The 72,089-nt window shown below is 39.3% G+C and overlaps 3 protein-coding genes and 1 long non-coding RNA gene across 6 annotated transcripts in view; 1 reads left to right on the forward strand and 3 right to left on the reverse strand.

The window, feature by feature from the left end:
• Window positions 1-1,671, reverse strand: part of prr12a (proline rich 12a) — a 20,362-nt gene extending 18,691 nt beyond the window's left edge. Inside the window, exons 1-2 of the mRNA XM_053510966.1 lie at window positions 1,306-1,671; window positions 625-709 (exon numbers count right to left, since the gene is read on the reverse strand). Of these exons, the coding sequence (XP_053366941.1) occupies window positions 625-707 (83 nt within the window). The 5' untranslated portion in view covers window positions 708-709; window positions 1,306-1,671. The remainder of the gene's footprint in view (window positions 1-624; window positions 710-1,305) is intronic.
• Window positions 1,672-17,863: 16,192 nt separating this feature from the next.
• Window positions 17,864-42,842, reverse strand: brsk1a (BR serine/threonine kinase 1a). 2 transcript variants are annotated; one of them, XM_053511751.1, is made up of 20 exons: window positions 42,749-42,833; window positions 37,375-37,469; window positions 37,069-37,154; window positions 36,835-36,975; window positions 36,502-36,618; window positions 35,530-35,563; window positions 35,333-35,401; window positions 34,994-35,140; window positions 32,388-32,419; window positions 27,746-27,910; window positions 27,119-27,216; window positions 26,545-26,695; window positions 24,553-24,613; window positions 23,630-23,885; window positions 23,443-23,491; window positions 23,208-23,331; window positions 22,246-22,453; window positions 21,912-22,001; window positions 21,659-21,679; window positions 17,864-18,331 (listed from the first exon to the last, which is right to left on the reverse strand). In XM_053511751.1, exons 1-20 carry the CDS (start codon window positions 42,831-42,833, stop codon window positions 18,150-18,152), a joined length of 2,211 nt encoding a protein of 736 aa, XP_053367726.1. In that variant the 3' UTR covers window positions 17,864-18,149. The 2 variants fall into 2 exon arrangements, with proteins under 2 accessions (XP_053367726.1, XP_053367727.1); XM_053511752.1 differs by lacking the exon at window positions 21,659-21,679 and having other exon boundaries at window positions 17,864-18,358; window positions 42,749-42,842.
• A 3,965-nt stretch (window positions 42,843-46,807) lies between these two features.
• LOC128541553 (uncharacterized) lies at window positions 46,808-49,593 on the reverse strand. The gene is made up of 2 exons (XR_008365637.1): window positions 49,420-49,593; window positions 46,808-47,381 (listed from the first exon to the last, which is right to left on the reverse strand). It is a non-coding gene; the product is annotated as an uncharacterized LOC128541553 (long non-coding RNA).
• An 8,535-nt stretch (window positions 49,594-58,128) lies between these two features.
• Window positions 58,129-72,089, forward strand: part of kansl1a (KAT8 regulatory NSL complex subunit 1a) — a 21,017-nt gene continuing 7,056 nt past the window's right edge. Inside the window, exons 1-2 of one of the 2 annotated variants that reach the window (XM_053511578.1) lie at window positions 58,129-58,618; window positions 62,054-63,351. In XM_053511578.1, coding sequence (XP_053367553.1) covers window positions 62,120-63,351 — 1,232 coding nt within the window. In that variant the 5' untranslated portion in view covers window positions 58,129-58,618; window positions 62,054-62,119. The remainder of the gene's footprint in view (window positions 58,619-62,053; window positions 63,352-72,089) is intronic. The other variant, XM_053511579.1, reaches the window with a different exon arrangement.

Genomic DNA, 72,089 nt, shown 5'->3' on the forward strand with positions numbered 1-72,089 from the left:
CATACTGCGGTTTGATGCATAGCACGCTTGTTAAAAAAAAAAAAAAAAAGAAAGAAAAAAAACCTGCAAGTGTAATACTGTGTTCATCCTTTATTATCGTGCATGCATTTATTTTTATAACTTATCACTTGTGCATTTGCTTGTTCTCAATCGGAATCACTCCTTGCTTGACGAAAGCATTATGATAAATATTTCACATTCAATATATCAAAGACTAATAATAATAAATCCGGGTGAACAAGCTTTACCCCGCCCCCCTCATTTTTTCCTCCTTCTTCCTTTTCCCCATCTTTCTCCTTCTGTGTCTGCTCTGTCTTTAGTCTTTACCCCCACAAACCTGCACATTAGGCTGTCAAACACATCACATTCCTCCCATTTCCACCCTGGCTTATCTGAATAACAAAACACACACACACACACATCCCCCTGTACAACATTAAGGACCAGCGTCTTATGACATCCCACGCAAATGCATCGTCAGACACAGATGCACCGAGTTCATTACCAAGACCAATCACACACCGCACACACACACACGGCGACATTACGCTGTTCATGCAATTGATTTGCGGATGTATGCTAGATTTGTATTATTAGTCTTATTGATTTTATTTTTCATTTTACCTTGCTTTAGCTGATCGCTCATAGCTCCATCCGGCTCCTGCGCCCAAATCCCCGAAACCTGCACCCGGATAATTCCTGTCCATTTCTGACACGGATGATCGAACGAAGGGGGAAAAAACGAAAAAATAAATAAATAAAAATGAATTACAATAATAAAAACAGATCCCGATCCAGGCTGTGCAAAGTGTTGACGCGATCGCTTGCTAAATTGCGATCATTCTACCTTGATGAGAACCGTGTGTGTGTGGATAGGAGTGAAAAAATAGCATATTGAGAGAGACAGAGAGAGGGAAATGGAGGGGAGGAGAGTGAGAGAGAGAGTGCGTGATACAGGGGGGTGTTCACCAAACCACCTCCAAAAAAAAAACCACACACTCTCTCATATACACACACACCTCACTTCCTTTTCAGTTTCAAAATCAGCTTACGCCGATTACAAAACGTACACCCGGGTGTTTTTTTTCCCCTTGACTGACTGATGACCGTATACGTCCTGCTGTCCCTTGTCTCTTGTGTGTGTGTGTCTCTCTCTCCTCCCCTTTCTTCACTAAGAGCTGCTTTATTAGAATTAAAAAATGGTGGAGCAGTAATGCCTAACTGTCTGCTACGCACACGCTACATTTCTCCCTTCTCCTTCAGGAAAAAAAAAACCATAAAACAACCCCACAGACTTAAACTTACCCCCTTACCCCCCGAGCTTCACAAGCCTCACAACGCCCACACAATGCTTCTCTTTCCCACACGAAGAACCGTTTAGCCGTGAGCTAACGTCCTAGCAACGCGCTACACAGAGAGAGAGAGACAGAGCTAAGCTAACTCCGGCTCTGTCGACGCATCAAAATAAACCGTTCGGTTTCCCTAAAAAACGGCTTTCTCTCGTGCCCCTGCTCTTCTTTTCTAAAGGTTATTTCTTTACACAAAAAATACAGTAAGACGTCAAGAGCGAGGCTCGTTTTCATCTTTTTTTTTCATAATATTACTCATTTTCCCCCCTCGAAGACGCCATTTTTGAAGGCGGCCGTGCTCTCCTCCTCTCCCCCTACTCTCCCACCCCTCCTCCTCCTCGTTCTCCTCCTGCCTCTCCCGCCCCTCGTGCGCGCTCGTGCTCCAACTCGCGCGTGGTCTGCTGCTTCGCCCCAACTCGCCCACTTCCAGTGTGAGAGAGAGAGAGAGAGAGAGAGAGAGGAAGTGCTAAACCGCACAGTACCGTACCGAACAGAGAGCACCACGCCACCACAGGCACATGTATATGTATATGATCGTAAAAGTGCTGTGGAGCACCTTGGCACCGGCTTGTTAAAATCCTACTGTGTTTGTGTATGGAGTATTCTTGTTATTAACAACATATAAACCATGCATAACATACTGAAATTACAATTTTCACCAATAAGCCAGCCCACTCATTTTCAGTCTTCCCCGAATTGTCCAAAACAATTCACATGACCCAAGATGCAAGACACCAGACCCAACAACGCAGAAGAGCTGAAGGCCGCAATGATAGAGTGTATATTGCTGCTGCGTTTTTGGGTCTTGCATCTTCCTCTTCACAATACTCATACTACATAGATCAGATCTGATATACACAGTGGACCAACCCAGCAGATGACATGGTTCCTCAAACCACAATTGACTGTGCAAACTACAGTGGACCTCAAGCAACTTGGATCCTGTTCATCCAGACTCTAAGACACAGGTCAGGGAAGATGCCTTAGACGTTGTTGTTCTGGGTCATGAGTGGTTTGACACAAGGAATGTGACAGTTGTTGCCCATGTTCTGGATAATCTGTGCTTGGTGGATCTTGCTTGGTGGGTTTCCTCCAGATACTGTACTCTGGTTTCCTTCCACAGTTCAAAGATATGCAATGCAGATTAGGCTAGCTGCCAGTTTACAAACTATAATGTTTGTGGTGTACTCTTGTTCTCACGTTATTAACTACATTTAAACTATGCATAATATACTACAATTTATGCTCATCGGTAAAGCCCACTCATTTTCAGTTGTCTCCAAATTATCATAAAAAATGTAGATCGCATTCAAACCATATGCATGTGCTCTTTGTGTTTTGACTATGGTCAGATATCCTTGAGCAGAATGTGTGCTGTGATGGAGTTTTTTAAAGTATTTATTTATTTTTAAAAATATATCAATTTCAACTTATATAAATAATATACTGTAAGTAATACTGTATTTCTATGACCTTATTTATACACTGTGTGTGTGTGTGTGTGTGTGTGTGTGTGTGTGTGTGTGTGTGTGTGTGTGTGGCGTGGTGGTTAGCTCTGTGGCCTCACACCTCTAGGGTCCAGGGTCCTTATATACGTAAGTACTGTATATAGTACTTTTGTTTTGTTTAATTTTGTTACTAAAATATTTAATATAGCAAAAAAGGGTGTGGACACCTGTCCTGCCCATCATTCTCCAAAGACCTACCACAAATCTTTATATGCTGTGGCTTGACTTTCCTATCACAGAAACTAAGAGGCCCAAAGCTGTTCCAGCATGACAATGCTTCTGTTCACAAGGCCAGCTCTGTGAATACATGCTTTGCCAAGGTTTATGCGTGCATGGTAGAACTTGGGCCTGCACAGTGACCTGACTTTAAAGCCACTGAACACCTTTGAGATGAACTGAAGCGCTGATTACATTCCAGGCCACCGGGTCTGACACCAGTACATGACCTCTTGGTGCTGAATGAGGACAAATCCTCACAGCCATGCCTCCAAATCTAGGTAAAGGCTGTGGGGAAGTTATTGAAAGAAAGGGTGTGACCAAAACAAAGGGTGTTACACTCCCAGGCTTTGGAATGAGATTTCTGAAAAACAAGTATGTTTGTGGTGGTCAAGTGTCATGCCTTCTTTTTTTGTTGCTGCATAAATTAGAACATAAATAAATGTTTATTTTCTATTCCAATAGAAAAATTCCAATAAAAATCTTATTTGTTATATACACAACAATACACAGTGTGATCTGCAGTGAAATCTTTGTGACTGCTTGTGACCTACAGTGAAACGATTCTAGTACATTAGTATATTGTACTAAAGAATACAATTAAATTAAAAATAAAATTGTCAATAAATTACTAATAACTCCAAACTGTATTCATATTATATTATACTATGATAAAAAACACTTTAATAATTTAAAGACATTTACAATGTATGCACTATTATTATTATTATTATTATTATTATTATTATAAAAAGGAGTATTATCATTACCCACCAGTCAATGCTTGTCTTTTCTCACACACAGCAGGACAGCATGTGCTGTCTTTTAGACGCATAAAGACAAACTCATCTTTTTAATCTATGCTGCTTCACAGTATGTCATAACACACTTTTTGAACAGTCATAGCCATACTTTTTGTTCTTATGCATGCGCACAGGCCACTGTTGGCTAGTGTTGTAGTGTTGTTTTTAAGCTACTGTATAGTAAATAAACTTATTAAAAACTCTAACACTTATTTAAGATTATTGAACAGTACAGTACAGACACTATTAAATGTTGATCCACCCTGATTCCATATATAAAGATAAAAAAACTAAGCAAATAACTACATGAATCAACTGTTATGTAAACAGGATAAATGACTTTAATAGCCTTAATTTATTCACCTTTGACAAAACTGTATTTCTCTAAATATCAAGTAAATGTAAAAGTTTGCAAAATGTAAGTAAAGTTTGTAAAAGTCAAAAATCACTTTGTATATGAATATTATAAAAAGGATAACCCAAAAGCTTAGAAATGTATTTGTGTGCAGGGTATATACTATTTATTGTAATAATTATTATTTCTCTTCACGTTATGCCCAGAGTGTGTAGGCTACTAAATTTACCAAATGGAAATTGGCAAACACAGTCCTAAACTGGGTGGTGAATTGTTTGAGGATCTTCCACTATGCCCACTGCTGTACACAGCTGGAACTGCAGCAGTGATAGCTCATTCTAAATAATGTGATGGAAGGAGATCAACAGAAGACTCAGAGGACAAAGCTGGAATGTACCCACTTCCCTCCCTGTCCTCCCTGTGTGCTAAATTTACCTTTCACTTTTATTTTATAAATAATATTGTATATTATATATATATATATATATATATATATATATATATATATATATATATATATATATATATATATATATAAAAAACTATATATATGGTTTTGTTTTAATTTCGATTATTACAGTTTACAGTTTGCATCCTAATATCCTCTCTTCTCCAGGTAAGTTTTTGGTCACTTCACGTTTTTTTAGAACGTAAAGGCCACCCTTTACTCCCTACACGCATAATTCAGCCTTGGCTACCCATTATCCTGTTGCTGGTTTTCTTTCTTTGGACCACTTTTGGTATTTCCTGACCACTGCAGACCCACAAGTTTTAGAGTTGCCCTGACCGTATCGTCTAGCCATCACAATTTGGCTCTTGTCAAAGTCACTTAAATCCTTACACTTGCCCAATTTTTTTTTGGTTTGCTTCCAACACATCAACTTCAGAGACAAAATGTTCCCTTACTGCATAATATACTCCACCCTCTTTTAGGTGCCATTGTAATGAGAGAAGCAATAATTCATGTCAAATTCATTTCAAATTCAAAATATTAAGGAAGCCCAAGTAAACCTTCTTAATGTTGCTGGCTAGGAAAAAATATGTGAAATCATGAAGTGAAATGATTTTGATTTCTAGTCATTTTTTGAGGCAGTAGTCTTTTATACATTTTTACACTTTTAGCAAAAGAAACCTAAAATGTTAAGTGGGACAGAATGAAAAATAATAATCCAAAAATGATGCGGAATAGTTTTAAGTAAAATCAGCACATAATTTGTAGTGCTATAGTAGTCTTATAGACATTTTTGGAGCATTCACTTTTATACATCAGTGCTGTCATGGATAGAGGTTAAACTAAATGCACTGTTAAAGGTGGCATCTAATTAAAAATGGGCACAATTACTCACCCACTTATTCTTTATACTGCTTTTCCAGTTCAAGGTCATGGAGGCCTGGAGCCTATCCAAGGGGACTTCGGGCATTAGGAGGGGTACACTCTGGACGAGGTGCCAATCTATCACTGGGCACACATACATACACACATTCACACTCAATCACACACCACAGGCAGTTTAGGAATGCCAGTGAGCCTAATCTGCATGTCTTTGGACTGTGAAAGGATGAGAGTTAATTTATTACAGTACCGCAGTACTTTGCGCATAAGTGTCAGCGAGTGGATAATCCTTCCTTTAAATAACAATTCACCACTGTGATTATGCAACGCAATGATATGCAAAAATGTAGCGAAGTAAAAGTACAGATATGTGTTGTAGAATGTAGTGGAGTAAAAGCAAAAAAAAAGTATCTTTTAATAAAACTACTCAAGTAAAGTACAGATATGTGAAATATGTTCTTAAGCACTGTAATGAAGTTAATTCACATAATTACAGTACATTCCATCTTTGCTATCTATTGTCTGTAAAACATATTATATCAAGAACATGCACAATGAGCAGAGCTAAGATTTGAACCCCCAACCCTAGAGTTTTTAGCTCAATTTTGCACCATTTTATTTGATGCAGCCAGGAGAATAAAAAGGCAGACAGAAAAATAGCCTACAAATGCACAACACCAGTTTAAATTCGGCTATATCTACCATAAATGTACCAATAGGGTGCATATATTAAAAACAGAAAACAAATAATGATTTACAGATTTTAATACTTTTATTATTATTTAGCAGCAATGCAATCAGGGCAAAAGTGAGCCAAAACTTCGATTAAGTCTGGACTTAAAATTCCATTTAAAATAATTTGCCTCTTGCAAATGAAAACCTGTACAATATTAATATAAAGAAACAATTCTGTTATTTCTGTAATTTATCTATGAAAAATGAATCAATATTGTATATAAAAATGAAAACTTAATTTTATAAACTAATTATACTCAATGTTTATTTTTTAATTATATGGTATTTTTAATTATATCCTGTGGATGCACATTACCTTACTTCAAATCTGACCTGAATGCAAAGCTCTGCCCTCCAGAGACTTTACTTTCTAAAGAGTCTCAAGAAACCTTCAGTTCTGACCCGCAACATTCTCACAAACCTCTACATTACAGCATTACTGTCTGCTTTGGGAGTTGCTAGGCCCTCTAAAGAGTGGTAAAGGCAGCTGACTAAATGACTTCAGTAGTTTTAAAGCTCACTTTGTTATAGACGTACAGAGTGAGTAACGGTTTTAATTTGGAAGCCGTCAGACTACTTAATATCTATGTGTCACTTTAAGCATGTTAAATGTCACCTTTTATACTTTTATAGTTCATTTGACTGCCAGACTGTCAGTTTATTCTCTGCTGCTTTCTCATTATATGTACAGTACTGTGCAAAAATCCCATGGAAATAAGTACTGTAGGGCAGTAAACGGTAATTAATGAAACAAAATCAGTATGTGGTCACTTAAAAAACATTCGATGCTTTAGTATCAAGTACAATTTGTATAGTTTTATAAGAAAATTAGCAACTAAGTTTTACTGAGCATCCTGCAGAGCCGCCAACACAGTTCTGCACGACTTTGACTTTTGCACCTGCTTCTTGTTCGCATGCAAATCCAGCAGTTTCCTTTTTTTTTTTTTTTTCTAAAATGTGGTCCCTTATATAATATGCTGCAATTTTTTTCTGGTGTTTAAAAAACAGAAATGTTATAAAATTAAAGAAACATTACTGTACTGTACATACCCAATGTCATTATACTGTATACTGCTCTTTACGTTGCAACAAACCATGTTCCAAGCCTGGGATCAAATAGTTTTATTTGTATGTACTAAAAACTTATGTGTGCTTGTGTGTTCTTTTCTGTTGTTTTTGTGCCCCAGGGAGTCTTGCCCCAAGTATTCGAATTCAAATTTGTCTCATTTGTGCATAATGCAAATAAAATGACCTTGACTTCGTAAGATGCTTTTTCAACCTATTACCTACTGGTAATCTGGAAAATCTTCTGGAATCTGTGGAACAAAAATAAATGTGCTTATTTAAACCGATTGATCCCAAATGAACAAATGCGGTATACACACATTAGTTAAAATATTATTACTGTACATTTAGAGTGGCACTATGGAGGCCCTGGACTACATTACCCAAAAGCCACTGCACATAACAAAAACATTCACTGTGTCTTGTTTGTTCCTGTGTATTTAAGCTTAAGTTTTCCATGTTGTTGTTTTTTTCATACTAGGGCCTGTTCTGGCAGCTCCATGCCTGAGGTTTATGAGGTGGTCTCTATAACCAAACCTATATCTACTAAAAATGAGATCTACTGTGTCCAGCCTGCCTCAGGTCCTGACTCTTCAGCAACTTGTCCACCTGAGGATCACTCACTCACTCATCTTCTATACCGCCTTAACTTGTATTCAAGGTCATGGGGACCTAGAGCCCAGGAGGCTTTGGGCACGAGGCAGGGTACACCCTGGACAGGGTGCCAATCTATTGCAGGACACACACACATACTCACACATTCATTCACACACTACAGGCAATTTGAGAACGCCAGTTAGCCTAACTGTGGGAGGAAACCCACCAAGCACAGGGAGAACATGTAAACTCCATGCACACAGAGACATGAATCGAGCCTGGCCGGGAATCGAACCCAGACCCTGGAGGTGCAAGGTGAAAGTGCTAACCACTACACCTCCGTGCCTCATCTCCTATGTTGCTGTTCACACAGGGCCCCTGAGAACTTCACTCTGCCTGCCTGTCTTGTGTCCTACAGTACTACAGGCATCAATTAGCACTGTTGGAGATGTCGCCCCCATCGCACCCCATGTCAGCCATTGCATCACCAGATGCCAATCAAGGCGTCACTCCATTACCCTGCCCTGCCCAGCTCTGCAGGGGACAGTGATCTGTCTTCTTGGTCCTTCAAGGAAGGTTATGAATTATGTTGAGCATACTACATGTGTCACATACAGTAGCCTTGGTCATGTTTCCTGTTTCCTCATTTTTTTTTTTGTGTATTGTTCCATTGTACTTTGTTTATTAGAAAACGTCTGCACCTGCATTTCCTGACAGTAAGGTGCCTATTGACAACCACCCTGCTAAGTCAATGTTAAAAATCTAATCACTCCTTCATCGCCTATACCGCTTTATCCTGTATGCAGGGTCACAGGGGCCTGGAGCCTATTCCAGGAGACTTAGTGCGGGGAACATCCTGGACGAGGCACAAATCCATCGCAGGACACACACAGATATACACACTCACAGGGTTAATTACACACTATGGGCAATTTGGGAACGCCAATTAGCCTAATCTGTATGTCTTTGGACTGTGGGAGGAAACCGGAGTACCCGGAGGAAACCCACCAAACTTATGTAACAAATTTAAATGAATTTTATTGTTGTGTGTTCCACAAAATATGTAAAGCATGACATTGTGTTGTACAAGAATGTTTTAAAATCTTTTAATCAGTCAGAAATTTGACCAAACATTCCATTCACCAATCATCTCTTCATGGTTTTGAATATTAATTACTAATAATACAGTAATTATGTAATAGGATTCTAGTAACGTTGTGTGATCGAGTGTTGCAAAAGAACGACAAAGACAGCTGTTCTGATTTACACGGCTACTTTCCTGTTTATTGATGCCTGCCATGTGGATTAATGTGGATCCTTTTTGAAGATTCATATCATACTTTACCTCTTTTTAACACACATACACACACCGCACTACATTCACTCATAGGCTTACTTACAAGGCCAGTGTAAACACACATGAAGCTGACATGCACTGCAGACATACAATACAGCCCCATCATAACCATCTTCTCGTGGAGATGATTCGAGTTAGTTAACTGTGAGGGTAATGTTAACATGTTCTAATCCAACGATATATTTCCACTACGTCGGGAAGGTTGAATGGTTTAAGAAATACATGTAAACCATACTGGTTTCTCTTGGCCAGTTCAGTGAACAACTCCTTTCGTTAAATAGATAAGATCCCAATGTACAACATGAATGACAGAGAAACTGTGTACATCTGCATGACAAGAGACATCCGAGTGTTCAACAATGCTAACGTTCAAACTTCTACACACACCCACAGACTCTCAATTTTGACCTCACGTAACCAAACTAAACATGACATGACATGACAGGATAGGTACAAGAGACATGAGACACAAACATATCTGAACTGTGAACCTATACCAAAAAGAAATATATTACACTATAATATCTACATATTACACGTATGCTATTGTTTTACAGTATAGATGATTTTCATGAACATGTTTAGGGCACCTCGGTGAAACCTTTTTGTGGAATTCAAAGGAATGTAACAAGGATTTGATTAGTTGCACAACCCGGTCTTTTATACTGGATGTTCAATGGACTACCAGGCCTAAAAAAACAAACAAACAAACAAACAAACAAACAAACAAACAAACAAACAAACCAAAAATGGGACAAATTATTGGCTTTCAACAAGCAAAGAAAGCAATTAAGGAATTAAAAAATTATTGGAATTGGGATAAATCTGAAAGAACCATGGAAAATCATGGAAAAACTTAAAAGAAAATCATGAATGGATGTAAAATGTTGGGGATGTTGTATTGTAAACAAGATTGGAACGAAACAGCTGGCCTAAGAAAACCACTGGTTAATGAGACTAATTAAAAATTTAGCAATAGAAAAAAGTCAAGATGAAATCGACCCTATTACAGAGTGATGGACACCCATACTGATCAGCCATAACATTACCACATTAACAATTATTATTAATTGTATACCAGTAAACTAGTGATAAGATCATATGCAGCAAAGATGAGCCTTTCTAGTCCAATCCCACGTCCCAGTGACGCACAATTTGACATAAAAGTCAATTCTGGTCATGAGAGAAAGGCACCAGAACACCCATTGCTTGAGGCCCACCAGGCAAAGAGCCCAAGGCTGCCAACCCAGATCCCAATCCAACAAAGCACCCATTGGAATCACCAAACAAAGATGCCCACTCCACTACCAATCCGCTGCCAATGTCCAGGTGCCCTAGACAATACTGGGCATAATGTTTTGTGTTGTAATGTTATGGCGGATCGGTATATACACCCATTACCAGTCAAAACTTTAGACAAACCATCTAATTCCATGGTCTTTCCTGATTTTTATTTTAATTCTACATTGTAAAACAATGATGATGGCATTAAAAAGTATTCACTCTCCTGCCTTCGTATGCGATTGAACTTGAGTAACATTCAATTCTTAATCCAAATTGATTTAATATGGTTTTCCACCATTTGCAGCGATAACAGCTTCAGCACCTTTGGGTAAGCTTTCCACATATTTAGGAGTGTGTTTAGGGCCTTTTTTCCACTAATGAGGTTGTACATTGATGTTGGACAAGAAGGCCTGGCTCGCAGTCTCCGCTCTAATTCATCCCAACAGTGTTCTATTAGGTTGAGGCCAGTGACGTACTTCCACACCAAACTCACTTATCCATGTCTTTATTGACCTTGCTTGGCTCCTTACTTCCAGTGGAAGGAACACTTAAAGCTTCAGCATACCAAGACAGTTTGGACAATTCCATGCTCCCAGCCTTGTGGGAACAGTTTGGGGACGGCCACTTCCTGTTCCAACATGACAGTGCACCAGTGCACAAAGCAAGGTCCATGAGGACATGAACGAGCAAGTTTAGTGTGGAAGAACTGGACTGGCGAGTCCTGACCTCAACCTGATAAAACACCATTGGGATGAACTGAGACTGCAAACCAGGTCTACTCGTCCTACATCAGTGTCTGACCTCACAAATGCGCTTCTGAAAGAATGGTTAAAAATTCCCATAAACACACTCCTAGACCTTGTGGAAAGCCTTCCCAGGAGAGTTGAAGCTGTTATAGCTGCAAAAGGCCCACATTTATTAAACCCTATGGATTATTATGTGCATATCAGTGTAAAATATATGGGAATGTGTAAGTCGAGGTCCTTGCCCTTCATCTTTGATTTTTGTCTTGTTCTAGACAGAGGGAATCCTGGTTCCAGTAACTTTCAAAAAAAGTTGACTACTGCTGTCATTATTTATAGCATAACATTCTGTGTATACGTTTTCAGTCCTTTAAGGCTGTCTTTCTTTTAACTCAAATAGTCTTCTGTTATTATCTAATTACTTTTGAAGATAAAGATACTTGGATACTTGGATTAGTAGCAAAACATCTTCACGATTATGACACAGATTATACCAATCCAGTCATCTCAAATGATCATTAAATTATACATAACTATCCATGTTATATGTTAAGCATCACACATTTCTCCTTATTCCATGATATACGCTGTACATATTTCCTTTTGCTATAGGTCGTGTTGTGATGGCCGAACGTTAATCTGGACGAAGACAGAAAGCAAAGTTATGGCTCACAGAATACTCTTTCACTTTTTCGTCTTATAGATTTTTTTTTCACAAGAAGTTAATGAAAGACAGAATATGGTGCCTCCCAGAACAAATTGACACAGGCAACAAGCAGATGAAAGACACAGATAAATAAATTAATAAATAACATGTACATTCTCACTTAATAAACAGTGCTGGACAGAAATAATGGCTCCTGTATAGCCTGGGGGAGAAAAAAAAAAAAGCTAGATGAGGAACTCTTGTTGACTACATCTCTTTGTGGACCATTCAGGATCAGTTGCATAATGCTGCAAGGAAGCCCAATGATAAAGCAGCGCTGTACAAAGAGATCAATATCATATATATATAGATATATAATGTAATAAGTAATGAATTGACAAATGTTATGTGCATGTCAGTGGAGAATAAGTGGGAACGTGTACAGTACATCAACATCCTTGGCCCAGATGCATTAGAGTCTTTTTTGTTTTGTGTTGTTTTATTTATTTCTGTCCATTTCTCTGACTCAGCGTTTACATGGGCGTGTAGTCTGTACTCCATAACTTAAAATATTCATCCTGCTGGGAAATTGTCCATTTTGCATTATTGTGGCATTGTGCATGGCCCCTTCCTATTCAGCCTGGGGTTCGTCTAACAACATCCAAGCTATTTGTTCGTTAACGACTACAATTTATACACCTGGTTTGATTCTTCAAATAAAATAAATAAATAAATAAAAATAATAAAGAACCAAAGAATCAAATCACAATCAGACATCCGTTAAGTTCTGTAGCTTTCCATGAAGACAAATGTATATGAGAAATTTTTTTTTTTTTTTTATTCAGCAATATCTTTCCAGTTTTGCTGAATTCCCAGTGTTGCTGTTTTTTTTTCCACTTAACGCCATCTCTCTGCAATATCTCCATTCTCTTCACAAATTTACAAATAAATAAATTCAAAAATATCTTATGACATTCCTGACAACCTGAAGTCTTGCAGCAAGGATACCGTATATCCATTTTGTTTATTCCGGGGGACGTTTATTTCCAGAGGACATTTTGAGTGCCGACGATGTGTTAAGCAGTTGCAGTTGGGGGGGAACCCGGAATAACGTATGTGTTTTTTTCCCTCCTAATCAGGTGCAGTCCCATGCTTTTAGGTTACCGGTGGGTCATTTGAGGCCAGATTAAGTAAGAATGCATGCAGAAGATACAATCAAAAGTCGCTATTCATGTGGAGCTTGTGGTTTCGGCGTGCAGAAGGACGTAGCAACGTTTTGATCTCGTCAAAAAGTCCAGCTTTGATCCGAATCCATCAGATACGATAATGTCACAAGATGATGAATAAGAGATGCTGAGAGTACAGTTTGTGAAACCACTTTGAGAAAGATGTAATGAGCATAGCTTATTCAAAGCAACACCTCTATTATTTTGTTGTTGTTGTTGTTTTTTTTATTGCATACATGTCAGCAGACTGGTGGTCTCTGACTTCAGTTTGATTATTCAGAGTTGTGTTTCTTGTATCCATGTGTAGGGTATATTGCATTTGACTAAAGATCATTGTAAATGGGATGCTATTAACACTGATCCATGTAGCACGATGGCGATGGTGCAACAAAATCTCCTGTGTCATATTGATTTCATTTTTGACCAAATAAAACAATTAAGATAACCTTTAGGAAATTAAAGTGCATTTTTAATCAGATTTGATTAGCATGAGTTTTTAGGTCACCTGATCTTAATTTTAGAAGATAATATCCTCTGAGCCAGAGGTGGACATTTCAGGGACATTAATGATGATTCAATAAATCAGTATATTTTTGCAAGCAAATTTATCCTTCAGATGAGGTCTGTAAAGCAAGTAGTAGTGATGGGCTTATCTTAGAACGACTCATTTAAGTGAATCAACTAAAACACAATAATTGGAGTATTCTAATAACTTATAGTACGTTGTTGTTTAAAATAGTATAGTGATGAGTATGAATAAACCATGGATGCAACAGCCACTATTCACTAATTGGTTTGTTCCCATACCTATGTATAAAGCATGGCATAAAAGATGTGAGATTCCAATAAAATTGCTTTTTGATGCTTTATAAGCCAACACACACTCTCAGAAACTTGGCACCAAGTTTCTACTTTTCCATGCTGCTCATTTGAAAGTTTGTGACAGCCCTATATGGCCAAACGTGACGCCTCTGGTTGACGCCTCACCATTATGCTCAGTTCTTTCTCACAAAATTGTCTAGAAAGACTTGGTATGTAAAATTCCCCTAAATTTCACTGGAACTAAGGCTTAAACCTGTTTCTGCGTGACAATGCCCTGTGGCATGGCTTGCCAAGGTAACACATAACCCAGTACATTTGGCATAGCACACAACTGTACTGAAAGTTAAAGGGGAAATATCAGGCAAAAATTCACTTCTTAGTATATTAAGATACTCATTCCTTTTAGACAGTGAGGCCTATGTTAACTTGGTAAAGAAGGAATAAAAATACAGGATTAAGGGTCTTGCTCAAGGACCCAATCAACAGACTCACGACATCAACATATTTAAACTAAGTGCAGAATTTCTACTCAAATGAAATATGTAAGTTGAACAAAATGGAAAATTGTAAGTAACAGCTAGTTCAGTAAGTAATAAGTAATAGTAAAATAGATGCAATGTTTCTATGTAATATGAAGTGCTAAAATCTGAACACACCACCGTCTCAAGTGCAACCCAAATCCTTTGCCACTGAGCCACCACAACTTAATCAACTGGCTTCATTTAATTCAATGCAATCTTTTAGCGCAAGTTAATTCCGTAAAAAAAAAAGGGGGAAAAAAGAGTGAATTATTGCAAGTCAGTTGAGCCACTTATGGTGGTTTAGAGGTATAGCTTAGACAGGCATGGGTTCAAATCTCAACTCTTCCATGACTGGATCTTTGCCTGAGACTCTTACCCTTCAGCTAAGTTATATCCAGCCTCTGATTGTTTTTTACACCACCATTCAAAGAGAAAATCCATCCATCCATCTAGGAACCTCCGTAGTCCAACTAAGGATATTGGGGACTAATGATGACCATTGTATTTATTTCTATTTTACGACCGTGATAGGACCTATGATCAACATTCACACACGCAGTCACGTCAATTAATTAACAGGGGTAGAAGTAGTTTTAACCATGGAGGTTGTGGACAATCCAGTGAAACTTCCACTTATTCCTCATTAGAATATCAACTAACCTTCCGGTTGAATCCCAAATAGCATAAAAGGAAAGCTAGTGCACTAGAGTGTACAATCCCTTGCTCCAAACACCAAGTAGTGCCCTCAATCAGGGGTTAGAGAGGGATTTGTTATTCTGCCTTGTGTTTAAAGCTAGTTAGCATTGTAGCTCATGATAGCTGTTAGAAAGGTTCAAATGTACACAGCATGCACTTTCTGAGGTAAAGGATTCATACTTCCTCTGCAACGATGTTAAGTCCATTATTTTATCATAGAAAAAATGACTGTAATTAAACAGACGTAAAGGCCAATTGTCTGATTAGGGAAAAAGTTTCATTAGAAAAGGCTGCTATTATTTTTTTTTATAGGTGATGGGGAAGCAAAGGTCCTATGGTTTCCCATTTAAAAGTCAATCAGAAAATGGAGGCTTTTATCAAATAAGTATAAAAAGTTGTACTGTACTTTTGTTTGTACTATAACTGTACTGTATATACTTCTGAATATAATTAATTAACATGTGGTAGGCTGCAGTCAGTGTTGCCAACTATTTTCAATGAAAAGTAGCTAAAGTCTGCTCGAAAAGTCGCCAAATGTCACTAGATGATGTCATGCGTATATTTGCATATTAATGATGTAATTAATTTGTATTTGCATTCTGCGTGTTTTCCCTAATCCTTCCTCACGTGTCCAATATAAAACTGTCAGCCGCCATGCGGTCACGGGAATATGCCGCTCCTTTCAGCCGGAGCTAGCGCTCACTGATCAGAGCAGACACTGGGAGATGAGTAACTGTACCGGGAAAGCAAGACCTCACGCTTACAGGACAGTACTGGCGACATTTGGAAAGTTGCTAAGGTTTGTCCAAAAGTCGCTAGATTTGTCGCTAGGCGATTTTTTGAAAAAAAGTCGTCAAGGGGGTCTGAAAAGTCGCTAAATCTAGCGACAAAGTAGCTAAGTTGGCAACACTGGCTGCAGTGGCACCCAGGCATACAAATGCCCCACTTCACAAATTTTTGGCTTAAGAAACCGAAATTTTGCAAGAAATTTGCCTCAGCATACGAAGCATTTTTGGCATACGAGCGACCCAAACAAGCCGAACCAAATGCTGGCTAAGTTGCGCACATGTCCAGGAGCTGTTCAAAACGTGTTTGTATCAGTGGAAAGCCAAATGAAGCAGTTTTACATATATTTTTTGAAGACATAACACTATGGGTCCCAAGAATGCTAGCAAGGAAGGTAGCAAGAAGAAAGGTGCCAAGAGGAATCATAAATTAGGGTTAAGTGAGGTTTAATGTTTAATGTAATTTCATATTTTACTTAATGTTCTGATTGTATTTATATGAAAAAAATATTACTAAAGTGTTGAAAAATTGGTAATATTGGTAATATTTTTGGGGGGCTGGAACAAAATATCTGCATTTACATTATTTCCTATGTGAAAATGCGTTTCGCGAAACAAAAGAGTACTCGCCCCTGAAATGGATTAAATTCATATGCCGAGGTGCTGTGGTTCCTTTCCTCCTTTACATCACACGCACAGTTGAATTCATGAATTTGATAAAATAAAAATTCTACTGATTGAAAACTGTGTTGTTTAACATGCACAATTATTTATGGGTTGAAGTTCTTTTTTTTTAGTAGACCTATTTATTTAACATGGGTGTAGGTAATTTGTAACACTCCTAGAGATACTGGATTCCCAACACGTCATTAAGACAAAGACGTTTACATTTTGGTAAGTTGTGTGTATGAGAGAGAGAGAGAGAGAGAGAGAGAGAGAGAGAGAGAGAGAGAGAAAGGATTTTGGCGAGAAAACGACTAAAACTGGAACTATCCCTCAACAAGTATGAAATAAAATTTAAACCACTAATATGTGCAACATGTCATTAGTTAGCATGTGAAACAGTAATAATTGGTAGCTATGGTGGTATAAGAAGAATAACACACTCCAGACTGTGAGGGAGGTGGCAATAGCTCACAGTTAAGTTCCTGTAATGGGTAAGTGATGTTGGTGAAAAATTGTGTGTACAGTTCACACAGACAGATGCGTCTCTTCTGCAAGTTGACAAGTTATACATTGATTTTTCTGGGAACAAGCGTTTAACTTGCTGAATGTTCACAGTGAGCACCAAGCCACCTCAGCTGGGCTCGTCATTCATCGACGTAGAGCCTTCTTTAAAGTGTTTGAAATGTTTTACTGTGGCTAAGCGTCTCATCACCTTACTGTGCTTGAAGTCATCTATAAATGTCAATCAGTTTTTAAACCTCCATTCATGAGAAATTTAATCATTCCTGGGTTGACTTGAACGCCCCTCGTATAACCGCATGGCCTGTAAAGCACTATTTTTTATATAACTGTAACTATTTAATCTATGCCTTTGTAGTTCTAATGGTACCTGAATAAGCTCTTCCACAAAAGCAACATGGCCATCACCAACTCGTCGCGTGTTCATTTTCATATTTGTTATAAAATTTATTATGATATTATGTCTGCCACATAATGAAACATTTAATTTAATTCTTGTAATAATCTAATTGTTTTTCTTGATACCCATCACTGACATAGGCATATATATATATATATATATATATATATATATATATATATATATATATATATATATGGCATACTAGTGTTTGAGGATGTTGTTACATTTAAACAAATTACACGAATTGAATCACTTAAGTGAGTCGTAATGCCCATCAAGAGCACATATGTTATGTTGTAATATTAATAATCACCTTGTTTTTTGTTTTTTTATTTAGTACTGTGATAGTTACTTCTAATGAAACTGCTTATTTGCTCAGAATTTAGTTTAAGAAGCACCTCTTTTAAAGAAAATCACAAGACTTTACCATCATGCGGTAGTGTAGCAGGAGATCAAATGATGTTTGTTTTTTTTAATGAGTGTTGTGCCATGGTTAATGATGACGGGTGTATATTTCTTCTCAAGGCTGCGATTGGGTCCCATTAGATGACAGTAGACGGGTCCTCTCTTTGGCTGAACCTCTTCTCTGGAGCAAGGTTCCGCCTTCACCTCGCTCCACCCATTCGCATCGGTCGGCTCCTCCCTCCGAGCGTCGCGAGTTCTGTCTGGTGGGTGTTCCGTGAGGACGGCCGTTCTTTTCATCTGTGAGAGCGAAAACGGGTCGTGTTGCTGTGTAATGAAAGTACATATGGCTGTTCAATTCCTATACAAATTGTTTTATAATGATCATAATTAAAAATCAAGAAAATGCTAGAGATGAAGATACACTCAGGAGCCACTTATACAAGAACATATGTACATTTGCATATTCATGCAGGTAGCAGCAGCACAATGCATAAAATCATGCAGATACAGGTCAACAGCTTCAAACATCGGAATGATGAAAATTGTGGTTTTTGTTACTTGGATCGTAGCTTTTAATGCCAGGTTTGCATAGTTTAAAAAAAATCCTAGAATTTCCATGTACGTCAGTCTCTAGAGACCACAGAAGAAAGCATGGAAAAAAACATCCAGTGAACTATAGTGTGCAGAAATGCTTTGCTGTTGAGAGAGGTCATAGGAAAACTATTAAGCCAGGGTTGAACTGACGGGAAGGCTACAGTGACCCAAATAAAATTCTTTTCAATCATGGTAATCAGGTTCCACAGGTTCTGTGCTTGATGGGCACATTAGCTGAAGCTATCAACCTGCATCTGCATAATTTTATGCTTTGTGCGTCTTCCTAAATAAAAGCTCACAATATATGATGGTGTCTTTACAAGGTATATTTAGCACCTGCTGCACTGGTGATTGCTTGCACAACTTAATAAATACACAGAGCATGTATTAAAAGGACTCAAATGTCAACCTTCATGATTGATATGTGTATAAAATGTAGAAGTTAGAATTTTCAGTGGTGTCCAATATCTCTTTCATAGCCAAAAGTTTGTGGAAACCTGTGTTTGTTGAACATCTCGTTTCAGATATTGTCCTTATCTTCTAGAAAGGCTTCTGCTAAATTCTGGAATATGGCTGTTGGAATTTTGCAAATTTAACCACAAGAGCAATATTGAGGCCAGTCACTGTGCGGGACACTTGACATCTTCCACACCAATCATAAGACCTCACTTTCTACACACTTTCTCCCACTGGACATTACATCAATTAGACAGGATATAAAGTAATTGTAATCAATTTGGAATTATTCCAAATTTGTGTCCACAGTTTGTAAAGGGCCGACATATGGGTGTGAAGATCAACTGTCTACAAAACCTTGGTGTAAATATACGCTCCCTGCCATTTCAGAAGAGTCAAATTATTGGTCTGAATCAAGCAAAGAAAACAACTAGGGAGAGTTAAAATTACTGGAACTGGGTTGAGAATCCATCATCATGAAAACCTGGAAGGATAGTACGGAACTGTCAACTTTGTGGAAGGATTGTGGCCGCAAAGAATCATGAATGGAGATCACTCAAACATTTGGGGAAGTTCCATACACGTACAATGTAATGGAAACTCATGGAAAGGACTGGGACTAAACAGCTGTGTGGTCATAGGAAAACCACTTGTTAGTGAGACTTTTTTGACATTTTTCGCCAGGCAGTGTCTATGTCATAAAAATCCTTTTTAATATAAATTTTTGGTCTAGTTACAAGCATGCCACTCGCCACTGATCTTCACGTGGCCAGTTTTTGGTGGGTGTTGGTGGGACAATGCTTTTATGGTTAGGCATCTGCTAAAGCTTAAGGGATACTTCTCTAGGTCATTTGGCCTAATTTATTACATAATTCAGATTTCTGTGCTCTTATCCCTACGCCCTCATTGGATGCTGTCCAAAGCCATCCAATATCCTGGCTATGTGTCCCACTGCTAGGAGCCAGTCATTTATCACAGGAATCAACATCTGCAAACCATAATGATTGCCAACAGGAAAATGGCTATGTAATTGGCTTAGGCCAGCGTATACCACACATAATGCCTATAGCAATTTCTGACTACAATATCATGTCCTCTGTTAGGCTGCATTTAGACAATGCATTTATGGACATCGTGTTTTATCTTCAATCCACTGATGATGTGATACAGGAATCAAAGACAAAAAAAGTATTGCAGGTCAGGCTTCTTGTCAAGCCTTCTTGTTAGCCAGAGCATGAGGTACAAGAAGGATCAAATGCCATTGGGATACAAGGAGGGCACCTTTGAAAGACATGAGCCTCTGCAATGCATAGTTCCTGAATCATCAAATTTAAGCTGAGCCCAGGCACGAATGGAGAACCACAACCCAAGAGAGAAAGTGCCATGACTGAGGGCGAGCTCAGAGCAGTGAAGGATATCTAACAAGCTAGTGGGTACCACAGAGTTCTGACGAGGTTTCATTAGACCAGGGATGCCATGTCTCTCATTTCTTTTGGGGACAATAAATCTGCTCATGAACGAAGCCAGTAGGGTGATCTGACTACAATTATATTTAGTAGGAGTGTTAGTGGTGTAGTTACTGATTTCTGTGTGATTTGGGAAGAATCTGGGTCACTCAGTAGATGGTGAGGTATGGGCTAGCGCATCCTGTCCCCAAGGGCTGTCTTAAAGTACCACAGATAGCACTAAGTTGACATGTTGTCAGCGATTTTGATTACAGATAATTGGGTTGGAGGTGTACACGCTCTAAGGTCCATGTTGATTGAGTTTCTCTCAGTAAGGGTAACCCTGATGGGCCCACACTAAGGCCAAGAGAGACACATGAACTTGAGATGCTTTGATGATTGATATCACTTGAAGACTTAACAACACCGTCCATGCAAACCAACACATGACAACAGCTCAGCACTCAGAAAGTTCAACCCGAAAACCCATCAGAAATGTATGAAAAATACACTTAATTGGACATATGAGATGGGAGGAGTTTATCCCAGCTTAACAGGACCAGTTAGTAGCTCTGTTGCTGAGTATACGAGAATAGCTTCACACTGGGTCAAGTCCAACATGTTTACAAGGTGCTGGTGCTTGTTTAATCACACTCTGTCTTCACACTCGGGTTGATCCTAGGACTCGCATTAACAATAGACTTATATCGAACTTCCTTTCAGTACACTTTCTGGTGGCCTCTACAGCTGTACAGCAGTAATGAACTATAAGAAAAATTATAGGAGAAGAGTTATTTTATTTTGCCTCTATAGCTGCCAACCTGCCCATGCAGGATCTAAATTGACATCCATTCATCTAGGAACCTTTGTAGTCCAACTAGGAACCATGGAGGCCAATGATGACCATTGCATTTATTACCATTTTCAAAACCATGGGAGAATCTGCATGTTCATGGACTGTGGGAGGAAACCGGAGAACCCAGAGGAAACCTACCAAGCATGGGGAGAACATGCAAACTCCATGCGGGAATCAAACCCTGACCCTGGAGGTGCAAGGCAACAGTTCTAACCACTACACTACCGTGATGGCTAATTGACATCCAGATAACTGTAAAGCTATCTTTTTGACTTTGTCTGTTACATAAATTTGCTTAACAAATTAAAATCAAATTAACTCAAATAGAAAGGAAAGAAACAAATATTGCATCATACTGCGCTTCATCATACAACACTTTGTGACCTTTAGAACATGACATCCATGAGTGTAACATATTAAAAACTAAGGACAGTCGCTTTACTTGAAGCAGCACATAATAATATAGTATTTAATTCATATTGTGCAGTTAATGTGCTTGCAGTCTGAGTGGTTGGCTGTGACTCACCCACGAGAGCCTGTACTGAAGGCTGGTCATGTGTGCTAAGCAGCTGGGCTTGAATCGTCTCCACCACTCTCTTAAATCTGCGGCTCTGGCCTTTTTCCAGTCCCCAAACACGTATGCACACACACATTGAGATAGACGGACATATAGATAGATAGATAAATACATAGATGTTAATATATGAATATTATATCTCGATTACTGTAAAGACTTTTTTATGACAGTGTCTCCTATAAGCACTATATAAATCAAACCGAATTGAATTAAACTGAAATTTCATTTGGATCTAGAGTAGCTACTATGCAGCAGATAATAAGTAATGAAATGGTCTTCTCACCAGATATGAGGGTGAATGTGACACTGTAGATTCCGTAACTCCTTTTTCCTTCCCTCTCTCTTTCTCTCTCTCTTTCCCTCTCTCCTTCAGAGAAGGCAATGTCCACCTGAAACTTGACCGGCTTCTGGAATACAGAAGTACCTCCAGAAGATTTATACTCTGCCCGGAAACTTGTTTGGGAGACCACGCTGTGGCTGAGGGATGGAATCTAATATAGGGAAAAGCAGAAGGAGGAAACTGATATTTATAACCGTAGTGTAAGTATAGCAACCTTGAAGTTTAGAAGACAGTTAAAGTTTATAGTTCTACTTGTTTCAAAATAAAAATGTGAATGTTGTAAGTTATGAAATACCAAGTTATAATGATCAAGATGCTATGAAAAATATTTTTCTGGTCCATGAGTTTATATACACACACAACAATCAGCCATAACCCCTTGTGCCATTGAGGGGCACTCTGGCCCCACTGGGCATGATCCCGCAGGCCCTCTGGTGGTGTGCTGTGATCTCTGGCACCAGGATGTTGGCAGCCGATGCTTTGGGTACGATGGCTTCTGGGGTGCAGCTTTCATGGATTGGAATTGTTTGTCCTGAGCATCAGATTAGGAACTAGTGAGTTTCAAAGACAGGACAGTGGCCGTGAGCTCTTTGGCTGCCGGTCTCCATGCGTGGCAGGCTGTGGTGCAATGGATGTTCTGGTGCCTCTCTATTGAGGTCAACAATTACATGTTTACCAATTTGTGCTGTATTGGCTTTCCTGGGCATCAGACCAGACAGCCTTTGGTCCCCGTGGGCATGAGTGAACCTTGGGTGGCCAAGATCCCGTCATATGGCTGATTGACAAATATGTGTATATATACACCCATGAAAGAACACCCATGAGCGCAATGCATCAAACAGGTTCAGAATCACATGGTGGTTGGAAAAAAATATAGCAGCTATCATAATGTTAATCAGACTCACAGAGAGAAAGGCATGTACGATATCTGCCTTGATTGAGCTGAGTGGTTTGTCTCTGATCACCACGAAGATCTGCTCCTCCTTTTCTAAGCTGATAAAGTTGCCAAACCAGGAACGCTTCGCCAGCCTAGAGGCAAACAAACACACCCAATTAGGGACGGCCATCAATTATCATATCACATGACCCTCGATGGACAGCAAAACCATCATTCATTATCAGTGCTTTTCTGATACATACTCAGGACTGGACTCTGGTGTAAGGCTTGACATGTCCTCAGAAGTGGGCACTAAAATGGCAGAAAGTGACAAACATAGGAATGTAACTCGTTAGTTTACCAATGCATAGTAATTATGTCGTTACATAATCAGAATTAGTAATTATGTCATTACACAAGTGGAATGTTCGCTAATGTGCTGGCACCCACCCTGCAGCTTGCGGCGGTGGAAGCGCGGCGAGCCGAGCAGGTTGTTCCTGAACGAGTTGAATCTGGTCCTCCAGTGGGCAGAGCTGCTGGCTGCCATGCCAGCCCCGCCTCCTCCTGGGCTAGTGGGCGGAGTCAGCGAGAGCGAGCCAACACCTCCTCCTTCAGCACGGGAGGAAGAAGAGGAGGAAGGGGGAGGGTGGGGGTGATGGACGGGGGTGCCCAGTGGTGTGGGCAGGGGCGAGCCCTGAGGGGTCACCTGGGACATCGGATAGGAGCATTTAGTGACGGATTTCAGCACAGCTGATGGAGCAGGCGAAAAGAGGAAGCGAGGGAGCGGTGAGAAGTGCGGAGATGGGGAGGGTGAGCGTGAGGATGAGGAACGAAGCGGGAGTGATTTCATGGAGAGGAGACGGGGCCGCTCAGAGGGAGTTTTGGATGGTAGAGTCTGGGTTTTAGACTCGCGAGAGCTTGCAGTACGGGGTTTGGTGGCAGCGGCGACATCAGATGGGCTGAATGTGAACACCGGGCTCTGATGACACTGAGTGGTGAAATGCAGCAGGGAGTGAGGAAAAGGCAGCAGAAGATGGAGAGAAGGAAAGGAGTGGAAATGAGCGACGGGTGAGATGACAGATGGACAGTCAGGCAGTGTGGAGAGTGTTTTGAAAAGAAGTGCGTGGGCTTTCAGAGGATGTGAGCTTTCTTTTTTACGCTGAAGTGAATTACGAATGACAAAACGCATGAACTTCGTGTGGAGCTTTCTCAGAAAAAAAGGTGTAAAATAGAAGTCATTCTACTGTTTGCTTTATTTTTAACAGACATAACCTATTTCAATGTGCAACCTGTACCGTTAAAAACTTTAATAAAAAAAAAAATGGGGGGAGGGGGACAAAAAAAGGAAGTGAGGTGTTGCAATATTCTCTTACCCTGGGACTGCTTAAAGGACTAGAAGAGAGACCGGTAGACGCTCCACTTACTGATCGTGATCTGGGAACCGATAAAAAACAAAGATGTCAGACTCCAGACCCAACCTACCTCAGCACTTCTACCTCATTTAAGTACATCAGCACATCATTTTTATCTGTTAATTGGAGGTTTTATTTCTGCCTTTTAGGAAAAAAAAAGCATTTACAATCTGAAATCAATTTGAATAACTATATAATTTAAATAATTCAATACGTAACAGCACATTAAAGTTTCTTATATATATAAAATAATGTGTTAATTTATGTTTAAAACACTTCCTGAATCTGATTGGTCAGAAGGTAGGCCTATAACTCAAATCACTGGTTCTAATACATTCTTGTTTCTATAGAAACGGATCCACTGGGTTGCCATGTATACACAGCATATGACTCTAAAGAGATAATAAAAATGTGGTATGGTAATGTTTTCTGTTTATGTTTATTTAAAATGAAAAGTCACGATTTTTTCCCCCACATGTTTTTAAAAGTCATCAGACATAGCAGTTTTTGTTTTTTAGTTTGCAGTACCGTGACAAGCTGTTATTAATGAAGTGACTGTTTATAACATACGTTATATAATTATATAATGCTGTTCGTGCCTATGGCTGCATCACAGCCGTGCTGATATTCAGTACAACAGCACGACCTCGAGTGTGATATTGTTTTCATACAACAGTTCTACAAACACCATTATCAATAGATTATTATGGATAGATTATGATTTCTTTGCTTACTCAACCAGTTATTTTGCTCTGCCAACACATATCCTTCACATATCCGCTGAACGAACTAACCGCGCCTGGCGAAGCTGCCGACTAACAGTAAGTGTAGTTAACAGGGGTATAAGTAGTTTTAAGTTCTTATCAGTATTATTTAGCCAAAAGGTAAGTCTAAACCATGGGGATGGTGGACAGGCCTGTAAATCTCGAAAGTTTATCTTTATATTTCCTGCTTTAGAATATCAGCTAACTTCAGGGTTTCCGGAGTTGAATACCAAATAGTATTAATGGAAAGCTAGTGTGCTATGTTGGGTGACAATTCCTTGTTCCACACAAGTTAAGTTAAGCCTTTATTTGTCACATATACATTACAGCACGGTAAAATCTCTCCTGCTTCACATCTCCCAGCGTCAGACATACACAGCACTCCTGGAGCAGATAGGGTTAAGGGCCTTGATCAAGGGCTCAACAGTGGCAACCTGGGGATCGAACCGCTGATCCTCCGATCAGTAACTCAGCCCTCTGAGCCACCACTGCCCCATACCAAGTAGTGTCCTTGACCAGTGCTTAGAGAGGAATTTGGGATTCAGCCTTGTGTTAGAAACGTATTAGCTGTGTAGCTCACTTTGTAGCGATAAACAGTCCAACATGGACGGTTAAGGGGCAAGTCAAAAAGACTTTGTTTAGGAGAAAAAAGTGTTGTTTAAGATGACATAATGTTATCAGATGTGTTTTGTTTCTCTCTCATCTTTCCAGTATTGCAGACAGTACCGACCTACTTTCACCCGCGCTGCCGACCGACAGTGGAATTAACCATTGTTCGAACACCTGGGATGATACATATAGTTAAACATCCCAGTGCTGTTATGCTCTATATCAGCACTCATGAAGTTTACTCAACTGCTGTATAACGGTACATTTAATTGAATCCATATAAAATGATTTGTTTTATATTTAAAAACTGTGGCTGTTAGCAAATAGGTGTAATATAAGAGAAATAAAAAATATATATATGCGATTAAAATATAACTATAAATTAGTAACAACCATCGCATCACACCATCATTGGGTATGTTCCCAGAACAATGTGGCCCTTGTGGTAAAATCTACTACTATAAATAAATCCGGTTCATTTATTACTTATCACAATTCGGTTTTGTTTTAAAATGTTGTCCAAATTTTAATAGACACCTTATTGGTAACTGTTATATGTGAATACAATGTGTGTGTATACCTCTGGCTGTGTGCAGAAGTGTCCAGCGCCCTGCGTGGAGGTGTCGGGGAGCCCTGCTCCGTCACACTCAGCACCTCCAGACTTTTCCTCTCTGGCCGACAGCGACCGTGACGGGTCAGCATGGGCGAGTCCACACGCTTCCGTGGAGGATCTGCGCTCACAAAGTCAATCATTCATTCATTTAATCGTTTTTTTTTTCATCTTTAGCTACTGTTTAATTCTGGTTCAGGTTATAGTGGAGTCAGAGCCGAACCCAGATATATTGTGTAATAAGTCCATCATAGACCATCATACACCCCCGCCCCATTCCGACCAAATGGCAATTCAGCATATCTCATCTATGTACTGTACTATAAACCAGATGATACCCACAGAACCATAGAAGAACAAGCAAAACTCCAAACTAAAGGTTAAGCCAGGATCAAGTTGGCCATGCCACCCACTGCGCAGGTTTATAGTGTTCTGGTAAATTTCTGACCCTGAGTCACTAAATGTCATGTAATCTGTGAAATGTTAAGTTATCATGCAGTGTATTTTTCATACCATTTTGACCTCGAAGCCATACTGTACTGACCTACATCATTTCTGGGTGGCAGGTCTTCATCCTCATAGCTCGGATAGCGCTCCTTTCGGTCCAGTAAGAGGTAATAAATCATCTTCTCCTGGTTTTCCCTGAGATAGACGTGTGAAAGAGGGACCAGAGAGATAGAGAGAGAGAGAGAGAGAGAGAGAGAGACTAATGGACTGATATTCCCGCTATTCATTATTAATTATGACTAATGTGTGCCAGTGTCATACAACTAAATAAAAATGATTAAATAACCAAATTACAAACAAAATCATAATGAAACCCCACTGTAGGTTCCTTTTGAAGGCTGCCTAGAGAGTTTCTTCACACATTAAATATTTGAATAGTGGTCACATTTAAGCCTGATGTGATATATCAGTATCACAAGGGCCAATAACATTGCAATAACAGTTCATCATTTCATGACCCCATATTGGCCTCAACATGACCCTGGTGTCAGATCGGAGCCTGATAATTTAGACATAGAGGAACGGAAGCTTTAAAGCTGTTAGTTTACACTTATATTCCAGTTTATTGCAGGATGACAGAAAAGCCGATAGGCATAACGCGTTAGGTACTAATTCAATAAGGACTGTTGTGTCTGAGGTGCAAGGATTTTTAAAAGGTGATCACTCTTCACACTGCAGATCTCGGGTCAGTTTGACTCGATCGCGGAAGCAGCCCAGAGAATGCATGCTCTCCAAAACGTCCGGATCCAGCTCGGTCAGAGAGAGAATGCGTCTCACACACACGCGCCTCGGTGGCGGCTGCTCCGGACGTGGCTCGTTACATCCTGACCTGACACACACACAACATGAAAAATTTCATATACATACACATCAGAGTCTATCATGTCAAAAATTAAAAAACTTATCCATATAAGAATAAAACTACAGCACTCAAACCTGATCGGTCCGAATGTGTTCTTTTTTTTAATAGTTACCGTTTCTATAGTAACAATATATTTAGAAGGACTTAAGTGGCACACCCAATCTAAGACTAATAACAAAAGCGTTAATTTATGTTTACGAAAACATGTTAATTAACAAAGAAAAGTAAGAACAAAGAGAGGCTGGCGAGGGAGCAATTATTTAAGCTGCTGTTATGTAAAGAGTAGTAATAGGAAATAACTTGCAGTAAATTATAATTCATTATAAATCCAGTATGATGTAAGCATAATCACTGGAAAACTGATGTGGTATACAGTATGAGCAATACACATATACATGCACTTATGTTTATGTGTATTGCACAGTGCTGTGAAAAAGTATTTGCCCCATTCCAGGTTTTTTTTCTTCACAGTCATACTTAAAGGATTAAGATCAAACAAATGTTTTGCATATTACACAATGCAGTTTTTACATGATGATTATGTTTATTAAAAAACAAAAGCTGTCCGAACCTGCCTGGCCCACTGTAAATATAAATGTATCTATGTATCTATGCACAGTCAGATCCATAAATTTTGGAACAGTGGTAAATTTTTTTGCCATTTGGCCTCTATACACTGCCATGCAGAATTTGAAATAAAACACTTAAAATGTGAAGATGTCCAAGACGTTTGATAATAGTGTGGCACTATCCCTTTATAGCCATTTTCATACACAGGTCCATAAGAGAACAGATGCCTGCATGGCCTGGTGTGGACTGTTCTCTTATTAATCCATGACTAATCAAACAGATAAAAGGTGGTTCTGCGTGTTACATTTGCATTTGGTAGCTGTTCACTTAAACTCTCAACATGAGGTCTCTATGCAAGTATAGGAGGCCATCATAAGGCCAAAAAAAAAAAAAACACCTAAATACAGTAATCCCATCGAAGAGATAGCAAAAACATCAATATGGCCAATATGACAGTCTGGAACATTTGAAGAAAAAAAGGGAACTGACTGGCAAGCTCAGAAACTACAAAATGCCTGGAAGACAACTAAACTGGATGGCAGCAGAATTCCATTCATGGTAAAGAAAAACCCTCTGACAACATCTAGCCAAGTCAAGAGCACTCTTGAGGAGGTAGGCGTATCATTGTCAAAGTCTACAGTCAAGAGACGACTTTAAGAAGTCAAATACAGACGATTTGCAACAGGGTAACTTTATGACACTCGCTCCTTTCTATTTTCCTGCAAAGCCCAGGAGCCTACATTAAGTTTTTTTTTGTTTCCATCTGAAAACTATAGGGAAGACTAAACATGACATAAGTTTAAATAATTCAATATGTGAATAAATAAGTAAATATAGAAATAAATAAATACATAAATACAATAAGCCCTGGAAAATTGCTAAATATATTCCTACTTCTGTTTATTAACACATTTTTACATTTATTTATTTCTGCATTTTCACATTACTACATTTCTTTCTTTGTCGCTGTATGCTGATAAGGTAGGCGGTCCCAGCCTTAGTCGAAACCGTGATTGGTTAAATGAAGTGAGATTGTTTCGACTCAACTAGTAATGCCTTGGCTTGTAATGACTGCTGTCTGGCAACTATGGCGTATTTTATTATTTTTTTTACAAGCTGCCGCAAATGAGTTAAAATCATAAGCCAGTGAAATTGAGAACCTTGCAGAAAATAACTACGTTTTATATCGAGTCGTAAGATTAATGGACGATTTAGTTCAGATTGATGCTGAGATGGATGTTGACCCTAACCAGACTGTGTTTGACGAAGTTTGACTTCTTCAAGAAGTTGTCCGCCAACCTCGCGCAGAAAGAGGAAGGGAACGTTGGGCGTCAACGGATATGAAGTTCTTGAAGACCGTCAAACACAGTTTGGTTAAGGATCCCGCAGAACGTGTGCTAAGGGTCTCTCGTTGGCAGTTAGTTTCAGATAACTAAAAAGCATCACACTGATTAGATTGATGGCTTCTGTCTGAGGTGCCCTGCGGCCCAATCACGGTTTCAAATAAGGCTGAGACCGCCTACCTTATCAGCATATTTATTTATTTATTTCTATGTTTACTTATTTATTCACACATTTATTTATTTATAATTATGTCATGTTTAGTCCTCCATAAAACTGGTCTGTCATATCATAATTTAACATTATTTAGCATAATAGCATTATAGCATTATTTGTCTGCAATGCTATTTTTTTATTTTTTTATTTATTTATTTTTTTTTAAGTAGTGTTTGAAATAGTAAATGGTTGTGTGCTGACATGATAAACACTCTCACACTAATCTTCTATACCGCTTTATCCTGTATTCAGGGTCGCAGGGGCTTGCGGGGCCTTATCCTAGGAGGCAGGGTACACCCTGGACAGGGTGCCAGTCCATCACAGGGCACACACATACACACAACGGGCAATTTGAAAACGGCAATTAGCCTAACCTGCAAATCTTTGGACTGTGAGAGGAAACCGGAGTACCCAAGGGAAACCCACCAAGCACAAACATACAAACTCATGCACACAGAGACGGGAATCGAGCCTGGCCGGGAATTGAACCTGGACCCTGGAGGGGCAAGGCGACAGTGCTAACCTTTACACCACCGTGCCGCCAAAAACAAAAATAATATGGCACCCAAGACTTGCACAGTACTATACAGTCCTATTAAACATGAAGGAACACATATGGAATTATGTAGGTATGTTTTAGATTTTAGATTTTCCAAAATAACTACAAGTTTGGATGACAGCCTACCACACTCATGGCATTCTCTCATCAGATTCATAAGGTAGTCACTTGGAATGGTTTTCAAATCACACATGTTCTTTGTCGAGAGTTAATGTGTGACATTTCTTGCTTTCTTAATGTGCTTTAGACCATCGGTGGTCTTGTGCAGAGGAAGGGGTGGGTACAGTGTCAGTATCTCTATTAGCCCTATACAAATACTGTACAAATTTATATTATGGCAAGAAACACTCAGGCAAAGAGAAAGAGTTACGCCATTGTATTAAGAAATGAAGGTCAGTGAAAATGAAAAATCACAAGAACTTTAAATCTATGCCCAATCTAAGTCCAGTCCATCAAACTCAATGATAAAACTGACCAAGAGCTACCTCTGCTGCAGAGGATAAGTTTATTAGAATGACCAGAAACAGCACCTCAGAGTAGAGTTCATACAAATGCTTCTCAGAGTTCAAGCAGCAGACAGATTTCAACACCAGAGAGAGTAAATGTTCCCTAATTTGTGGTTCCCACTATGAATCATGGAGGAGAAGGTGTGATGGTGTGCGGGTGCTTTGATGGTGACTCTGTCCAGCCTGGCTACCACAGCATTTTGCAGCAACACACAATCACATTTGGCTTACATTAGTGATGCGCGGGTCATCTGGTCAAGTTGGGGCGGGTAAAGAAATTGTCACTTTATTTGCGGGGCGGTTTGGGCGGGTCATTAAAAATAAAATTAAATGAAAAAAAATCCATGTATGTTGCGTGAAATTCCCTATAGCCTATATTAAATATTTGGGAATATCTATTTTCATATTTTATTGTTCTTTGATAAGGTTACTTCACGTGACAAGTCACGAAAGCGCCAAGCTAGTCACAACAAAAACAAAGAAATAAAAGTGAAGATGGAAGACGAGGGACGGGAGAAATCGAGGTCGGGACTTTACATCATTAAAAGAAAAAAAGGTCAGGCTGCTGAATCTAATGTTTTAGCATTTTTTTTTTTGCACAGTGAACATAAAAACGCTAAATGAACATTTCCGTGTGATAAATAAAATAAAAAAAGTCAGTGGTTATTTAGCGTAGGCTGTAAACGCTAAGGTAGAAATACCTGCCCTGCCCTATACAAATCTAAAATAAAAAATTGTTTAGCCTAGATGAATGACCCCAAACACACCTCTAGGTTATGTAAGAAATTTTGGTCCAAGAATGAGAATGATGAAATGATCCATCAGATGACCTGATCTCCGCCATCAGATGACCTGAACTTCAGTTACTATTAGGATTGTTGGAAAACCATTCCCGGTGACTTAATTATCAGGCTGACTGAGAGAATGCTAAGAGTGTGTAAAGCTGTCATCAAAGCAAAAGGTGGTTATTTAAAAAAAAAAAAAAAACTAAATTATATTAAACATATTTTGGGTATTTGAACACATTTTTGCTAACTATATAATTCCATATTTCCTTTGTCATAATTTACATGGTTTAAGTATTGATATACAATACTGAAAAAAATAAAAATAGGGATTGCTAATAAAATGGTCATATACTGAATTAAACATGCATCCACACACACTGCCAAGCACAAATACACACTATGCAACTGAAATGCCTCATTACAGACTGACCACACTGGCTCAGACAGGAACGATCAATACTCACAGATACCAGGCGTGCTTCTGGATTTGTTCTAGCTGCAGGGGGAGAGAATGAGAGGTGCAGTGATTAGTATTGACTGCTTGCAAGCAGATGGCGCTGTACCTGAAAGTGCCTTATACAGGAATTGCTGACACACACACAGGAAAACATGTTAGAGTTAGTGTCTTATATCTGTCTGTAGATTTGTGGCCTAAAAAAAGCACTTCATCATCCTATACACTGTGTTATGTATATAAATATATGATGTGTAAATTGACTGTATAATAATAATAATAATAATAATAATAAGACGAAGAAGAAGAAGAATGGTTAAATAATATTTGCTGCAATTTTTTAACCACACATACAAATACCTCAACTGTGAAATTTAATAAAAGCTATTTTAGAAATTGTCTATATGGCCACATTTTATGTTCATATAGTTCATATATTATTTAAAATACATGGACCGTTTGAAATTGTCCCCTCACTCACTCATTCAGTCAATACGTGGGGGAGACAAAGGAATGTATCCAGAGGTGGCAAGTGAAGTCCAAACGTTGCATCAGTGTTCCAGTGGGCAAGGTTTCACATTTCAAAGACAGGATCTGCTTAAATCAGATTTCTGGGTGCACTATTTCAGGTTATGCAAATAACCTGAATGACCTGAAAAGGTTGACCGCTTTTTTTTTATTGGGTATAGCCAGACAAGACAGGGACAGCGCGTAGACCATAGTTTTTAATCAAAAGAAGTTGCACGTAAGTAAAAAAAATGAGGACACACAGGTGTGACCTCTGTGTGTCAGGCCTAGTTACGGAGGTGTAGCCTCGGTGTCTATCGCCCATAGTAAAGGAGGCGTACGGTGGAGCTGCTCCTATCAGCTCTAGTGACGGAGGTGTGGTCTCTGCTTCTATTACCCTTAGTAAGGAAGACTTAGCCTCTGCTTCTATCAGCTGTAGTAAAAGAGGGCTGGTCCTGACTTCTATTAGCCCTAGTCAGGAAGGTGTGGCCGCTGTGTCTATCACCCAGATGGTCAGATCTCTCGTCTTCTATCAGCCTTCATGACGGGTTGGATTCCCGTCTCTGGTCTGTTCTTTGCATGCTCTCCCCATGCCTGGAGGGGTTCCTCAGGGTACTCCGGTTTCCTCCCACACCCCCAAAAACATGCAGATTGGGTTAATCTTAAAATTGCACATAGTGTGTATATATGAGTGCATGCATCCTGTGATGGATTGGCACCCCGTCCTTATATAAGGATGAATGAAGTTAGTGCTTCCCTCTAAGTGTATTCAGCTGTACTTTGATGTTGTGTGAGCATCATATCAAAAATATTTACAAAGATGTGCTACCGTTCATCCTCGCTGATTAGTTGCTGTTGTGTGATAGGAAAGCGAGTGGGTGGGAAATCCGAAACTGAGAGAATAAAGGTTTTATAATAATTCACCTCTGGGCAACAGACATATAAAAACAGGATCTACAGTAAATCCATAAATCCCAACAGAAACTAGACTGATTTACTAGTATTTACTAGCTGAATGTTACGGATTTAGACTGTGTTTCTTGAGGTTATATAGACAGGTGGTACCAACATGAAGTGTCTTATTCAACACTCCTTAACAGGGAGGAAGAACACTCTCCGTCATCGTCTATACCACTTTATCCTGTATTCAGGGTCAAGCCTATCCCAGGCGAGGGATTGGGCAGGGTATACCCTGGACAGGATGCCAATTCATTGCAGGGCACTCACACATCATGGGCAATTTGGGAACGCCAATTAGCCTAATGGACTGTGAGGGGAAACCAGAGTAACTAGAGGAAACTCACCAAACACGCGGAGAACATGCAAACTCCATGCGCACAGAGAGGGAAATCAAGCCAGGCCAGGAATCGAACCCAGACCCTGGAGGTGCAAGGCGACAGTGCTAACCACTACACCAACGTGCCACTTTAGGATGGAACAAGGTTCTTTAAAATGACGATTCCTAGTTGTTGTTGTTGTTGTTGTTTTTTTATTATAATAGTGGTTTAGAACACTGTCTTATACCAAAATCTTACTCAATCACCGCTTTATCCTGTATACAGGGTCACAGGTGGCCTGGAGCCTATCCCAGGAGACTTAGGGCAAGAGGCGGGGTACACCTTGGATGGGGTGCCAATCCAGTGCAGGGCACACACACTACTGAATTGGGGATGCCAATTAGCGTAAATATGTTGTCTTTATAATGGAGACGAACATGCAAACTCCTTGCACATAGACCCGAGGCGGGAATTGAACCCAGAACCTGAAGGTGCAAGGCAACAGTGTTAGCCACCACCGTGCCGCCACACACCAAAATCTCAAACAAACAAACAAAAAAACTGGGCAGATTCAGTTTGCCCTTGTGCCCTGTGGATGGGATGTAGTCAGTCCATCTGGAGGATGGGAGGATAAGTGTGATCATTCAAAATAACTTTATATTGATTTGCAGTGATCTTTCTTTTTAAGGGAACAAGTAGGCCTAAACCACATAACCAAAAACAAACACACAGGCACCAGTTTTTACTGGGCTGAAATGATCAGGTGCTACTTTAGGTCTAAATCACAGCAATGGTTACTTAGTAGAAGCAAAGAAATGAATTGAAATTTCACCGTGAGCCTCTTGTCCGAATCCACCTCAATCATGCCACGCAGCAGAGACTGGCAGTCCGGCGGGATGAAGTGAGGCATGTGGAATACTCCACTCTTCACCTTCTCCAGCAGCTGTCGCAGGTTGTCGTGGTCGAAAGGAAGCGCACCCTGCACGGGCAGCAACAAGTAACCGTGAAATATGTGATGCAACGGATGCATTATTCCACATTTGTTCATCTGTCCGTGGCTGTATGTAATCCATGATCTCAGAGTGTGCAATCACCATGGAATATTCAACAAATCCGCACAACACGCTACGAGGACATGCTGTAAACCCAACGAAAGAGAACGCATCCTTACCACGAGTAGAGCAAACAGAATTACGCCACAGCTCCACACGTCCGCCCGCCGACCATCATACTTCTCACCCTGAATAAAACATAAAGCAGATGATTCCTGCATTGCATGTGGACTACTTAGCATGCACTGCTATTAAACCTCTGTCATCTAGTGGAGAAATATACAATTTGACGGTTAAAATTACAAGAGTGACTTACTCTGATCACTTCAGGGCAGGCGTAATGTGGAGATCTGAGAACAAGACAGAAAAAAATGTGATGAAGTGTTAGGATCAAGTCCGTTCCTCGCCATTCTTACACTGTTTTTACACTATATCAATGTAGATTTTGTGTGATTTTGCAAAACACTATAAATCCACATTCCACACATTTGTCACAATGGCTGAATCAGCTTGAAGTTATGTCTCTCACATATTTTTTCATTCTTCAACCACATACAATATGCAAAAAGAGGAATTTTCAGTTCTATTTTTACTGTATTTCAAAGACCTTTAAAAAAATCGAAGACTAAATTTAAATCGAAAAATGCAGGATGCTTAGAAGTTAAGTGGAATGCTTGATCTTTAAAAATTGATGGATAACTTGTCACCAACTAGCAAAAAAAGACACATCTGTACACACAATCATTCATGAACACCACTGCACATTACAGCGTCTCTGAGAGTTATTTATTTTTTAGCATGCCAGAGCCGTAATCGGCCCTCTGCCCGCTTTGTGTCTAAAACCCTGGCCCTCCAGGAACTCCTTTAATGTCCTAAATATGTGGAAATGACTTGTTGCGAGGTCAGAGATAAGTACATTAGTGTAGCAGAGGATTATATAGGGGAGACAAAGGGAGTTTCTACTCTCATAACTCTGTTCTTTTACAATTAAAAGTCCCAGTTTGACTTGAACACCCAGTATAGACCCTAACGAACACATTCTAATCACTTCCATCCTATCCACGTCATAAAAATTTAATATGTTTTTATTTTTTTATTTTTTGTATGATTTAAAAGTTAGAGAGCTTTAATTTAAACAGTATTGAAATGTCATTAGTTTCTTAGGAGAGAAAAAAAAATGGTTTAAAGAAAGACTCTTCTCTCTCATGGGTGAATTTACAGACACATATACATACACATACACATACACACGCGCACACACACACACATACACATAGAGCATACTTACCCACAGCTTGTCTCTAGCAGACTGTCCCCCACCTGTAGGGAGGCCATACCGAAGTCAGCGATTCTGATATTATTCTTTTCATCCAGCAGGAGATTCTCTGGCTTTAGATCTCGGTGACTTCAAAAACGCACACAAACACCAGACAGTTACTGTGCATATCAGATGACACATTCAATATCCCTCTATTACCATGGATCTATCGCCACATTACACTGCATCTTATAATACATATATTATGATCCAATAATAAAGAGACAGAGAAAATCCTCCAGACTTTTACATCTCATCATTTTTTTCTCGCTCTACTTATGTGGACTAAACCAAAGGCTTTACCAGATAGAGTGATTGTGGCAGAAATCCAGAGCTGAGATGATCTGCCTGAAAAACTTTCTGGCTTCTTTAGGCGTCAGTCTTCCTTTTTTTACTAAATAGTCAAAAAGCTCACCACCGGACACATGCTCCAACACCAGATACCTGTCCGGGTAGAAGAAAGACACTGAAGAGTAGTACTGAACTACATGAGTGACATGGAGATCTCAGGATGGATAGAAATCTGCCTCAACTTACAGGTACTTGTTATTCTCATAGACGTCATGCAGTTTCAAAACATGCGGGTGCTCGATTAGCTTTAGGATGGCTATCTCTCGCTCCACCTGAATTGAAAGAGAAAAGAGAGAGAGAGAGAGAGACTGTCACAAGCTATTAAGCAAACATTATCAAAATGAATCAAATTAAAAGACTAGGAACAGCATATTTATCAGAAGCACTCAAAGTCACATGACCTTCATATAACCAAAAACAAAACAAAAAAAAAACATGGCTCGCATCAATCTTTCACAGATCTCTAGTTCAGACATTGAGAGCATCTCATACCTTCATGAGCACGGACTCCGAGAGCTTTTCTCGGTTCACTATTTTGATGGCCACTTTCTGGCCCGTGATGCAGTGCACCCCGAGTTTCACCAGCCCTTCCAGGAAAAAAAGGAGAGAATTACCGTTAAACAAGACATGTTCAGTGATGCAACATTATCGAAGACACGGTTTTATGGAAAAGAAATCAATCGGACACGTTTTCACTTACTTCAAAAGCCTGATATTCCATCTTATGTGGCTGACAAATAATGGAAGCGTATAAACTATAATCAAGCAAACTGAAAACCACCATACACTCGCCTCAAACCATGCTGGGTTATTCAATCTCAAATAGAGACTGCGCTAATTCCGTCCACAGGAACAAGTGAAAGAAACCACTAGAAACCTAGAAACTAGAAACTGGAACGTTCATATTGAAATTCATTTCTTTTTAAGAGGTAGTTGATGGAAATGTTGCTTAAAGATGAAATAATGTAAAGATGGTATACACTGATCAGCCATAACATCAAAAACATTATAACCACTTTACCACTGGGGGCCTCTGGGGGTGTGGTTTAATGTCTGACACTAGGACGTTGGCAGCAGATACTTTGGGTGCTAGATCGGAGTTGTTTGTCCAGCACATACCATTGGTGCTCAGTCGGATTGGGATCTGGAGAATTTGCGCTCTTTGCGTGAGAGGTGGGTTTGGTGCACTTGGTGTTCTGGGGCCTTTCCCTCATAGCCAGCACTGACTTTTGTCCTGCATTGTCTTTTCTGGGAGATTGAACTAAACAGGCTGGCCTTCGCTCCCGTGGGCATTAGGTGCCCATGATCCAGTCACCAGTTTACTAGTGTTAATGTGTTCATGTTGTATGGTGAATGATGGGATATGCCAAAAAGCTGGGATATGTAAAGAATAAAGAATTTCACTGTGCAGTAATATATAGCTAACAAATAAAGGCTGAACTTATATTGACATGTATACAGAATTGCAAATGATAGCAAGTACTAAGTTGTTTCATGCACATTATAAAATAATAAATATAAATTACATAGGGATCATCATAGGGATCTTTAGTTAATACAAATACAATTGCTGGTTAATTGCTTGTTTTTGTAAGAGAAATAAAACACTTTGATAAGTATATCCATTTAAATAATCACTACAAATAATCAATTAAAAAAAGAGAGTGCATAAAAATTTTGATATACTATACATTGTACAGCGCAGTCAGGTTGATAATTCAAGAACTGTACCTTAAGGTGCTTCCATTAAGTAATATCATGAAATATTTTTGTCACATTATGTTATTGGAAATCAATCAACTCAGCATGGTAACAAATCACACCACTTTGTTGTTGATTATTTTCCTAATGGCGGCATGGCGGCTAAGTGGTTAGCACTAAGGAGGTCGCCTTTCATCTCCAGGTCCTGGGTTCGATTCCTTCGTCAGGCCTGCGTGAGTTTGCATGTTCTTCCAGTGTTTGGAGGGTTTCGGTAGCATAGTCCAAAGACATGCAGATTAGGCTAACTGGCATTTCCAAATTGCCCGTTGGGTGTGAATCTTGACAGGAGTTCCTATCACGGTTGTACAAATGGGAATAAATACAGTGATCACCATTGGACTCCACAATTCGTAGTTGAACTACAGAGGTTCCTAGATGGAGGGGTGGATTTACCTAAAACACTCTGGTGTATGAAGATCAGGGATCTTCTAAAGATCCAGTTACACAACATAATTTCAAAAAACAGAAAACATGATAATGACGGTGATGAAGATGATGATGATAATTTGTATTGCTTAACATCAGTGTTTTGTTATGATTATGTTTTGTCCAGTAGCAGCGCTATAACTAAGGCGATACGTTTTGACTCAACAAAAAAAAAGCTTGCGTTTTGTACATGGGACAGGAAGAGAAATCACATTCCTTTAAACAGTCTACATTAAATTGTATGTCTTAGGTAAATAATTGACCAAAAAAATGCATGTCTCGATTGGAAAATTGTAGCCACTGACCAACATCTGGTTGTTTTCCTACTTTCATGGTTTCAGTTACTGTATTCTTAATAGTTTGATTCAGTGGGTCAACATCCAGACAACAATCAACCAGTTCATGATCAAAAGATATATTATTACTCGCTCATTCACTCTCACTCATCTTCTATAACGCTTTATCCTGTATTCAGGGTCGCGGGTATATTATTACTATGTATTATATTCATTTAAGCCTTTCTTTTAGCCACCAGTTTTATTACGAATCAATATACAGCACTGAATATGTAATATGGTAGCCTGATTTACACCATATGATGTCATTTGAAATAGGGGTCATGTGACACTGCCATGAAGTGTGTTGGGTCGCATAAACACCCATTCCTCTTTAGCTATGTCAGCCTCACTAATTAAAAGAAGCCAAATCTGGGTACAGAGAATGAACAACATTTTCTTATCTTAACAAATGGACATGCTGTACACCGTACAGTATACGTTAATGCGAATCTGCTCGAACGTACACCTTTAAAGGTGCAAAAGGTAAGAACAGTTAAATTTTCCCTAAGTAATAATACAGAAAACATGTGTGCCAAAGAAGCTACTTCTAAAGTTTATGCAATATGGAAGTATCCAATCTTGCTTCCCTAACATTTTTTTGGGGGAGATGATTTTATATGTGCCCCAAAAATGCCCATTTTTCAATGTTATACTTGTTTTAAACAATAATAATTTTATTTGCAAATAATTCATATTTCTTTAGGAGTATTAATACTAAAATAAGTGTAAGCATCTAGAGGCATATGACCTGTAAAAAATCTGTAGTGTCCGTAACCATGTCAAGTTTAGAAGTGTACCCTTTTTCAGGTTTATGTCTTTTCATGTAAAATCTAAGTTGTCCAAGTTTCATCTGAATGACAGTTAAGGTCATTGAAATTCAAAAAAGTTATGTACACTATAGACATATAAGAGCATGAAATTGTATTTAGCAAACGTGTTTTCTTTTTTACATGTATCTGATAAAAATATAAATGCATATGATATTATTTATATCATGCCGCATTATGAAAAATGGTCTTATATGATCCTATCTGAAAATAAATTTTTCACCTGGTTGAGACACTTTTTAGCACCAATACCATATTTTAGCCGTATAATTACCAATGCTCGTAAAAACCTCATACAGGGGGTGGAGGAAATCTGTTAAAATGGCTAAATTCAACTCTGGCACTAAACTACTAAACTGTACAGTACGTTCTAACCGTTACTACACCATATGGTGATGTTTGGTACTGAAATGTGTGGCAGGTCTATGACTTCTGTAGCCACAGGAGTCCAAAACAGATTGTTGCAAATAGGTGGGAATCAAAGCAGTTACTGTCTTGACATTTAATAGCAAATCATAAAGAGCGGTAAGTACTTCATAAGTAAATCACGGACAATCGTGTAAGTTTGCAGATGGTTCGGCTTGAGATTTACTTGGTTCGTGGCAGAGACATAGTAACTGTATTGTAATTCTAAATACTGTACATCAGAGGTGGCTTGGTAGTGTAGTAGATAGCACTGTTGCCTTGCACCTCCAGGGTCAGGGTTCGATTCCCACCTTGGATCCATGCGCAGTTTGCATGTTCTTCCCAGGTTTAATGAATTTTCTCTGGGTACACTGGTTTCCTCCCAGTCTCCAAAGGCCTGTTGGTTAGGAAATTGATTGTTGGCATTTTCAAATTGCTCGTAGTGTGAGAATGATAATCAGTTGGCAAACCCGACCCATTAAGTAACTGCCAAAGAAACAACGGATTTACCTCCAGAGTAGGGAGTATCCGTCGCGGGATGAAACTTAGACAGACCAATAAAGCCAAAAAACAAAATACATCAGAAGTACACAGTTGCGTGCCCAAGAACATCAAGAATTTTAATCCAGGATACTTCACAAACAATGTGCAAAGTTGACATTGAATTGAATTATTTTTTTAGCCCACTTCCAAGTTTTCACCAATGTTCATAAATCTCCACCCCCAGCATCCATAGAGTTCTGAAGAGTAAAGTGTCTATACAGTATATGACTGACGGGAGGCACATCCAAACAGGGACTGGACCGGAAATTAGTTTCCCAAAAGGGTTCATTCCCTCTCTTTAGACACTTGGGCTAATACCGGGGATTAAACCTTACTCACTGATTCGCTCACTTACTCATCATCCACAACACTTTATCCTATATAGTATACAGGGTCTCAGGGGGCCTGAAGTCTATCCCAGGAAACGTAGGGCACAAAGAGAGCTCATGCACACACTTACAGTCTAACTCACACACTATAGGCAAGTTGGGGATGCTAATTAGCCTAATGTTTGCAATGTGGGTGGAAACCAGAGTACCCGGAGGAAACCCACTAAACACAGGGAGAACATGCCCACACCATGCACACAGACCCGAGGAAGGACTCAAACCCAGACCCCAGAGGTGAAGGCGACAGTGCTGACCACTAAGCTAACATGCCGCCTATTTAAACTTTATGAAAACAACATTTTATTTGTAGATTTATTCGTTTTCTCACTCACTTACACACTGTCTACAACGCTTTATCCTGTATACAGGGTCAACTGGGGCCCAGAGCCTAACCAAGGAGACTTAGTGTGCGAGGCAAGGTACACCTTGGACGGGATGCCAATCCATCCATGCACACACACATCCACACACAACGGGGACACCAATTAGCCTGAACTTTGGATTGTGAGAGGAAACCCAAGGAAACCCACCAGGCACGAGGAAAACATGCAAACTCCACGCACACAGACCAGAGGCGGGAATCGAAAGCGGACCCTGGAGGTGCAAGGCGACAATGCTAACCATTAAGCTACCATGCCACCTATTTATAAAAACGAAATTCAATTTGTAGATTACTACATTTTCTCACTCACTCATTCACCATCTATACCGCTTTATCCTGTATACAGGGTCAAGTGGGGCCCGGAGCCAAACCCAGGAGAGGCGGGTACACCCTGGACAGGGTGAGAAACCAACGCAGGGCACGCACACATGCATTCACAATGGGCGATTTGGGGACGGCAATTAGCCTAATCTTTGGATTGTAGGAGGAAAACCGTCCAGGGACGGGGAGACCATGCAAACTCCACGCACACAGACCAGAGGCGGGATTCGAACCGGGAGACTGGAGGTGCAAAGGCGAGAACGTGCAAACAGACCTAAAGCGGGAATCGAACTAGGATCCTGGCGATGCAAGGCCACAGTGCTAACCACAACCCGTTAAAGCTTCTCATGCTTTATATATATATATATATATATATATATATATATATATATATATATACAGTACGTATATCTTTTGTGCAAGTAAGGAACAGAAAAATGACTATTGCACCTTTAAGGCACAAGGTCTCCTTACCTGTCTGTCCTTTCCCGAGTGTCTTCTCCAGCCTGTATGGCCCTACATACTGAGCCGTCTGGCCGCAAGTCGGGTCTTTTGACATGGCTGAGAGAGGCTTTGATGACTTAATGATGTAACTTGTAACCTTCGATAGTTCTATTCTTTGAACATCCCTGCGTGCGCGAATTTATATAGATATATATGTGTATATGTGTATATGTATATGGGTTCACATCACACGAGTCCAGTAGGGTTGTTGTTGAAGCGTCAGCATGTGGCCAGGCCTGTACACCAGGATGATGTTGTGGCACGTCCCATCTCTGTGCCGTTCACTCGGAGCTTCAGAACAATCGCGCGGTTGATCCTGCGTGCGCTACCCTCGCGCGCATGCACATATTAGAGACATATACACGCACGTACACCTTCCACGCGCGCAGCCGTGAACATCGCGCTTCTGCATCAGCTCTTACTCCATCACTGTCCTTTCTGAAAGTCATCAAGGAGACATAATGGAGATATAAACCAGAACCCTCAATGCGCAAAAGGCCTGTGATCAGAGGGATCACAGGTGAGGGATGCAGCGTGTTCTGCACACACACATAGACACACACACACACACACGTACACACTCGCACACACGCGTACAGACACAGAACAGAAATACAACTCTAATGCATGGTGTCCCGAATATGAAGAAGAAATCAGGGTCGCTGTTCCGATCCGCACTCAGGCAAGTACACAGGAAACATCCGACTCCGACTCGGACAAAACAACCGTGTTTAGATGCCCTCCCTCTGCCTCCATCCCTCCCTGAACAAGCGCATCACAGCATCACAGCATCTCTCTCTCTCTCTCTCTCTCTCTCTCTGTGTCCCTCTGTCTGTCTCTCCGTGTTCCGACACTGGAGTGTAGATTCCCATCCGGATACTGCGAGCTGTCTTTATTATTTTCCTCTCCTTCCAGTAAATCTCTCCATCCATCCACTCTCTCTCTCTCACGCGCACACACACACTCTCTCTCTCTCTCTCTCCTCCTCCTCTTCCTTCTTCCTACCAGCATCAGTATCCGGGTCCTTCTCTCTCTCTCTCTCTCTCTCTCCACAGCAACAAGCCTGGTACAACAACAGGGCTGATATTAAAGTCTGTCTTTCTTATTTTAGTCTGACTATCTCACACACATTATCTTTAAATAGTGTTAGTTTTACTATGACTCATACTGTACAGTAAGAAACCCCAAATTAAAACATGCATCTTCCTGTTTTTGATTTTTTTTTTTTTTATGAACCAAGTGAAGCATGGTGGATCATTTTCACATTGTAATGAGGGAAGAGTTTTATTCCCCTCATATGTAAACTCAGTGGTAGGTTAATCACCTGTTATAAATAGTTATAAGCTTAATCGTTTGGAGAAAACTGGATTACCCGGATGAAACCCGCTAATCAATAAAAGAACATGCACACAGACCAAAGGTGGGAATTAAACCACAGCACGGGAGGTGCAAGGGGAGAATGTGTAAACAGATCCAATGCCGTGAATCAAACCCCAACAATAGAGGTGCAAGGACACAGTGCTAAGCACTAAGCCACTGTGCCTGCACCTGGGGTTAAACCTTTTTAGCTTACTATGTATTAGATAAAAATATTTTTTTAGGTTATATGTAGGTTATATGTACAAGTAAGGAAAATAAATGGCTATTGAACCTGAGGGCAGTTCAAACGGTTATGGCTGTCAGTTATTGGGTGGGTTATTGGAAGGTTGGGGGTTCAAGTCCCAGCACCACTGTTTGAGCCCTTGACCAAGGCCATTAACTACAAACTTGTTTTGCAATTTTCAAGCTGCTTTGCGGCAATGAAAATTGCTAAAAGCGCTATACAAATAAAATTGAATTGAATTGAATTGAATTAACTCTACCTGTTTTAGGAGTGCTTTATCCTGGCAAATCCCAGCTTTCTAATGGGGATATGTGAAATAATCCTTTCACCGTGCTGGAAAGTACATGTGACAAATAATTGAAAATTTTTATTACTTTTTTGTTAAATAAATCCTCATGCATGATTTATATTTTTTAAAAATGAAAGGGCATTTGGCGTAAAACCGTTGCCAATTTGTGTGCGGACCTGATGGTCCGTTGTAGCAACCCCTTGATGGAAGCAGCTTAAAGACAAAATTTTTAAAAAATTTATTATTGCACATTATTTATGGGTATAAACATACACTGATCAGTAATAACATTATGAACACCTGCCTAATAGTTAGTATGCCCCCGTTTTGCTACCATTTAACTCCAAAACTGCAGCTCTTGTGCAAAGTCTCAGGGCTGTAGTGATCAGGACATACCAAAAGTGATCCAAAGGAAACCTGGTTAACTGGCAAGAGAGTCATGGGTGGCCAAGGCTCTCTTATGCACATGCGGAGTGAAGCCTGGCCGGTGTAATCTGATCCAATAGAAGCGCTAGTGTAACTCAAAATATGAAAATGTTAATGATGGTTCAAATAGAATGCATAACTCTTTTTGTGGCAAAAGGGGAGCCGACTCAATATTATGTGGGTGGTCATAGTGTTATGGCTGATCAGTGTATTTAATGTTGTAGATTATTCGTGAAACAAGCTAGCTTCTGAGATCACTTACATTGAACCAGCTATAAACAGTCATTCCATCAGCAGCCCATTTTGTTTCTGTCTCTTGAGATTAATAAGACAGGTCATCTTACTGAGAAACCTGAAGAGGCTCACATAGTGCTGACACAGCAAACTCCTTTAATAATTGTTAATAATCTCCTTATAAAAGGTTTACCGTTGACATAACTGTCTGGATTTGTAAATCTGTTTATGGTTAGGTTAAGATTTATGAGATTACATTTTAAATGAAGACCAAAATCCTCTAAATTAGATGTCCCTATAAAAACATCAACCTTAGTACTTTGATATAAACCTGTGTGTCTGTGGTCCAAAATGTGTAACTGTATTGGAATATTACTTTTTTAGATTTAGTGCTCGTGGCGCTCTTATAGCATCCTCCACTCCTCTGGGAAGGCTTTCCACTAGGTTTTAGACGATGGCTACTGGGATTTTCCCATTTAACCTCTAGAGCATTAGTGAGGTCAGGCACTGCTGCAAAAAAAGCAGGCTTAATGTACAGTCATCATTCCAGTTCATCCCAAGGATATTCATTAGACTCTGTGCAGGGCACTTAAGCTCTTTCGCCATGTCGAACAATGTCTTAATGGAGGTCGTTTTGTGCACATGTGTATTGTCATGTTAGAACATGTTTGGGGCTTTTAGGTCCAGTGGTGAGGTGAGGGAAATTGTAATGCTATAGTCTTCTGTACATGTTTGCAAGAAGAATCACACGAGTGTGACGGTCAGGTGTCCAAACTTTTAACTTATATATAAGACTTTTGACTTCTATTTACTTCCATATACATTTTTCAATTGGTTCTGTGTACCTATTTTTTTTGTCAAGTGAAAAGGTTAGTGTTTGATGTAAGATGTTAGTGCCTTCCAAAAATCAAGTACATAGCGTGTCGTCTAAGACTAGCGATAGGTGGCATAATGATTTATAAACAAATAAAAAAAAACTGAGACAGATAAATTCTAATGATACATTTAAAAATTGTGACCAACTATTATTTGAATAATAAATGGGAAAAACTATAAGTAAAGAATTCATTATTTATAATTATATGACAAAAGCAATGCAAAAAATGTTTCTGTCTAACAGCCAATCAGTTACTTGTTGCTATGCAGTATTTATGTTGTGTATATGTATTATGTGTCATCATTGGTTGATATCTACAGGTTTTTTGTGATTGGTTAAAATTTCCCTTTAAAAAATAATGAAGTCAGTCAACTGCTGAAGATATGAAAACTCATCTACATTATTTGTGCTTGGCTCTTCAAACTAGTACTGCTATATCTTTATGCCATATAATAGTCATGTTAGATATTTGTTTTATTTTGCAGATCTTTTTTTTTTAAGTGACTTACAAGTAAAAGAGAACTGATTCAGGGTTATAAAAAAAACTGTGCAGGAGACACAACTTTCAAGGCATCAACATTTTAAAGAAAAGGCGACCACAATAATAAATCTATATTTTATTCAGAAATCATTTATATGCACTGCATTTTACTTAAAAAATACTCTTTTCTGACATACTGGGTCTATATCCTGTGGGCTCTTGAGACTACATTTTAGAAATTTTACGAGGTTGACAATAATATCGATGCCATCACTGAGGCATCTCTGATCCAAACAGGGTGACTTCAAGAATTTGGCAGCACCATCACCCTAGGCCAGGTCCTCATAATGGTTCATAATGGTTCAGTCCAATGCAAAATGCAGTAGGGAATGCAGGGATGCTGACGGACCTGTGATAGAACGAATGTGATATAACACTATCCTTAATTTGTATTATGAAACAACCTAAAAAAAAAAAACATTCAAATAATTACACCGAACATACAAATATACTATGTACCAAAGATTAGCTAGTGTTAATGATCTGTACAATGTTACAAAAATTTGTGATTGAACTGGAAATACAGTATGAACCTGAAGTTTTTTTTCTCATGAAGCTTTCACAGCACTTTTTACACATGCCTCGAAAGCTGCCATCATCTCCTTACAGGCCTCTGCACCCTTCCCTTGGACACTACATGACAGAAAACAAAGAGTTAAACAAAGCTATACCATGACCGCATGCATCTGCTATTGAGGAACTTACTACAAAAAAAAATAGTTTCCAAGCAAAGACAATGGAGATCGATGGCGACCTCGAGCTTTGAAACAATGGTTCAGGGTGCAATGAAGATGGCTGATAATAGCACAGCCGTCGCCAATAGCACTGTATCAATACAATTAAATCTGATTCGGTTGGAACAGAACTTTCATTTTAAGTTACATTGTCCTATCACAAGTCTCATCATTCTGTTTTTAAAAACATTCGCTTTACTTTCTTATATTCGCTCACTTCTTATCTTATGTGGCAAAACACCGTATTGGTGCTAAAAAGTGTCTCACCAGTGAATTTAGGATAGGATCGTATAATTATAACACTATTTTTCATAATAGTTAATGTTTCCTATCTCCTGATTCATGCTTCATTTTTTGGAAATACTGTATGCATACACATTTTTATCAGATAAAAGAAACATTTTTTTATGCGCTTTTATGTAGTGTCCCCAACCTTTTTTTAATTCAAATCCTTCAATGATCTTAATTGGCATTCAGAAGAACTTTGGCCAATTAAGATTTCAAATGAAAAGACATAAACCTAAAAAAGTGTATTATTCTAAAATGCTAAATTGTTAAGATATTGCAACATGCATTTGACATGGTTACGGACACTACAGGTTTTTTGCTTTTTAAGCTTTTACCAAAAAACCGATTTAAGCAACAGTTTTTACAGGTCATATGTGTTTAGAAGCTTTTTAGTATCACCAATTTTAGTATCAATACTAATGAAGAAATATGAATCTGAATTTGCATTTTTAAGTATTATTCTTTGAAGCAAGACAGCATAATGCTGGAAATTGGCATTTTTTGGGACACTTATAAAATCATTTCTCCAAAATGGCTGAAGTTAGCAACTTTAAATTTTTAAGGGAAGCAGGATTGAGTTACTTCCAATCTCCAGAAATACCTTTTTTGGCACATAAATTTTCTATATTATATGTATAACATAAAAGAAAAAATAACAAAATTAGCACACACAATACTGTGTTTTGGCTGGCTATATTTCAGGAAGTTAAATTGCTTCTACAAAGCCGGTAAATTCCTCTGGGTCACTCCTGAGAGAAAGAGAGAGGTCACTCCTGTAATCATTACAGTGAAATGTAACCCCCAGTGATATAAGCTAGGAAACAAGCCCTGCCCTTTAGCATGTCCTATGTGTTCAGAAAGGCTATATTTAAATTGCAGATATACATTACTTACAGTTGCTGCTAAATACAGCACAGTGCAGAGACAGTACACGATTTAGAATGTCAGAACTCAGCACATCGCAATGAAATAATGTGCTACATAATAATAATAATAATACCGCTGTATCATGAACACAGCAACTTAAAATCTCTAAAGATAAGCTTTTAAATCTAAAAAACAAATATCATAGAGATGATATAGTCTGGATATGTAAGTGTCATGCTTGAAGTTGGGGTTGCAATATCGTTATGGCGCTCTTTTAAGCATGGGTTAAAGTTTTCATAGCATGACCTCAACTTCAGTCCATACCAAGGGCAGATTATAGGGTGTTTATGATGGTAAAAACATGTAGAAACTTGTACATGTGCACGAATCAGTGGCGGGATATGGATGATTTTCCGCCAGCATCATCAAATCCATATGTATCGGATGCCCTTCAGGGGAGCGACTCTAACACTCTAACATAACTAGTTAATATTCAACCCTTGCAATGCATTGCACAAATAATTTTTTTTGCCAGATCGTGCACAACTGATATGGCAATGTGTGTCAACTGATATGGTGCCGTGGAACGCACAAGGTTATAACTGAAGTGTAATACAGAACAAAAGTCCAAGTGTGCACTTATAATGTTTTACCATAACTGAGTAATGCATCTGCATAAATGACAACTAATAAAAGTACAGTTACAATATATAATCTCCTATAGCCGGTACCGTAAACCCCATTGGATTTTTATTGGTAATGCAAATAGAAATTGTCCTCACCATTTTTCCACCTCCTCTTTTAGAACTTGGCACTGAGCAGGGACATCTGCAGACTCGGGCATCTCTGTTTTATATCTGTGGGTATGAGAGAGACAGAAAGAGTGCAGAGACAGAGGAGACTTGGTTATCTAGAAAAGGTTCTTCACATTCAAAAAACATGTAAGAGGGCACATATTTATACAGGCAGTTTATGGAGTGGGAGGAGAAAAAGGAGGTGGGGTGAAAGTGAGAGATAGTGAATGAAGGGGACAGCAATGTGACTGCACTTGCAGGGAGTTGTGTGTGAGCTGATAACGTTTGTCATTTGGAAAAATTAGCCTATTACAGAACAACTGCATGGCGTCAAGCAGCTAGAGTCTGGGTCAGAGCTGAAAGTAATACGTCACGAGAGTTGTTGTACACAACGTGTCAGATACTTTTAGGAGTTGGACCAGAGGCAGGGGTTGCCTGGTGGTTGCGATGTTGGACTGATGAGCCGAAAGTCATACATGCAAGCTTGGACTACTTTAGATTTACAATAAGGTAAATGTAAGTGGCTCTAGATAAAGGCGTCTGCCAGTTGACTGAAACTAAATGAGTATGGACCTTTTGCAGACACATGACCACGATGACCTCAGTCACAATCCGTGATGGCAGAAGTACCTTTAACTGATATCAGGCGACTGTTTATTCTTGTTGATAATTATGTTCTAGGTGTATTTCAGAGTACAGCACTGTAGCTCCGGGATATGCATGAAGTTTGAATATTCCCCTCGAGCGTTGCCAAATTGCCCATAGTGTGTGTAAGTGAGTGTGCTGTAATAGATTGGCACCCCATCCAGGGTATACCCTGCCTCAAGTCTCCAGGCCCCTTGCAACCCTGTATACAACATAAAGCAGTATAGAATGAGTAAGTGAGCGTATATCAGAGTCAAAAAATAACAGAAGGATTACCTCATGATTACTGTATTACCTGATGCTTTGTCACAGATAAAAGAGTAACCTAGCAACTGATTCTCCAGTTCTGATATTAGTTCTGTTATTTTCATATGTAGTATGTTGTGGTGGATTTTGTTATTTTTCAAAAGAGACATAACAGCGTGAAAATGGAAGAAGGAGGTAATGAGAATATTACATTTCTGAAGTTTGATTTCTTATCATAACATGATTACCTCAGATGGTGCGCAAATATGTGATTCCTCTTGGAGTTGGTTTAATTTTTTTGTGATATTGTTACCTCATTCAGTGTGTCTGGTAAAAATGAAATGGTGCTATAAAATAAGATGTGCTTTACACTCCATAAAATTATGTGCAGGTTGCAGTTATGTTAACTAATACTCAAGCTTTCTAATTTATAGCTAACTAAATGTCCTAGGGTTGAATCACAAATAGCGAAAAAAAATAAAAAAGACTATTGCGCTATGGTCCAGATTCCCTAGTTCCACACACCGGTTTTGGGATTCAGCCTTTCGCTAGAAGCTAATTAATATTGTAGCTCACATTAGGTGCGAAACACGAAAGAGATGATTCTGGGGTAATTTGGAACGTTTTTTTTTTGGAAGCAAGTTTTTTGACCAAAAGACTAAGGGTAGACATAAGGCCTAGTGAACTTAATATAATTTATGATCTAAACTAAAAAAATCTAATCTTATTTATAAATTTAAGTGAATTATTAGAATTACATAATTGCTATACATTTTGTATTACAGTCAGTACTTTCCCTAATCAGGTGATTTCCAAAGGATTTGGTTAGGGGTATAAGAGTAAAGGGGGCTAAATACAAATACATGCCACACTTTTAGATTTTTACTGATTTATCATTTCCTTCCACTTCCCAGTTATATGCCACGTTGTGTTAGTCGGTCGCATAAAATCCCAATAAAATACATTTACGTTTGTGGTTGTAATGTGAAAACGTATGTGGAAATGTGGAAAAGTATAAGGGGCACTATATGTACGGTATAGCTTCACTGTACTTTACAAGGAATTTTAACGCATGTAAGTATGTAGCTAAAACCCAAATTGTGGTCTTTACATATTAAAGTTTTGAAACTCAGTTTGCATATACATTTTACGGAACTGCAGTTAAACAAATTTATTTTGAGCATTATAGATAGGTTGATTTTAATATTTCCTCTTTTGTCTTTTTCTGTTTTCCTGTTCTAAGCCATAAGGCTTTTTTTTATATCATTTTTTTTCTTGGTTCACTCTCTATGTGATTGTTTTCAGGTGTATTATTTGTGTGTCTGTGTGCAAGTTAATTAGTCATTTCTGTCAGTTCAGTCTTTATGAAAGCTGGCGTAAGTTTATTTACCTAGTAGATTGCTACTTCTGGTTTTGGGCTATTACATAATAATAATTATGTTTAAATCATTGGTAGAGTTGAGATTGATTTAGCTCAGTTAGGTCTCATGTTTAAAAAAAAAATAGGAAAGTTTGAATATGAATTTAAACAAAACTAATTTCTAAGAATATTTATTGGTGCTGTGTAAAACTTATGATATGCTTAGTTACCGTACATTTACTAACATTTTTCTGGGTGGATATTTTATAAACATTGATGTAAAAAAAAATTGACAATATTTATATATAATTCAGTGTATAATCAATACTATCTGTTGGAGATATAAAGGTTTTTTTTTCAATCTTTAAATGTTTTATTGTTTTGCAAATTTCTAAAATGTTAGGCAGAGAGTTCTGCAGTACAGAAAGGCAGATAGACATGTATTTGCGCTTTAACCTGAAGCTAACCACTTTTAGCTATTTAGCTAACCACTTTAGCTAAATAGCTAACTGGAATCATTGTAGTTTAATTTACCACAAGAAATGTAGAAGATGACACAAAATGACATGCAGGGTATAAATAACAGAGTTCAATTAAATGCAAAGTAACATTAGAGCAGAAATTACCATCAGCCACGTTAGCATTTTTGCGAGACTAAAGCTAAGCTTGCTAGCTAGTGTTAACTGAGGTAAAAAGACATCCTTCAACCAACAGCTAGGAGCTTTTGGATCCGCCCATATGCCCATTTATAGACTAAACTTAGATGGAGTTCCTGCCAAGATGGCAACGACCAGAAGTCCCACAGTTGTGCTTCAAAACTGCTTTTCAGAAAATTTATGGGTGACATCACAGAGGGCTTGTCCAGTTCTTTTTATATTCTAAGATTGTTAGGTTTTATAAGAAGGTGGAAAGTATTTGATGGCCTTTTTAAGGGCGACAAAAATAGAAAAAAGGATTTAAACTGTAAGAAGGATAAGGGAGATCACGACCAGAAGGTGGAGGTAATGCAACATAGTGGATGCCAACTGCTGGTAAACAATAATCAAACAAGGATGATGATGTCACAGCTCACTAGAGAGAATAAAGGACAGTATTACCAGGCAGAATGAGGAGTCACTGATAAGTGAAGAAAGCATTGAATTTTTTTTTTTTTTTTGAGGAAGACTGGATTGGAAAGTCAGATTTAAAGGACTGAGAAGTGAAGTGAAGTGAGAGTGAGATCTATAGGTGGCGGTGATTCAACTTACAGAATCCCAACCAAAGGGGCAGAGGAGTACGAATAGGAAACAAGGGAATTACCAGATACAAGCAGAAGAAGAGTTTGAGGGACAGAACAAGGCAAGATAAAATCAATGAAGGGAGCGTTAGATGCTTTTAAGAAAGGCTGGACTGGAAAATCTCCTTTAAAGGCTGGGAAGAGAATGAGATCTACAGTTGGCGGTAATGTAACCTACTGGATTCCAACCGCCTTTAAATAACAAGGAAGGAGAATAAGAATATTTTGTAATATGATGTGAACTTTCACATGCCTCTCTGCCCATAAAACAACTCCCTCATTGCGCTTCCTGATTCCTTATACGGTAATACTTCCTATAGCCTGTGTTCAGATAAATATCCATCCAAACTTGTATTTTCTGGAACCAGTTGGTTCTATCTGTCTTCGGGTCTCTCTATGACTTGCATGCTAATAACTGGTTCTTTTGCTGGACGTATGTGACACAGAGCACCAGGCCAAAAGCTTAAATGGGATTTCTTTGCTGATAATAAACATATAACTTCCAACACATCATGTGTGCTTGTGTGTTTGTCTGTCTCTCCTTGTTCGGTGCCAGAAGGAAAGCGTATCAATTTGCTGCAGATGCATCCAGCAGGATTTATTTAAATTAATCTTAAAAATGAACAGTTTGGGCACTTTTCTTAACTCTAACTATTTCACTTCAGGTTCAATTTAGGTTTATTTATTCAGGTTTATTCATATAGCACATAACAGTGGTCATTTTTACGAAGCAGATTTACATAATCAAAAAGAAAATTTTGGAAAGCCTGAGAAAATATTTACAAATTAAAACTATCAGATTGTCCCTGATGAGCAAGCTATGGGGGACGGTGGCAAGGAAAAGTTCCCTGAGATGGCAATAAGAATGAATTTTGAGAGGATTTGCTATTTCAAATTTTTAGCTATTTTCTATTTTCTAAGTTTTTGTTATGGATCATTATTTTGCATATATTTTTGGTGTGTGTGTGTATATATATATATATATATATATATATATATATATATATATATATATATAACGTCACGTTAAAGTTATTTCATTAATTAATTCATAATTAATTTAAATAGCTTTGTTCTGTCACGTTTAAAGAAACGTCTGTGCTTTAATTTAAAAACGCTTTGATCTCGTCGTGTTTTGAATTACATTTTGAACAGCCTCTGTTCGTTTTTTTATGAATTCGTTTGAAATAATCCGTTAGTTGGTCTATAGTGAGCGTAAGTGATGGTGACAAACGCGCGAACAACTAATCGCGCAACAGAGCTTTACTTAGCAATAAGCCAAAACAAAGCTTCTGTCGCAGACTACCTACGTCATCATCTCGCGTCCTGTGTTGTCATAGGTAACTAGACGCCATCCGCGTGCTGCTCTTTGTAGTGCTGTGACGTGGTGAACATGCCGAGGAGGATAAAGTTACATTGAGAAATTCAGCGTGGATGTTTTACCTGAGATTTTGCTCTGCAACTAAAGGTAAGTTCTCACTTATATGTCTGGACTAAAGTGGAATATATTACTTATCACAGCCTGTTATCTTTGTGTGTGTTTTAATATTAAAGGTTGAAGGTAATTTAAAGGTAATTCACAGGTTTTCTGCAAGTGACTTAGAGCATGATTTGGTTTCATTATAGATTACTGACCGCAATCTTGCTTTTATTGTTTTGTCCCTATGCAATGTTCACTCTGGAGCAACATCTATCTTTTAAGGTTACAATCTCTGAAAGTAAACATATATCAAATTAAATAGCATTTAAAGTCCAGAAAGTGGAGGTAATGAAACATAGCATGCTACCAAGAAGACTGGACAAAATCATGGAATTTTGATTTAAAAAACTAATTGCAAAATGACACTTTTAAAGTGATACACGACTGTGTGAATGATGTTCTTATTTTGTCTCATACTGTAACTGAGCTCTAATTTCATTGAAGCTCATGTCCAGTAGGTGGCGTTATAGCATTTTCATGCTGTGTTACAGGTATAAACTTGGTCTAGCTAAACTGTTTTGCAATTAGCTGTGTTTTAATTGTTGTTGGATTGTTACAAATCTAAACATCCAGAGTGTTGAAATGCTAAACTGAATATTAACACACATCCTTGGTATAAAAGTACATGATGAAGTATCTATTTTTCCAAGAGTGTTCTCGGGAACAAGGACTGGCATGTATTCGTGACCTTAGTAAATGTAATATACTAATTACAAAATATGCATTCTTAGTAAATGTGTAAAAGCCAACCTTAGAGAACATGGATCCATTTCCTGAGCGTTTCTCAGGAATTTCTCAGGGTGCGTGTACCCTGGTCACACATTTTGATAAAACAAAGGTAAATAAAAATTTTTAAATAAAGATTTTTGATATATACTGGAAGAATACATTAAACAAGGTCAGAGTATCTGCTCAATTTGAATAATTACATTAAACAAGCCTAATGTGTCTATAATTAAATTAAACTAGCTTAAAGTACCCATAATGAGACTGACCAGCTTGAGGTGCCCGCCTAACTCTGAAACGCTACAATTCACCAACAATCAGAGCATGCTCACAAACTTAGCTTACTAAGAAATAACCAACAGTTGGAACAAGTCGTACACCAAATTACATAGCGTTGAGCACTACGCTGCTCCAAATTGAGCATAAACCTCAGCTTAGGTGTTCACGACGAAGTGACGTACACTCCTGACACACATAAAGAACTGACTTACTTCAACCACTATTCACACTGACATACCTGACATGACTGGAACATTTGTACAGATTGCATGAGACAAAGATTCATGTCTCCTGTGTTGTGTATGACTGTACGCATGTTTAAGCCTAACTACACTGCTTTTTCAGACAAAACAGGAGCAGCAACATTAATTTTTAATGACAAGCTTGACAAAATGTTCCCAGACAGGAAAAAGCGCACTGAAAGGAAGCAGGCTGCATTGCAAATTGTGACATACTGTACAGTAAGAAACCCCATGTATGGAGCAGATGAGAGAGGCCTGTAATGTACATCACCTTAACTATGAGAGACAAAATAAGAAAAAAACGTTGAAATGCTTCTTGCGAAGCCACTCCTTTATGCCTGGGCCGTGTGTTTCAGATCATTGTCATGCTGGAGGACCCAGGAACGTTTCATTTTAAATGCCCTGGGATTTTGCTCACAGTTCTTGTGATCATTTTGACCCCACAGGGTGAGATCTTGCGTGGAGCCCCAGATCGAGGGAGATTATCAGTGGGCTTGTGTGTCTTCCATTTTCTAATAATTGCTCCCACAGTTGATTTTTTTTTTTTACACCAAGCTGCATACCTATTGCAGATTTAGTTTTCCCAGCCTGGTGCAGGTCTACGATTTTGTTTCTGGTGTCCTTTGACAGCTCTTTGGTCTTGGTCTTTGTTGGAGTTTGGAGTGTGACTGTTTGAGGTTGTGGACAGGTGTCTTTTATACTGATAACAGATGCCATTAATACAGGTTATGAGTGGAGGACTCTTAAAGAAGAAGTTACAGGTCTGTGAGAGCCAGAAATCTTGCTTGCTTGTAGGTGACCAAATACTTATTTTTCACCATAATTAGCAAATAAAAACAGTTAATTAGCAAATAAAAAACTACTAGTTTGTAATCTGGCACACAATTACTCAACATTTTGATTTTATTTATGCCCCAGCGAGTTCTTTTATTTATATAGATACAAACATTCCATTGGAGCAGCCGATGATTGATTGTACTGTGTCTAATGAAATGTATGATTGTTGGTTACACCTAACCAAACCGCTTCCTAAAACTGAAAGCAGACAAGAACAAACTTGATGTTCCTTGAACTTGTGAAGACTTGGATGTTTGGACATTGACTTAGAACATAAACATATAGTGAACACTGTATTAGCATGAAAACACACATGCATGATGGCTTGTATTAAATTAAGCTTGGCACCTTTAATATCTATTCCATGAAGCACAGGTAGATTAATCAGACTTTGAAATCTTTTACTCTTTCCGAGTCAAGTATAGAGAGAGCTGTTTGGCATCATGGTCTGTTTCTGTTTCTGAATGGACTTTGTTAAAAAGGGACCAGGAGGACTGGAGATGGCCCGCTAAACTCTTAAGCGGAGGTTTGGAGAAAAGTGGTCCTAAGTGGAACAGTGGAGAAACCAGACTGGAACAGTGTGTTCACAAAGAGACAAACTTCATTATCTCTTCCTGTAGCTTAGTAGAACAACGTGCGTCATGAAGACACCACAAATTAGGACATCTTTTCTCGTTTTCACTCAGGCGCATGGTTCTGATTAGTTTCATTTTTCACATTTGATTTTTGTATATCTATTCTACGCCAATACCTGACTGTTTAGTTATAGTCAATTTCAGACAAAAAAGATGAGCCCTCCAGTTATATTAAAGCTTCTGTTGCTCGCACTTTTCAGCATTTTCTGTTCATTGCTACTGTCTCCCCAGTTACTGCTGTGCCGGTGTGTATTTCTTACATCAGTTTATTTGTAACTGGGGTCCAAGCAAAAATATGAATAAATTTTTTGTGGTCACCTGGTGCTAGAAGAGCATAAACAGAAGCGTTTGGATATCTGCGAACAAAACTTTGTCTAAGGAAGGTGAAAGTTTTTTAAAGAGAATCATTACTGGTGACAAAATGTGAATTCATTACTACGAGCCTGAGAGTAAATGGCAGAGTGTGGAACGGAAACATCATCAATGCGTGAGGCCAGTATTGGAACCTTATCAGGAAAAAGGTTCAACAATCAACAGAGCGCATTACAGTGAGATGCTTATTGAAGAGCTGAAGACTAGATTTTAGATTAAACATAGAAGATTGCTATCTAAGAGAGTTGTGATCTTGCACACAATGCAGGATATAGATGATGAGTGAGTGATAATTGTGTTGAGCTGTTTAAATTGCTCTTGTTTTACTGATTTATTACAAACAGCTGCAAGATGTGTGTGTATATATATATAATGTCTACACACACAGTAGTAGGCCTACGCAGCCTCCTCTGTGGTGTAGTGCCACACTATTGAGTAGGGTTGAGTGCGGTTTGGGATGTGGCCAATTTTACAACGCGTGTTTCCGGTAAGAAAAAAAAAAAAAAAAAGGCGCGCGCGCGCGCACACACACACGCGAGAGCGCGCGCGCGCCCTCTAGCGGCCCCACAAGGTGTGCGCGCGCCCGCTTGTAAATGTGGCGGCGGCAGCTCGTGAGGCATGTCTTCTCCCGCCTCCGCGTGCGCTGTTTGGCCAGAGAGCAGTGGAGAGGAGAGGAGACGAGATGAACCGGCCGCCATCTTCCGCGCGCTTCTCCGTCTAACGATGATTCACAGAATATTCCGAAATCGGTCATCTCTAGCACCTTAATCCTGCTTATAACGGATCTCACACTCGAGGCGGAGGAATACCGTTCGCGTTTTTTTTTTTTTGTTGTTTCGTTAGTGTGTATTTGTGGACGACGGTTTTTTTTTCTGCAGCAGCAGCAGAAGCTTCGCCCATTTCGTGATCACGGAAACCGAAGACCGAGTGGCGAGAGAGAGAAAGGGCGCGCGTGAATGAGAAGCAGAGGACTTGCACGGGATCCCAACGCACGCGCGATCAGGGAATGCGTGTTTATTTATTTGTTGTTTTTTCTTTCTTTAAAGCGCACGATTTAAACCGCTGAAATTCCCTCGCGCCCGTCACGTGGTAGGTTCCTCCTTTTTTCTCTTTGTGCTCGAGACGGCGTTCACGCGCAGCTTCTTAGCGCGCTTAAAAAAACACACGCTCGTGCACAAGAATATATACGGGGAAACGTTAATATACACTCACACACACCCACACATGAACACTTGTATACATGTTTGTCTGTGTATATGACTAAAGTTGTCCTGCTTACATTGATATATATTCATATATGTTGTATGTTTATGGATTATAAATTCCGTAATTATACTCAGGAATCAAGAGTGTGTTGTGTGTGTTTGTATCTCATGATCTCGAGTTTTTTTTTTTTTTTAAAGATCTTAAAGTGTTTATTACTATATCTAATAATATCTGACTAGTGTAGTTTAATGCGCTGAACCAAAACGCGTTGCGAAATTAAGGTCAAGGACTTGTTTGCTCTGCGTGTGTGTTTATTACCTACAGCTTATTCACACACTGTTCATCAATATGGTGCAGATGGGTTTAGTCTCGGCCTGCAGTACATGTGTATATTTTTTGTTTTTCATATTAAACCGTGTGTGTGTGTGTGTGTGAGGGAGACAGAGAGCGCGCGCGCGCGTGTGTGAGAGAGAGCTCTTTAGCAGGGTTATGGCTAACGCTAGCCCGTCTGAACCTCGCCTTGGGCTGGGCCACACACACACACAAATACACACTGCAGCTAAAAGCTAACCATTTAGCTGCGAAGTTTAGTTGACTAGCTAACTAACTAGCTAAACTAGAACTAGGTAAAAAATAAACCCGAGTTCAAATTGAGGGCAATGATGGTCGTTGTATTTTTCAAAAAAATAATATTATTATATTTAATCCCTTGTAAAAGTCGAGGCGGAAACACACACACACACACACAGGCGTAAACGAAGTTAACCCGCGTTAACTCTGGTTATGTATTTGTTCACGGTTGCTTTAAGACGAAATTGTCTTACGTAACACCCTCCCCGCCTTGCTTTTTGTACTGTGCGTGTGTGTGAGTGTTTTTAATGAATTTTCCGCGAGCAGATGTGCAGGCTGTTGCATAAGTTGAGCTGATTGAGATGCCGCACACGGCCATAAAGCCGCATGGCCTCCTCCTCCTCCTCTTCTTCTTCCACGTCTCTACTGTATACTGCTGTCTTTTGTTAAACATTACTGTAGGGCGTGATTCCCCTCCTTAACATCCGTATTACAAAAGACTCCTTAGATTGTGTTTCTTTCTTTAAAGTAGTTTTTGCTCCATCAGTAACAATAATGCAGAATGCCAGCTGTTGGCAGGATCTTGCCTTTTCTTTAACTTTATGCTCATAATTTCCAATTAAACTATTCGTATGTATTTTAAGCTTGTTGCACAGGTTTTATTAAATTTTATGTTCTTGTTTTAAACCCAGTTATGTGGATTCTTTTTTTTCTTTTTTTTTTTTAACTGCACTTGAGCCATCCATTATTTGTTCCCATTGATTTCATTTAACATGAAGAATTTTTTTTACTGCGACAGACACCGAAGTGCCTCAAAATCCAATTTAAAAATAGCTTGTTCATGTAACAACCTCGGCAGCAACCTCATTTCTCCTCTTGTCTGTTCCAACCACTCTGCACTCAGCATCACCAATATATTAATCACTGGCCTAATCATCTCATCAACATCTGCACCTGTTTCTCACTGATTCATGCCTTAAGTTAGATGCTTTTTACACTTGAATGATTCATACGTTACTGTGTGGCTTAACAAACAAACAAACAAAAACCTTCCTCTGGAACGGCTCAGGAACTGGATTGAAAATGAGATGCAAAAGAAGACCTTCAGGAAGTCTGGAGAACTATTTCTCGATCCTCGAGGAAGTCTGGCTATTTGGAAGCAAAATATGAACAAATGAGGGTTGGCTCAAAATTGTACTGGACAGTACTGTATGTTCAATGTTTAGGAGGTTTTAGTCAATAAATTTTATTTATTCACATAAAATCAGAATGTGGGCCTTTTCGGAAGTCCTTAATTTGCTGAGGTTGACACTGAAAAACAGACAGGAAGTATCTGATAAATGTTTATCTCCCAAGAAGGCTCCTGGCAAAAAACAAAACAAAAAAAAAAGTAGAATCATCACACTTGGCTGACATTTTTACTAAAACTAATCACAGATAAAGCACAGCAACGTTATTATTTAATAGCTGAGCCTTCAAGTTTTAAAAAGCCTGAAATTCTTTTTTCACTAATGGCATATTTTATTTCCAGCTTAGGTAAGAGGGACAAAAAATAGGAAATCACTTAATGTTAATGTGGGATACAGAATCACCTTGTAATGTGCATTTCTAAAACAAATATGTTTTGAATGTGAATGCTTCTGTATTTAAAGGAGCCTGATTACAGACCGTACTGAGCTGTTGGACTTTTTTGGGTAATTAAAAGGAAACATCAACTCAAATAAAGAGTTCTCGTTCTCAATGAATATAAAAAATTATATCAAGCAGGAAGTCCAAAATGAAGTGTGGTAAAAGCTTGTTGCTTGTTCCCAAAAATAGCCAAGTTAAGAATTTGGTTCAAATATTAAGAAAAGAGGAAGGAGTGTATTATAAAAGGAAATCATACGGGTGAACCGAGGACGATGTCATAGTGCTCGGATGGATGACTCGAAGCAATATGTGTAAATAAAATGTACAACAAAACAATTTGGTATAAAACAGGTCAGTGTTTTAGATATAGTTGTAGAAATTGGCCAAATGAAACTCAGAGCATGAGAAACGAGGTAAAGGGGAAGCACTTCTCGAGTGTGGATGAAAGTGATGATGAATCATGAGTCTGCATTGACAGAGATGATGATGCTGCAGCTTTTCACCTGGTGACGTTCTGATGAATCGTGTAAAGATAACTGCCTGAAGAAAACAATTACATTTCTGCATTTGTTTATGATCTTGTGTTGCATGACGAGTAAAAGGAGCGATGGGAACGGCAGTCATTACCTCATCTGTCAGTCCACTGGTGGACACTAAGAGATTGGACTCTGGACATGTTTCCCATTCCATCGATAGGCAATAGGTTTGGTGACGCGTCCTGTCACAGAGCGAGCAACGTTAAAGGTTTTAATCAGGAAGGGCAGAGGTACTCTACGACATAGCAAGCAATCACTATGATTGAAAATTGGCGTTCCCAGTTTGGTTCCCAGGGGGTGCTTGTGACGATTGTCACTCCATTTGTGATGTCCCCCATCAAGTGCTCTGAGTCCCCTTGGATGGGCTCTTTATAGAATAAACGGTATAGGTAATCAGTGAGTCTGCCATTTGCTCGCTCATGTATTAACCTTTTTTCTTTTTTTTTTAGTTAATTTGCTCAAAAAAAAAAAGGTGCAAGTTTTAATTCCATACTTTTTGCCAGAGGTTGTATCAAGTCTATGCCCATTTGCTTTAAAATCCAGGTTAATGCCAAGCCTTTTTTCTTTGCCCTTCCTTTTTTAGGCTCTGTAGTTGGGCTGGCGTTGACGAGTGCATAAGCAGGTTGCTGTGCCCTTACTGCGGCCCTGCATGGCTGCGATGGCGCCCGCTCTGACCGACGCCCCGGCCGAAGCCCGCCATATCCGCCTCAAACTGGCTGCAGAGAGCAACGGCAACTCTACAAACCTTCTCCTGTCCTCGTCGATCTCCTCATCTGACACAGCAGGCGCTAACGGCAAACCTCACCACGAGGACAACTGTTGTCACTGCTGCAACGGCAAGGAGCCGCTGTCAGAGCCACTGAGTCTGGGCAAATTGCAGCCACTGGTGGCTTCCTATTTGTGCTCTCATGTTGGTCCTGTAGCCGAAGAGAGTGTCCTGATCAAGCCGTCGGTGCTGAAGAAGCGAGGCCTGCTGAACGGAGATCTCCTTCTACGTACACAGCTGAGCGGCGGCCAGCCAAAGAGCTTTGTCAACGGAGGAGGATCAGGAACTGGAACAGGAGGCGGAAGCGCGATGGTCCCGGTCAACGGACTGGCCAAGAAAGCTGCCGTGCCCAGCACAGCACTGCCTGAGAAAGGCAGCGTGGCCCCATTAAACGGAGACAACGCCAAGCCTCCCACTGGGGCCGGAGCCTTGTTACCGCTATCGTCCAAGTCCGGGGATGTGATAGCAACAATATCTGTACCAAGGGCAGATTCCAAGCACTTGAGAGAGCTGGGAGATCTGCATAGCAGAGCACCAGAAGACACAGGTGTCAACGGCTCATCAGAGAATCCACAGATCAAATCTGAAACGCCCGCTATTGACCGGTCCCACGTTGGCCGGACTGGAGCACTTTCTGAGACGAATAACAACAGCAGCACCCCGCTCGACGCCCCTCAGAGTTCAGCTTTGTGCCAGCGTAGCTGTTCCCCCTCTTCCCCTTCTTCTGGCATAGGGGCACTTGTACTTCGCGAGCGGGCGCAGCAGACCCAGCGCAGACAGGCTGATGTCTCGGCACGGCTGCAGCGCCTCTGCAAGAGACTTCAGGTGGTTCAGGCCAAGCAGGTTGAGCGTCATGTCAAACAGCAGCTCACAGGCTTCTTGCACCACACCCTGTCCCAATTCTCCAGCTTCAGACGGGACTCCATTGCACAGCTCCTCAAGGACGGCTCTTTACCCCCGGAGCTGGAGAAATTGCACCTAAGTGGCACCACCAGCTTGCGTGTGGCGGAGGCACAGTTTGACTCGGATGCCACCGAGAGCAGCTCGGGTGGCGAAAGCGACATAGAGGAAGAGGAACTCGCCAGAGTGGATACTGAACAGCGGCATGTCAAACTGTAAGTATATATTTTGGGCCAAAATTTTAATAACAGTATATAGTGAATTGCTATGTGTAAAAATTATACCAGGTGCTTTTTTTTTTTTTTTTTTTTTTTATCAAATATTTGGAAAAGAAATGGCAATGTATAGGAATTGAATTCAGCAGGGACCACCCGATATGATATCACGATACCTAGCCTGATGATTCGATCTGTATCAAGATTTTATAAAGATCCCAATTTATTTCTTTTTAAGATTTTTAAGATGGTTACAGTTCATTTGCTAGTACCACGCTGTGCCGCCTGCTAACGTGTGAATAGTCGAGTGCATCACCACCTTCAGGATTATTAAGGAACTGCAACATTTTAATGCCTCAAATGTAAACTTGTAGAAATCTATCCATAAAAATAAAGCTGTAAAGTGGGCGTGTCTGTACATTGAAGATATTTGTGGAAAAATAGATTTGTCGGCACGTTAAATTAGTAATAGATCACATCAAAATGTTTTTTTGTAATTTTTGCCTGTCTGTTTGTGCACACATCACGTAAGAACTACTGGACATCCTACAGGTGTCTTGTCAAGCTTGAGGTAACGTTTAGGCTTTGTTTCATTGCAATTGGCCCATGGGAAGAGATGTGCTACTTTAAAGATATGTGCTACGCCCATATCATAAAAATAAATAATCATTAGTTCTTAAAATTTATTAGATGGCGCTGTACTTTTTTTTTTTTTTTTTTTTTTTTTCATTCTAATTTTTTTAACATGCTTATAAGTGTGCAATTAAATTCCATGCGATCAAAGTCGTTGGCACATCTTTTTTTTATTTATTTTGGAGTGAATGCATCGATACAGAAACTATTATTTTCACTAGTGTTGTGTTAAACCTAGATAGAGACCGTAACACCTTGCTCGATTTTCTCCTACATGACAAAATATTTTGTTAGCTTAGCAGTTCTCTGAATGATCTCTTAAAGGAACTGCATGTGAAAGAAACTCCCCAATAAGAAACAGATTATAAAGCAGCTCCAAATAACTGGTGATTACGCATCAACCTGAGCAGTGTGATTTTCTTCACATTTGCCATTAAATCAGCTGAGACTCCACTGCTTTTGCTTAGTGACCTTAAAGCATTAACGATTCCACATACAGATTCTGCTCTCAGTACGTTTTAGTTCCTGTGTTTCATATGTGGCTGTAATTCACTGTCCCGTGGTGGACTGTGAGTGCGCCTGCCGTACACTTAACTTTTTGTCAGGGGCCTCCGCTTTAATTTCCACTCTGGCCTTGTTTGCGCAGCGAGATCATAAATCTTGTTGTCATAACATGATCTTGTCTAAAGTTGCGTTCATTCTTCTTCTTCTTGGCCAGAGTTTTACCCCAAAGCACAAGGATATGTTTCCTGTTTGCCTGAAAAAGAACGAACGAACGAAGGAATTGCTCTCCAAAACAAAACAAAGTAAACCAACAATCCGTTCCAGCTGGACGTGACTTTGTTTTGGGAGTTGCGATTTAGATTCTCCCCCACCCCCTTTTTAAATTTTTTTTATTCATTTCATCTGGATGGTTGATAAGGCAAATTTAAGGAATAATTCATTCTTGAATATTGATTTATTATTATTATTATTATTATTATTATTTTATAGACAAACTAGGCAATAAGTTTTAATACACCAGCACAAGTGTTCGGAGTTGTGTTCCCTTTTTAAGCTAGTGTTTAGGGAAGTGGACAGCGCTAATGTGGGTTCGCAGGCCAGCGTTACACTGTAGAGTAATTATTAAAGAAAACTTTCATTAAAAGAAATGCCCGGGACTCAGCCCGGCTTTTTTTTTTTTTTTTTATTTGACCTAAATAATCCAACAGTCTTGTGTGAGACTTTGAATGGCAAATTTGATCACTGCGTTGTGTCTCTTTTTAAACAATTTGCTATTTTTTAGTCAGTCATGTCTGTTCCTTCTGCTCTTTGTGTTTTTTTTTTTTTTTTTTTTTTTTTGGTGTGTGTGTGTCTCCTTCTTTAAAAAAAAAAAAAAAAAAAAAAGAAAAATCTAGTGGTTTCCATTTGTGGCATTATTACTACTACTGTTGATGATGATGATGATGATAATAATAATAATATGATGCATATTTCTCAAAGCTTTTATTTGATTTGAGAGCAAAAAAAATCAGCATCTAATATAAAAAAAAAAAAAAACTTAAGTTTATCCACTTGTGCAAGCAGTCAATATCAATTTAATGTCTGTGTAAATCATGCTAGGCTTGACAACCCCGCAAACATCCAAATATAAGCTTGGGTTTCATTTTGAGATAAGGGGAAGCATCACCACCCTGACAGCAAAACCAATTTCTTTTTTATACATAAATTTTTAATTTGGATATGATTGCATTTGAGGTGGAAAACTATTGCAGTTCCTCTGTAATCCTATTCACACACTGAAGTGAGTTGTTTGCTAAATTTGTTTAGATTTGTAACAAAAATTCTGATAAATAAATTAGAACTCAATCAAGATCTTTAATAAATTTGTGGTATGAAAAAAAAATCAGAGCACAAATCTAATCGCCACCTAGGTATCGTGATGTTATCGTATCAGGTAGTCCCTGGTATCTTTACTACCTGGCCTGCTTACATGCATTTTAATGTCTAGGACTTTATCTTTATTTTTACACACAGCTCTCTCAAAATCATTTATTTTTATTTTTTTACTGTAACGCGTTCTGCTGCCGTTCCTCTTTTTCCGCATTTTTTTCCTTAAGCAAAATCTCAGAACGGCACGGTTGCTGGCCAGAACTACAAAACGCGCTTGTTTAAAGATTTAAAGTACATTTTTATGGTGACCTGGTAGACTTGGTTATTATATCTCAATTCCTATCGCCTTTTTTTCCCAGTGGCAGTATCATAGTTTAGGAGATTCCTGATGGTCTCTATTGAGATCTTTTCGGGTCGTGATAGCTCAGAGGGTTAAGGTGATGAGTTGATGATCAGAAGGTCGGAGATTTAAGCTCCAGCTTATCTAGGTTGCCATTGTTGGGGCATTTAACCCTGTCTGCTCCGGTACCAGGGGCACTGTGTCATTTCTGACCCCACCTACGCTGGGATATGTGAAGAGGTGGGGTCAGAGCTCAGGGTCAGCCATGACACAGTGCCCCTGATAAAGGCTTAACTAAAAAAAAGAAAAACAGCTCTGTAAAGGATCTCTGATTCACACCTCTGCTAGGAACTGACAAGTCACTCTTTTCACTTGCGGTTTATCTGTTTGTCACCTCCGACTGTTGTAGGCGTGGCCTTTCTATCTTTCTTAAGATCTGATAAGAGTTATAAAAAGTGTCTCCGGTATGTATCGTTGTTGTTACTTTGTTCACAAAATGTTCAATATTTTTCATTCAATGATTAATAATCCTGGCAGTGACTCATCTACTCTTTTTTGACCATCATCTTTGGGATCATCAAAAAAAAAAAATTAAATCTCATTTCGGTCGTCCGTCTGTAGGTGGTACATGTTCACTGGATACTATGTGGTTTGTGAGTTTGAACTCAGGGTTTAAGCTGAACCGGTTCTGTTTGGTACTGGCTAAACTCGGCTCGCCCAAGCGTCCTGAACTCAGTGTTTATGACATCAGTCTATTGGGCAGCCGTTCACTGGAGCTGAAGCCAAACGAGCTCCACCTAGTGCCATGGAAAGAGCGTGTTGTTGGCATCACACCATGTTTTTGCTGGAGAGCAACTGGAGTTATGGGAAATTAATTGAGATTTAAATAGCCTCGAGATGGTTTAAAGCTGCTCCACCACATGCCGTTTATCCGAACTATAAAACATCTTGCATGTGATAGGACGTACGTTTATTATGCAGTTGTTCTCTATCTAATTTTATATTTATTATCATTATAATTCGTATACAAACCTTACTACAAAATTCCTCATCGTTCAGTTTTTTATGTTTGACTTTTTGGGAACGTGCCGAAATCTGAGCTGAGTGAAGACGGAGGCTGAGAACAACAGTCATTGTTGTGTCTGCTTTTCTTTACAGTTCAATGTCAGTAGTTTATTGTGGTCTTGTTCTGAAATCTGCCTACGGTCGGGTGACTCACTGGAAGTGCATGTTTGGGGTTGTAACATGTCAAGATTTATTGAGCATGGTGGCTGCATGGGCGCACAGAGGGATTTTGTGCACTTTGGCAACGTGATCTCCATAAGGTCTTGTGCTGGAAGAATAAAGTAAATCCTTTTATTTTTTTTTGTTTTGTTTTTTTCCACACAAATAACTGATTTTTATGGGCTGAGGCTCCAAACAAACATATTTAGGAGCCAAATCAAAAGTTTTCTGAGGTAAAAATTTCCCGCTTCCCTGCTGATGAACTGATGCCGTGTTTGGGGGCAAGAAATCTGGCTAGCTGTGCTTTGCTAGCGTTATTTGATATCGATGAGTGAATACTGACTGATTAGTGTTTAAACAGGCCGGGAGTGAAGAAAAAGCTCGTCACTTTTGTCACTTATCAGACGTCGATGTTACTTGAGTAACCCAAGTTAACTTTAGCTAGCTAGTAGGGTTGGAATCACTAGGGACGATACGATTTCAGAATTCCTAAATGTTAATTCGGTTCGTATTGCGATTTTATAAATATCACGTTTTTATAAAAGTCCCTATTTATTACTTTTTCCAGATTTTGTTACTTTTTTTGAGTTTTTTTTCCCCTACCATATAGGCTGGTGTGTTAAATAGGTTTGGAGTGTGCCACCTACAGGATTGCAGAGGAATGAAAACATTTTTTTCACCACAAATGCAAGCATACAGTACAAGTTTGGATTTATTGTTTACGTTCTAGGACAATTTATTCATTTTTTGTTAACGATGGGAAAAAAACATATAGGGCATTAGGTAATTAACATCAGTTTGTTATTTTATGGCATGAAGGTCAGGTCAGCTGTTCCTAAATAGTTCTTTCAAGGACAATATTGTTGAGTACATTTGCAAAATGCTCTCATGTAGACCATCCCAGGAAAGCAAGACCCAAACTTACTTCTGCTGCAGAGTCACCAGCCTCGGAAATCACCAATTTACCTCAAAAGCACCTCAGATTGAAGCCGTAATGAAGCCTTTACACGGCATAGGCAGCAGGCGCCTCTCAAGATCAACTGTTCAAAGGGGATTATTGTGTATTTTGGACGCATTCAGCATTGTTGTAGCAGTGTGGAAAAAAAAACAAAACAGAGAAGACCATGTTATTATAAGGTGTGTCCAAACGTTTAACGTGCTAATACATGAATTGCAACACGCTATTTAACTAGCTCGCCTGCTAAACTCATCCCTTGTTAGCTAGCACTGCACTGAATGAATGTCTCAGTGCTACCGAGAATAAAAAAGTGACTAATTGCGAAATAGAAACATTAGGCTCAGTGGCGAGCATCTGTCTCTATCTGGACCCTCGTGACTAGATCACACGCATATGACCAGGAGGAAGTTCTGGGTGTTAGAAGCCTCTGTTCGCCTGCATAAGGGTGTGGAGGAAGAGGAAGAGATGAGCGCTTTTGCTGATGGCTGCCTGTATGAACGCCTTGGTCATTGAGTTTTTGTACATTTTGATAAATGCCTCCATTACAAAAAAATTTTTTTTTTAAATGAGAATTTTATTTGAACTGAAGTCAATAAAACGTCACGCGCTTAGTTTTTAATCAGTTGGGGACCCTGTTTATTCTCGTTATATTTTGGTAATTTATGCAGATGTTCCAAACAGCTGGCAGTTGCACATGGAGGCCACCTTGTGTTCGCGTGCTGCAGTAAACAGCAAGTTTAGATTTTTGTGTTTTTTGTTTTTGTTTTGTTTTTAATAAATCTTCCGCTGTATTAACTCGACCCAGTCATGTTACATAACCTTTTTTTCTCCTTTCTTACTCTCCACCGTTCCTCTCCTCTTTTTTGTGTTCCCTATTCAACCACTTTTCCCTCTCCCACTGTTACTCTCTCTTCCTCTCGCTTGCCTACTTTTCCTTCCTGCTTTTTGTTTCTAATGCTCCTCCTCACTCACTCGCTCGCTCGTTTGTATGTATAATGACTCAAGCATTCCGGCTAAGCTTTGATTTGACCCTTTTAGTCCTCACGCCGCTCCGTCTTCATTGTCTGTCTGAAAGAATTGCCTCCCGTGTGTATCGCCGACGTTCTTCCTGATCCGCAGACGTTCTCCGCAGCGCCAGCTCTGTAACGAGCATTTTATTTTCTCAGGAGGGAGAATTACTGCCCACGATTATCCATCTATCTGTCTGCCTGAACAATTAAGGGCCGTACCACAGCAGAGATTCAGTTTTCGTTTTATCTGTAAGCAGCTGTAGATGAAGCCCCTCTGATCTGCGCAGCACGCTTGGAGAGATGATTCACCGGATGGCTGAGGGCTCCTTTTATTTTTATACGCTTTCCCGATCGCTGTAATCGAATACTTGGTCTGCAGTCATGACCAGAAGGACCGTTTTGAGTGCTACAGCTTTTTTTTTTATGATTAAAAAAAATATTGTTTTATTGGAAGCACTGAGATTGCTTCCAATGAAAAATGGGAAAGGGGGGTAAATATGACTCCATTTTCCGGTCCACTTTTTTTCCTCTCTGTATTTAAACTGGTTTCAGACCTTGTGCGGTTTAGAGGGGGAGAATTTTGCAGAGACCTGGCCACCCTGTACGTCTGCATGTATCATGTCTCTCTGCCGCGGCTAATGTTAAAATTAATTTACATTCTAATGTACAGCATTATTGTAAGACGCTGCCAGGTGTCTGGACTTGTGCATCACGCAGACACCGTCTGATTGAAAGTTTTTTTTTTTTCTTTTCTTTTTTTTTAATGCTGAATGTTTAAGAATAAGTCAATTAAAAATTGAAACACTTGGCAGCTGAGGTGATGTGTATTAAGTTATATCAGGACATGACCATATTGTATCAGATTTGATGGTTACCTAAGCATTTGTATTAGACATGGAGAGTGCTCTAAACCATTCACATAGCAGAGCGTCCTGTGTCGTAGGAGCAAATAATTAAATGTTTGTATAGAATTATAATAAATGAAACATCTGAAAAGTTTAATATAGAACTGTTATAAAATCACGATACTTGGGTATCGCAATAACATCGTATCGATCCGTCGAGTCCCATTCCTAATAGAAATGTGTACATATCTCCACATCCAGCTAACGAATTGGGACTTAATGGAGTTGAAATAGTCGGTTATAAATCACGTGGAATAAATGAATGATGGATTTACAATAAGAGTTTTTTTCTTATGTTTTGGGCATGTGACACATGATCTCACTCTGGACAACAGAAAGTGAAAACTGAATGGATGAGATGAACAAAAGCCGGCATTGTGCTAGTTTAGCCGATATTCCCAGAGATTTGTTTGAACAGAAGAACACCAGATATATCCTGGACGTGGATCTTAAGTTATAAAGAAAAGCGATTTTTGCAAAAAGAGTCGAAAGACACGCCTGTTATCGAGGACGTAGATGCAAGTAACTACCTTGTCCTTATGCACACTTCACTGGATCAGGCATTGACTTGTCGCTTATTCCCGCCCTTCTCCTCATATATAGATGTTGTTCTAGATGTATAACCTTATACAATATTTAACCCGACATCCACCTTATAGATGTCGGGTTAAATATTGCTCTCACACACACACACACACACACACACACACACACACACACACACACAGACACACACGAAATGTGGCCAAAGATAAATTATGCAGGACACATGGTGAGTTTATTAAACATGAATAAAGGTGGTGGAGACAAAGCAATAACTTTTAATACTTATCTTAAACATTTAACTGCATAGAGGTAGACAATTAAGACGCGTTGCGTTTAACCAAGTGGTCTCTGCACACACCCACACGAGCCTCATCTTACCTCACTTCTCCCGACCACATGCAAAAAAGGTTCTTTCTGATGCAATATTCAGCCTCTTTTTATATATATTTTTAAATTATCATTAAATCCTTCTCGTTATGACCGACTACTTGTGGACACGAACCATGGGCAAATTAAAAACTAGTAATAGTGCCTCGAATTACTTGTTGTTGTTTGTTTTTGTTTATTTATTTATTTAATGACCTTATAGTAAGCGTTCACGCCGTGTTGATCGTCACGTGCAAACCACCTATCGGCATGTCACTAAAAAACGTCTACCCTGGTGGGTGTGGTCTCTTCCTGGTCGACTCCGCCCACACTCGGGGCCCACCAGGCGGTTTGAGGAACGCTCGCGTGTGTTGTGTGTTTTGTTGTACTGCATGATTGTGCAGAGAGAGCCTGTGTCGCGGAAGCGCGTTTTTCGGAAGGCGGCAGATGGTACGGAGAGATGCAGAAGTCGTCGCACGTGTCCATGCCGCGTGAGCAGCGAGCCTGAGCGGCTTGTAGAACCAGTTTGATGTCGATAGAGACAATAATGGGAGGCGGCCTGTTAGTCATGTATATCCTCCATACGTGTTCTTGGCTCAAATCTGGTGCGAACGGTCTTTATCCCGAGCATGGGTCTGGATCTGCGTCTTCCTCAATGTGTGTGTGTGTGTGTGTGTGTGTGTGTAGCACATGTTAACCCTGGGCTTCCAGGACGTGTTCTTAGTTGCCCAGTGGATAACTGGTTTACTTGTACAACAGACACCAATTTCTTTATTATTATTTTTTTTAGTGTAAGCTTTAAATTATCAATCAGATCTGTGTCCATTATAGATGAAGTGTTTAAAGAGTCTGGTTGAACATGGTTAGAATTTTTTGGTCTTTCT

The sequence above is a fragment of the Clarias gariepinus genome, chromosome 14, assembly GCF_024256425.1.
Source record: "Clarias gariepinus isolate MV-2021 ecotype Netherlands chromosome 14, CGAR_prim_01v2, whole genome shotgun sequence".
NCBI classification, from domain to species: domain Eukaryota; kingdom Metazoa; phylum Chordata; class Actinopteri; order Siluriformes; family Clariidae; genus Clarias; species Clarias gariepinus.

Excerpts from the sequence above, each read along its gene's own strand:
- brsk1a (XM_053511752.1), bottom strand. The coding sequence starts at position 42,833 with ATGTCAAAAGACCCGACTTGCGGCCAGACGGCTCAGTATGTAGGGCCA. Across the intron at positions 32,420-34,993 it reads ATTCGGACAAGAGGCTCACG|CTAGAACAAATCCAGAAGCA; the intron begins GTGAAATTTCAA and ends CTCCCCCTGCAG. Across the intron at positions 27,911-32,387 it reads CAGAAGCACGCCTGGTATCT|GTCAGGATGTAACGAGCCAC; the intron begins GTGAGTATTGAT and ends TGTGTGTGTCAG.